Source organism: Parambassis ranga, chromosome 24, assembly GCF_900634625.1.
Source record: "Parambassis ranga chromosome 24, fParRan2.1, whole genome shotgun sequence".
Taxonomy (NCBI): domain Eukaryota; kingdom Metazoa; phylum Chordata; class Actinopteri; family Ambassidae; genus Parambassis; species Parambassis ranga.
Window position 1 is genome coordinate 4,169,967 of NC_041043.1, and position 71,625 is coordinate 4,241,591.

The window sequence follows — 71,625 nt, forward strand, 5'->3', positions numbered from 1 at the left end:
TTTTTTCACACACCCACACACACAAAAAATGTAAACAAATCAAACAAAAGAAGCCCCGCTGAGCTGCTTGACAGATATTATTGACGTATTGATTCAGGTGAGCTGCATTTGTCTCCACTGTCTCTCATGCTGCCCTCTGCTCACATGAAATGTGGTTTCACTTTAAGGCCAGCGGTTCCTGAAAAGGCCACATTCCCACATGCTTGTATTTGTTAGCACTGCTAGCCAAGCATAGCACTTCATTGGATAGAAGAAAAATATAACATCGTTGAGTGTTTTGATGATACACTATGTGCACAGGAACATATGTGTGTGTGGTGAAAGTGCAAGAATGTGGAAGGGATGTAAAACAATTAAAGCTCTGTTAGTGTGCAGCTCACAGGCAATCTCACATCAGGTGCAGCGGAGACCCAACAATGGAGCGCTCTGGGCTGCTTAGCAGATCAATGTCAGATGTATCACTTATCATGAAACAGGCCCAAATGCCTCACTCTACAGACACTCTGCACACATTAGACATTCATAATGGGCACGAGTCATGAGAAGGTCAACTTGATGCATTCCGCCTTAAATGACATCCCTGCGATTTGAACAGGATACTCCTGCTTATCCTCCACAGACTTCGATCAGGATCGGCTGTGTTTGCTCTAATTTCTGCTTGCAGAGTTCACTGATCAGGTCACATGCCGTGAGGCGGGCTTTACATATGGTAACACATCCCAGTATCACAAGGAATACCAGTAAGATGAGTCATTTTAGTTTCTTTTAACAGCTGCCAGTAGGAACACAAATCAGACATTTTCCACAATGTGGTCCTGTTCTAGAGGCAAATATTTAAAGTTCCTGATTCAGACAACATTTTGTAACAATCTGGTTTCTGACCAACACACAGCAGAGACTTATTGTTTCCCTGACAGTGCTGAAGAAATTCTCTGGCATCAAATGAAAGCAGAGAAGGTCGGATTGGAACATTAGCCATTCATGCACTTGCACTCCCCTGGAGGGACTGGATCGGGAATCCCACCCATTTACCAGAAAGAGGCAACGGCTCAAGGAAACTGATCCAGATCTGAAGGTGGAGCTCTGCTTAGATGTTTGTCTTACAATCTTCTTTTCTTACAATGGCATAATCTCATACAGCATTTACACTTTATTCTTCAAAGGGGTTTAACTGACACTTCTTTCCAGTAAGATTGACATTTGAAAGAAACTGGATGATAATTCAAATAGAAACATATATCTGAATATCCTCTGTTTATGCATGCAATGTCAAACATCCGAATTCCAATACTTACTGTGTCCTTGCATCAAAATGCACAACTTATGATGCAACCTACATGATTCCACCCATGACTATCATCCCTGCAACAACAATGCCCCCCACAGCTCCAGATGGAGATTCATGAATCTCAGTCTTACACAAACCCAGGGGAGTTCATAAATAGACTAACAGTTCTGAGGGTTCGGGTATTGCGGTAAACTCCTTGGTCCTCCAGGGGTCCCAAAGACTGAGGGAACATGAGCCACCGGCCCCATAACTCCCCATGCTTTCAGTGACACATTCTCATTTTGGGAGCAAATCAGAGAAAGGAAGGATCCATGTCATTTTAAACAGGGCGATGATGGTTGATGCTCTGCAGTGACAAACCAGATGTTTGGGTGAAGATTGTTTGTGTGAGACAAAGATATAGACAGATAAGATGGCAGACGCGGACGGAATGGTTGTTATTTCCAAGTAATTTGTGGGATTGTTTTCACCTACGTAGATGCCAGACTGTAGGTGAGATACTATCAGCCTCCTGATGCTTCAATCAGCACAATCAACCTTTAGGAATTTATTTATTCATTATACTGTTCAGGTCCTCTACTGCAGTCCCTTTCTAATCACTTTGAGTCACTGCAAGAGCCTCTGAATTGATACATTTTTCAAAAAGAGTTCAAGTATGGTCATATAGTCTGAAGGCTCAGGCGGGCTGTTGCAAGTGTGTTTCTGTTAAACCCCCACGAGTGAATCCATTTTCTGAGGCACCTCTGACACTCATCTGGACCACAACAATACCCCCTTTCTCCTCTCCGCCTCATGCTTGGCTGGCCTCTCTGAATACGACCCAGGGCCAAATAATCCATACTCGCGAACCCCCCACACTGCACTCACATGCACAGAAACACACAGGAACACACATGTGGCCACTTTAAATGGACACCCATGTTAGGGCTCGGATAAACAAACAGGACTCGGCCTCTTATAGAATTTATAAGCAGCTGATGCAAACTTAAAAATAAACATAGATTTACTTTCACACAGAAAAGTAAATGAGGAAGTAGTGTGCTTAATTTGTGTAGGATCAGGTAAAACTCAAGCATCGCTTGCAGAACTCAAGACAACTCAGAATTACTATGCTGCCCTCTTGTGGAGACATGCAGGAAATACACTTTCTCATAAAAACAGACGCGTTTAACTAAAACATTGAAAACAATGATGCTTTTCAATGACTAGGCTACAAATGTATCTATTTATTGCTAAAGAAAGCAACAGGTGTGCAGGAACAATACATAAAAAAACAATATATTCTACAATAGGTACACTATTTGTGGTTAAATACTGACTCAAATACCATTTTTATCAATTTTTTTGTATTCACTGGTTTTGCATAATTTGATTATGCAAAACCAGAATAAAGAACAATTACTTATAAAAATAAAGTAATTACTGACAAAAAACAAAAAAAACATGAGTAGAATGTGCTGCAGTGATAACACTGGATCCTACATGAAGCCGGCCTCCTAGTTTTCCTCACATCCTGTTGATATCCTCAGACAGAACATGAGAGCATTTTTAACTGTCATTTTAAAAAAAACTATAACATGTGTTTGACATAATCTGCATTTGAAGATGTATCTGTGAACACATCTGCTGTTTGAGTAACTATACATGTGCGTGCTTCAATCACCAATTGAACGTGTGTTTACTGGGCTACGTTTCACAACAAAGTATCACTGGGAACAAGCTCATTAGAGGACATCCTCGTTATTTTTTTGCTGACGTTTCTGTGTTTACAGTAGCCACTGATAGGCAGGGTTCAGTCAGAAATAGCAGCATCATGATAGTCGTCATAGTGAATACAGTCACTGTGAACAGGTCAGACCCATGGTGCTCTGAACATGCTTCAGTCCAGATTATCTTCAGCCTGCAGGGTCAGACTTCCTGGATGCTCCCATTAAACAGACAAAGACACAAGTAAGAGTTTTTTCCCTTTTTTCTTCAGATATCAGCAGTTTGGTGTAAGTTATAAAGGTATACCATGTTTGTTCTTTGTTGTCCTCTTCTTTTTTGCCACTAATGACTGAAGCTTTAGAGAGTCACTGTCACTGTTTTTCAACCTTTATTGTTTTAAACATCACAGATGTCTTCATGTTAGTATTATTTTATAATATTGTGAACAATAATTGTCTTCTTACAGTAGTGTACGCTGTCTTTTGCTGCTGCAGCATCAAATATTTTAATCTGTTTTTAGTGGAGTTCATGTGATACAGTAAGCATTCACACTTGTGTATTTTACACCACTCTCAGAATAAGGAGAGCCTCCCCTCGACGCTGGCCTCCACAGAGCAAGTTGTGTTGTTTTGATAAGAGGTTGTGGGCGGTGAGGTCATCGTGCAGACTCCTTATCTTCACAGACATTTAAAGGGCTTGTGCCTTTTGCAGGCTCTTTAACACGCTTTTGAACACATGGATTGTTTCACTGGAATACACTAACACTGCTGTCATATTTATGTCAATTTGTCACTTCTGGTTTAAAGATAATCCAGTAATCCTCACTGAAATTAAATTAAACAATAACACCTAAGGTCTAAGAGCATGCAGGGCTTTTTGTCGTAGTGATGCATCATTGATTAAATGAATTATCAGAGGGCATTCTCTAACAATCTTTATGAAGATCTTTATACATTTTAAAGTAGAATATAGAATAACTTCATTAAGCTCCTCCTACTGTTTATTAGGCTATTTATGAAAAATGACTCAAAAGGGCTGTTTGGATGTTTTTACATTACTCTGTTGTTGGTATTTCCTTCCTTCACGCTATATAATATAAATGTATCTGCAGCTGTATTATAATCAGGTATTCGCATCCATCTGACTGGTATTTCTTCGTCTACTCCCAGTGGTTTAGCACACAGTAGAAGAGAGATTAGAACGTGCATGAGTGTCAAGGCCACCACAGATGAGTTCACAAGGACGGCTCAGACAGCCGAGGCGGTGAACAGGTCTGGGAGGAGGAGGAGGAGGGGAGGACTGTGTAATCTGACGTCCCGGCTGCAGTTTATTCCAGCCTGCTATGGTCTGGACTGGGGAGGGTGTTGCTCGGGATAGCTGCCCTAACTGGATTACTGGGCAACACATGTCAGTGAAAGGGCACCTGCACACACATACCTAAATACACACACAGGTGCACGAGTGAAGCAGATTAGTCTGAAGAGCATTTTTCACCCCCTGCAAGGAGCTTACACTTCTCACCAGCTGAGAGAGACAAAAGGTGCTGCAGCAGCTCTGCATCTTTTACTGATTTCTCTCAGTATCTTTTCCCTCCTTTGACCTTTTACTACCACCAACCACAGCTAAATGACTCCCCTTTCTTCTAGATATCTGCTTTACTGAAGTCTGACTTAAGTATCGAAGGTTGCTGTTACAAAAGGATGGAGACAAATTCGAATGAGGAAGTTGATGCCCAAGTACCAGACAACTCCCAGGGCAGCAGTCTGGACACGTCTGGGTTTCATGTAACGGCTGACCGGTTGGAGCAGCTGATGAAGAGCATGGAGGTGCTGTTGTCGGACGTGGAGCAGCTGCGGAGCCACTGCAGCTACCAGGCCACGGAGCTGATGCGTGCGGCGTTGGATCTGAGGCAGCAGCAGGAGGAGCTGAAAGAAGGTTACACTGAGCTCTCCAGAGAAATGCAGGAGATCATGGATTCAGTGGATGACCTGTTCAGCACCAAGAGTGCCTTTGAAGCCAAAGAGAAGCAAGCACAGAAACTGAACCGGCAGCTCTGAAGGGACAGGAGGAGATTGTGTGTGTGGATGTGTGTGTGTGTGTGTTCAGGGGGTGGTGGTTTTGCATTAGGATGTTTTAGATACAATTTTAAAGATGCTTTAATGAGTTTTTGTTGTTATTTTTAGGTCTACAGTACATCTGACAGCCAGACTCACTAAAAAAGAATTTATAATATCATGCAATAAAATATAACAACTTCCCAAAGATACCTTTGCTGTCATAGTTGAAATAAAGTTAAACATAAACTTTACACTGCTTCCGTGTTAGGCTGCTCTGTTTTTAAAGGTGATGACAGGTCAGACATCCAGCCTGTGCTGCGTGTCAGGTCAGGATTTACTCTGCCCTCCCCACACACAAAAACATACACATGAGCTATTTTTTCTGTCACGTTGATTGCGATATATATTTTACTTTCCCCCCATCACGCTTCTGACGAGGTTCTGGCAGAAGAATGTTGCTCTTCACTGGTGGCTGGTGGTACATCTTCCACACTCTCTTCCAATCCAGGCCATCCTCCACTGTGGTTTCTAAACTAAAATAAAACTAAGTAGATGTTTACCTCCCACCAGCTCCTGAGCTGTGACTTATTGGTCTGTATTTAGTGGTTAAGGGATGTGCGAAAGAGACAATAAGAGGTCAGTAACCTAAAAAAAATGTGTCAATAGGAAACTTTTGAGTCTGTGTCACTTTAAATCACATTGTAAAATCTATTTATGGACTTTTTTATTGCTATTTATCCATTGATAAAGCATGTGTGTGCTGAAATATGTCCCTCTATATGTAATGGACTACATTAAATCCAAATTTTAGGGAATATATTTTTATCATTTTGTTTTCCAACATTTATGTTTATTGAAAGAATAAAACTACAGCACTAGTCTGGGGGCCAACATCGAGGGGAAAAAAACCCCACGTTAAATTTATTGTCAAAAACAAACAAGCAAAAATGTTTTGGGAAAGTCTGAGTTTCTCTGTGTGGTTGAAATCTGACACTTTCTGGGCTGTGATGCTGCTGAGCAGAGAGAGTGAGAAGATAGAAAGCTGGGTGTCAGTGACTACCTTCACTACTGAGGTGCACGTCCCTCTGTGCTGCTGGTCGACCAGCTCAGAGTCACTACGAGAAGGTAAGACTAAATCAGGGTTTTATCACATTTATACATGTCTTAAACTTAAAGAAAAAAACACCTGGCCTGTAAATGTATCATTTATTATTATGTTATTCTTGTGTTAATGAATAAATAATTGCTCGACACATTTGTATTAGAAGTACTTTCATTGAATTGAGGTGTTATTCTCATTAGTACTTTCTGATGAACATGAACATCCTCCAAGTCCTGGGGCTCCTGCAGCTGCTGGCTGTACCTACGTTAACAGTGAGTCTTCCAGTGTTCATTCAGTGATTATATGTCAATATCAGTAGCGAGTCCTTTTGGACAAATTACTGATGTGAAAAAAATCCCAAAATAACACAGCAAAATATTGACAGTGCCAGCGGTGATGCTGTTTATATGACAGAGTTTATACAGATGTTATGCAATATATATATATATATATATATATATATATATAGGGGCTGGTTTGTGGCTAAATGTTCCAGTTTCTATTTCAGTGTCTCTAGCATGCTGTTAGTGTGTGTCAGTGGTTCGTGGTGGGCCATTAAATGGTGTGTGAGAGTACTGCGTGTTCCAGCAGCAGAGTAACTGTTTTTTTGTTTTTTGTTTTTTTCAGCTGACGCAGCCAACCCATGACTACTGGGGAGAGTTTGGACCGTACGGGCCCTGCAGCCGTACCTGTGGAACAGGAGTGGCAATGAGAACCAGGAAATGCATCACTGCCAGGTAGGGCATAGAAATTATCACATTATTCACATAAAAGTGTAAATGTTTTTTTTTTTTAAAGAGTTTAGTTTAAGTTTCTGTGACTTAAAATGTTTAGTATTATTTTCTGTGTAAGAGATGTTAATACATTTTTGGTACAGTTCCATTTGATAACCTTGGTTGGGAGTAGCTTTATGTCTACTATTAACTGTTGCCATAGATCAAAGCAGCCCTCATTGCTGGGTCCAATCTATGACCTCATATGAGACAAATATACGACATAAATTACATCAAATTAAAACTTTTTAAAGAATAAACACTCATGATGACCAAAAAATGAAGCCAGATTTACATCATTCATTCTTTCCTCTCTGCTACAGAACAGATGGTGGACACAACTGCAGAGGATCCTCCAAATCCTTCCGAACCTGTAATACTCATGTAATTATTGTTGAATTATCTCTTTAAATTTTAGCACATATGCATTGTAATGTATCAGTTGTTCTGTATACATGACATGGGTTTTATTGTGGTAGGAATGTCCAGCGGGGGCAAGGGATTCTAGAGAGGAGCAGTGCTCCCAGTTCGACAGGATGGACTTTCAAGGAAAACATTACTCATGGGTGCCTTACTATGGAGGTAAATGATGATTAAAATGCTCTACAATATACCCGGTGTTACATAAAGGTAACATTAGGGGTTTGTAATTTCCTTTGTAGGAGCCAATCCATGCGAGCTGAACTGCGTCCCAAGAGGAGAAACTTTCTTCTACCGACACAGGCCTGCAGTGCTAGATGGGACGCCTTGCTATGTGGGCCGCACTGATATCTGTGTGGATGGCGTCTGCAGGGTGAGAAGTGGTTTCAGCTTTTATAACTATATATTTATTCAATGTAAATTTTAAAATTGACAATCATGTGTTTTCTTTTTTTCAGACTCTCACCCATGGAGAGATTATGGGCTTGGACGAAGACACCAACTCCGTCCACACCTCAGCTTCTGTCGTTGTCGCACCTCACCCGAGAGAGACGCGCACATACATCTACAAAACCGGTGTCTACAGCGAGTGCTCTGCCACCTGCAATGGAGGCATGCAGTACCGCAGTGTGGAGTGTTGGGTTCAGGGCCCAGTCAACCCCCATATGGTGGATGACTCTTACTGCATCACCCAGCGGCTGCAGAGGCCACAGAGCCAGCAGGCCTGCAACATGCATCCATGTGCTGCAGAGTACAGCGTCTCCAGCTTCAGTGTGGTTTGTATCTTACAGCAAAAATGTACAATATTTTACAAAGATTTTGATCTCATTTATCACTGATCATGCAAATTTGTTCCGTCAGTGTTCAGTGACCTGTGGGGAAGGACAGCAGACGAGGGAGGTCAGCTGCGTGGGGGCAGAAGGTCAGCGTCTGGCTGACCACGCCTGCAGCGGACTGGCACGACCACATTCTGTCCAGACCTGCCGCAGACCCGCCTGTCACATGCAGGTATCCTGGCACATCACAGAGTATGGACTGGTAAGTAAAGAGACGTCTTTTGGGAAGCAGAGGATTTTTCAGTTGCTACATTGCCGTCTTCTATTGTCTCTGCAGTGCACCAGAAGCTGTGGTGGAGGTGTGAGGGAGAGGAGAGTTGGCTGTTTTGATACAGACCTGAACCCCTACCCGGAGTCTCGCTGCGGAACAGCTAGCAGACCCGTTTCTGTGGAGGAGTGCAACACACAGCACTGCCCTGGAGTGCAAAGTTAGCAAAGTGTCAACAATCTATTTAACAGTTTCTTTTATTTATTTGCTTTTTTGTCAATAATGTTGTTTTTCTCCAGTGGTCCCAAGTGTGCAGGATCCAAGGACAGCTGGAAGCACAACAAGTAGATTTGTGCCCCATGTTCCAGGAGAGCCTTTAGGTATGAGGAGGTTGTTTTGCAGGCTTAAGCATACAGTACATTTATCTGTGCTGCAGTACAGTGTGAGTAGCTAAAGCAGAGGTTAAAAAAGGATGAAGAAGAATGTGAGAAATGTGTCTGCACCCAGTTATTTTACTGCAGCTGTTGTGACTCAAACATGATTTCTGAATGAATCTTTCTTCAGGCAATAAAATTCACTGTGTAATTGTTGCTGTCTAGACCATGGTGTCTAGATTCAAATAAAAACAAAAATTTAAAAAGTGAATGGCACACAGTGACAATGTGTTTGACCTTATTCCTCACTTTAGCTTCAAGGCCAGGCACATCTGTGTATGAGCCTTATCCTCCTGTGGTGGGTCCTCGTTGTTCACAGTCATTTTATGGATGCTGTCCTGATGGCCATACCACCGCAACCGGACCCAGGAATGAGGGCTGCTATCAAGATGACTGTGTTCGCACCAGGTAACATGCTTCCTGCGTGTTCTCAGGAAGCAAAAGACCCAAGCATTCCTGGACCTTTCATTTAATAAAATGCCTTTTTATTCTCTATAAAGTGAAAAAATCTCTTGTTTTTTAGATATGGTTGTTGTTTGGATGGAGTGACACCAGCTCAAGGATTCGGAAGGGCTGGATGTCCTGAGTACCAGACAGCTGTGGTAAGAAACATGTTGATTTCATTAAAGAGAAACACAATTTACTGTCCTTATTTGCAACATTCATAAAATCTATTTACCAAAAATAGTACAACATTCTCTCTCTCTCTCTCTTTCTCACCAGGTCCCATCGGCCCCTGTTGCTCCATCTGTTGGTAATGTGTGCACACTGCCTCGTGATGATGGGCCCTGTGATACTTGGATGGTCCGTTTCTACTACGACTCTCGTACTGCCAAATGTACAGAGTTCTGGTACGGAAGCTGCCAGGGCAATGCCAATAACTTTGTGACCCTGGAGGCGTGCCAGAGAGAGTGTGGGGGTGTGGCAAGGGAGCCCACACCCCACAGAGGGAGCCCCAGAAGAGGGTCACTCAGGAGTGTTCTGAGAAGACGTGCATAACCATACATATCATTGAACAAACATTTAATCTAAACAGTGTATGTACAAAATTATTATCATTGACAACTTTTTAATTCTGGATTGGTGTTGGAAAAAATTGTTTGAGTTGCTCACTCATTATTATGAAATAATTATTAAAATGTCAGCTAGCTGGTACACTTGAAAACTGTTGTGATTTTCTCTGTCATCTGGTGTCTTCACAGCCATCAATCCATTTAACTATTGGTCTGTTTTGTATGTAGCACTTTTGTAGGATCTTACATTTTATTTTTTTCATTCTTAGGATCTTTAATGTTTATGAATTTATTAATGCAAGCGTGCACCTGCTGCTCTGTTATTGTTTCCAAACGCAGTACCAGGACATAACCTAGACCACGAGTTTTCCAGATCGATTTCAAGACCACGCTTTTATTTTGAAACAAAAACATTATTTTGAAAGGGCGTATCCGGATACGGCTTTACTTCATTTCCCCTGCATATTTTTGCACAAACAGCTACATCGTACGAGGAACTTGGGCGATAAACAAAGATTTTTGCAATTTTCCGTTCCAAGTATAAAGAGAAAGCCTGTGGTGAACGAAAATATGGTAAGTGTTTTTTGTTTTGCTTTTTTACGATGTAGTAATTTCCGGTATTAGCCATGCTAGCTTCTAAAAACCTGCTAAAGCTATGCTAACAAGCTACGAGGCTAACATTTACTACTCATGTCAAACGTGCATTGTGTATCACCTGTTTTTACAGTTAGCCTTCGCTTTAATCATTTTTGGGTGTTACACATTTTGTCCACGAAATAACTATACATGGGATGACATAAACAAACACGTACCTACAAGCCAGTTGTTTGTTGCTGAATGACCAACATTACTGAGCTGTGGAGAAGATGTTACACAGAGTGCTTGAAATATGAAGGAAAGACAGAAAAAACACAAGTATTGCATAACGGGGCTGACTTGGTGTTGAAGAAAAACTGTATTACTCTGTGTATTAAACATCATCTATTATTTTACAGTCGCACACCATTTTGCTCGTACAGCCGACCAAGAGACCAGAGGGCCGCACATATGCTGACTACGAGTCAGTAAATGAATGCATGGAAGGTGAGTTTTAACACACATACAGTTATTAGCACATACAGAATCTTATATCTTTAGTAATCAGTAAATCCTTTGAGGGTAATTATAAACTAAGCCCACTGTCTGTGTATGTAAAGTATAATAAAGAGAAGTTTATCAGAAACGGCAACACAGATTAACAGTCATTTTGGATGCACATCTTTGAGTAGTAAATGTACAGTTGCATGATTAAACACAGATTTCTACAAGGAAATTATGTGCACATTTCATTCTCTAATTTGTATTGTTATAGCATTTGTTGGTGCTGCTTTCTCATTTTGTATTTTTTCCTTTTTTCCTATTCTATTATATTCACTGCCACTGACAGTACAGTCTCTGAACATCCTTGTTACACTGATGCTGTTAATTTGTTGCATTTATTTATTTTCCAAATGTCTTGTAGGTGTTTGTAAAATGTATGAAGAGCATTTGAAGAGGATGAATCCAAACAGTCCCTCCATTACCTATGACATCAGTCAGTTATTTGACTTCATTGACGACTTGGCAGATCTAAGCTGTCTTGTGTGAGTATGATGCGGTGTATGTAATTGGGGGTAAAAGCCAACCTTTAACAGTTTGTGTTGATAAGTTCCATTATCCTTTTTACACAGGTACAGAGGTGATACTCAGACATACCAACCATACAACAAAGACTGGATTAAGGAGAAGATATATGTCCTGTTGCGGCGTCAGGCTCAGCAAGCAGCAAAGTAGGAACATCTGCGACAGATTGTCCTGCCAGCCCATTGGGAAGGAAATCACGCATCACTACAATTGCACAGCATTTTCCTGATCTGTGTATCAAAGGACAACATTTCCAGTTTGATAAGGGGAAAGGTTTTTTTTTATTACAGCAAAGATGGGAAAACAATTGGTTTGGGAAATGGGGTGAGGACAAATGTTTTTTGCTTTGTTTGAAATCTGTTATACTGTGACAAGAATGGGACTAATGGCTGCAAGAATCTTTGACTGAATCTTTGTCTCTAAACTTTATGCAACATGTTTTCTTTTCTACCTTACCTGGGAAGTTAGATCATGATGAGGACAGATCAATGTCTGGAGGCTGAGTCTTCCATCACTCTTAACTCATCCCAGAAGATTTAAATTGCATAGTTCATTTGTTACCATTATATCCATTGTGCTGTAAAGTAAGTTTTTTCCAGATGGTTTGTGTAGTATCTGATTTCCACTCTGTATCCGTATCTTCGATTTAAATAAAGTACTATTGTTTTCTGAATTGTTTTTCACCTAGTGAGTGAGTTAACTATCGGTACAATAACTGTAGGATTGTCTGTATAGAAATATGAGCTTTTGCTGAATGGTAAGTTTTGTAGAAAAAAAAATTAAAAGGGAGAATTATGTTTGATGTAGCCTAAAAAACGTACAGAGCCCTATCTGCTCATGGCCATTGAAATTGCATTGAGGTCTGCTATGTTACTGTTTCTTTAAATGTGGCGGGCTGCCCTGTTGTTGCCGTGCTGGAAACCCCGTACTGACTCTGAAGGGACCCAAGATGGCTGAATACTCACGGGGACACTTAGCAATTATCTGAGCAAGACGTCGGGAATGAATGACAAATAGCAGTATAATGTAAAGCGTTACCTCGGAGTTATTATACGACTCCAGTTTGTTGGCTTGCATATTTTTTGGGATGCATGAATAATAGTAAGGAGAGAGGGTTCTCTCCGCGGCCCCGAGCCAGAACATGGCGGAACACTTGGGGAAGAAATAGTAGCTAAGGCTAGCTAGCTGTCGTATTGGTTAAAAGAACATAGCAGCATTGTTTTAATGTAAAGCGGCGTATTTGCTCTGCAAGTATGAAATAATGTTATCGGTGCACATTTCTAGTCAATTTGTTAAGATCAGTAGTTCAACATTGAATATGCGGAGCGTAGGCAGTTAGCATTCCAGCTAGCTTGTTAACTCGTTGGGTTTTGATAGCTAACGTAACTGGCTAGCGTTACCTGCGAGCGTACAAACTGTACAAACAGGTAGGCAATGTGCTTTGTGAGACAGTGATCGCAACAGCTTAGCTTATTCAGAATATTAGTCTATTAGCGGTGTGCTAGGACTTTGTCATGTTGGTTAGTCCTTGTTTTGTCGATTAACGTCAGTAGCCCGCTCTGTACATAATTCGTTCGCTTGCTACAATGGTCTGTGTGCTGATTCTGCGTGGCGCTTCGCCTATAACTCTGGCCAGATAAGTTTTGGAGCAGCTCTGTTAAATAATCAGATATTGCAGTTTTAACAGCAGAGGCGATCGGTGAATATTAGTGGTTACTCGTCCATGTGTTGCACTTACTAGCTGCTTTAAAGAACGGCTCTCTCGGTTGGTCCTTTACGCACGTAAACGCAATACTGCATTGGTGAAGTAAACGGGTGTAAAAAGTGAATTCAAGTTGTGGGGTTAGTAGGTGAAGCAGACGTCCCGTAGAAGCCAAGACGTTACGGAAGGGGGACACAGGTTATAAGCACCTGCCAGAATGACGGACACTCGTCGACGAGTCAAGGTCTATACCCTCAATGAGGACAGACAGTGGGATGACCGTGGGACCGGGCATGTCTCTTCGGGCTACGTGGAGCGTTTGAAAGGCACGTCTCTACTGGTGCGAGCTGAGAGTGATGGTAAGGCCACGGGATTAGTTCATACCAATGCTGAGATCTTTTGTATATAAATGCCACCGTGCTAGTTGCCGAATATTTATTATATGCCAACACTATCGTCCACACGGACTAGTGGTAACCAGCTGTACTATGTATGTAACTGTTTTGCCCCACAGATATATTAACCTTTTGCTACCTTTTGCTTTTAACCTGACAGGTTCACTACTGCTGGAGTCCAAAATCAACCCAAACACAGCCTACCAGAAACAACAGGTCAGTGAATTGCAAACTGCACTATGGTCTCACAAAATCTGGAGGTTGCTTCTGCTGTGTATTGACTGGTGTATTTCTTCTGGAAAGGATACCCTGATAGTATGGTCAGAGGCTGAAAATTATGATCTGGCACTCAGCTTCCAGGAGAAGGCTGGCTGTGATGAAATCTGGGAGAAAATATGCCAGGTAGTTGTGCTTCTTTTTGTGTGGGTGTGTGTTTGTCTGCTCCATCTGTGAATGCATTTGATGTCAAGTGTGTTCCTGGCAAGGTTTTTTCTTTAGTTATTTTCTTACGTCACTCACGCGTTTGTCTCATTGTTAAGGTTCAGGGAAAGGATCCTTCCGTGGACATCACACAGGATGTGGTGGACGAGTCTGAGGAGGAGCGCTTTGATGACATGTCGTCACCAGGCCTGGAGTTGCCACCATGTGAACTGAACCGCCTGGAGGACCTTGCTGAGCTTGTGGCATCCTCACTCCCATCGCCACTGCGCCGTGAGAAACTGGCACTGGCTGTGGAGAATGAAGGCTACATAAGGAAGCTCCTGGAACTTTTTCGTGTGTGTGAGGATTTGGAGAACAGAGAAGGACTCCACCATCTGTACGAGATCATTAAAGGCATCTTCCTCCTGAATCGCACTGCACTCTTTGAGGTTATGTTCTCTGATGAGTGCATCATGGACGTCATTGGTTGTCTGGAATTTGACCCAACACTCCCGCAACCACGGCGGCATCGGGAGTTTCTCACTAAGACAGCCCGCTTTAAAGAGGTGATTCCCATCTCTGATCCCGAACTGCGTCAGAAAATACACCAGACGTATCGGGTGCAGTATATCCAGGATATGGTGCTGCCCACCCCCTCTGTATTTGAGGAAAACATGCTGTCCACCCTGCACTCCTTCATCTTCTTCAACAAGGTGGAGATTGTGGGCATGCTACAGGTGAGATGGGCAGATATTTGTTAAGTTTAATTTAACCCGTTCTACTTAAACACCTTCAAGAACATTATGCAGTTGTATTTATACAATTGTGAATAGAAAAACCTGAACATTAAATCCACACACAGATTAATTTCTTTCTTTAAGTGGCGAGGCTCCAAAAAGAAAGTAATTGTATGAGAGTGCATGGGTTTTATTTTTGGTTTGTTGTGATTTACCCAGTCAGAGATTGTCTGCTAGTCTTTTATGGTCATGTGACCTTTGTGTTTTTGTACTGTGTCAACTCAGCAGTGTTTATGTATGGCTGTCTCCATAGAGATAGAGAAGTGTTGTGTAAATCAGTTATGCTGTGCTAGAGGAAAACTGAAACGGGCACACTGTTGACTCTGGTACACTGCTGTGTGACGCTGGGAAGTCAAACACTACTGATATAGACCGTCTCTTCTGCCCCTACCATGAGGCACTGTCTAACAAACATCCAATAGTTACTAACCAAGTGTTGTATTCATTTATACCAGCAGTAGACATGACAGAATAAAACTGGATTTTTTACATAATCTGTAGTACCTCTAGAGATTGTCTTCAATGTATAAACAAAATATTTATGTTTGATTTCTGTTTGTAAATTTAATTTAAAGCTGTATTTTAACTATAAAATATATTCTCTGTCAGTCATTTATAAATATGTCAATATTTCTTTCCTCCTTATCTGACTTTTTACTTTTGTATGGTAAGGAAAACAAGAATTTTTTCAGGATAAATCTGGATAATACACAACTAAAAGGTTTTCTAGTCAGTTGTACACTGATCTGTTTGTGTGTTTGATACTTATTCTCTGTACATATTTGCTTTCCTTTTAATGTTAGGACGATGAGAAGTTCTTGACTGACCTCTTTGCACAGCTAACAGATGAGGCTACCGATGATGACAAGAGACATGAACTGGTATGCGAGGAGTTTAATTAAAGATTATTCATTAGATACTGCTCTCAAATATCATAAATTGTTACCATTGTCTCTTGTTTCATGAAACCATGTTTACTTCTGACAGGTAAACTTCCTAAAGGAATTCTGCGCCTTCTCGCAAACGTTACAACCTCAAAACAGAGACGCCTTCTTCAAGACATTGTCAAACATGGGCATTCTACCTGCACTAGAAGTCATACTGGTGAGTGCACTGACCTTAACATTCATTGGTTTATGGGGTGCTCGGACATACTAAATCTCTGCCTCTTGTTGTCATTAGCTTGTCTTTTTTTATTATCAATCTGCAGATAATTTGTAATAAAGGACATACTCCTGGAAGGGCTAAAACAAGCTTATATTGTCACTTCATTACTGAATTACAAAGTTATTTTACTAGGCACTGTGCAAAGCATAAAAACACACTGCTGCAGGAGCAGTATCAGACTCCCTTGTGATCCCTGTAGTATTTAATTTCAGTGTATTGTTATGCAAGGAGACAATGTTATTAGTTTTTGTTGTTGTGTGGAACTACATTCTACGAAGAAATACGTAAAAGGTTGTAGGGAGGGGGGTTCCATACTGGTTTTGTTTCAGCTTTCATTACACAATACACCATGACTGTGCAAGTATTTCTTGAACAAGCCATGTGTACGACAATATAACAAGGTGAACACTGGTTTGCTCTGTATAATAGGAAACCCTTATGCTTAACAGACACACCATGTATAGTCGATTAGACATGTTGACATACTAAGCAGCAATATAGAAGTAAAACAAAAGTAATACGTAGTTTGACTCTGCTATGTTTACAATATGTTTTGTTTATAACTATGCATATATTACTGATGGTCAAGTGATCTCTCTGGAGATGAGTTAATATGGCTTACTCTGGAAGGCATTGATATCTCAATGTATATTTAGGCTTTTATCACATACATTGGCCTGTCTTGATAACAAATTTTGCTGGGCGATTAATTGCCAAGAGAAATTATTGCAATATCTGTTTTATAAGCGATAATATTGTCATTTTGAGACCATGTTCAACTAATATAATGATAACGACATATAATGCAAGTACAACCTTTTAAATATCAATAAACTTTAATTTCTAAAGAACATTTAATGCTGGAAAGGTCCCCAATCATGAACATTATTGTTATGTTATGTGTGTTTGTGTACGCACGTGTCTGCGTGTGTGTATGTGCATCGGGCCGCTGTGTGCAGACAGCTGCAATGTATTTTAAAAACACCACCATGTAGACAGAAACACATAAAAGAAATTGATAGCAGAGATGGCACAAGAGGACTGGGCAAAAGAACTAGAATGGGTGGCGCTGCCACGAGTGCCACCGGTAGAAAGGCAGAGAACTTCACTCATACAACGCGGACTCTCCCTGATAGCGGGTTGTATACATAAGCATGTTTAGTCTTGTGGTGAATTGTGTCAAAGTGCTGAACCGGTGTTATGCACCTTCAGTGCCCTCTGCGTTGCTGTAACCAGCGTCCAAGCCCTGCAGCACTGTGACGCACCGTGGTGACGCAGACAGCGAACGTAAACGTTACACAATGAGTTAAAAAATAAGAGGTACCTGTTGATTTGACACATTTTAAGACAGAAGCCATGGGCCATATTAAATCCGACGGCCGGACCTTACACACCTTATGCACTACGACGCACCGGAGTGACGCCTATTGTCATCCAGTGTCTTTGGCGAGAGTGGAGAGAGAGAAAAAGAGAGGAAAACAAACGAGCATGCGAATGTAATTTATTGCAGCGGGAAAACTTATCGAGCCTATTTAAAGTTATTGTGCAATTAATTGATTTATTGCTTATCGTGATGACAGTGGTCTGTATTAAAACAACTGGATTCTAAAAGGCTGAATGACTAAATGCCCCAAAGGTCTTGCAGGATCACCATAAGTACTTTCATGTTGAAGATATGTGTTCCTCTGTATAACACATTTACAACCTTGGATGCTGATACCAGTGTCAATAACGCCCAATCCACCTTGATTTGGTCTGCAAATGTATTATTATTGTTTTTTTAATCAAACAGGGAATGGATGATGTTCAGGTGCGTGGGGCAGCCACAGATATCTTCTCTTATCTGGTAGAGTACAACCCCTCCATGGTACGAGAGTTCGTCATGCAAGAGTCTCAGCAAAATGATGATGTGAGTAAATGTCCAAAACTGGCAGAAAAGCAAAATATACATCATCGCACAGATGGATATAAACTAACTGTGATTTCCCTTTCAGGACATCCTCCTGATCAACCTGATCATAGAGCACATGATCTGTGATACAGACCCAGAACTTGGTGGAGCAGTGCAGCTAATGGGCCTGCTACGGACTTTGGTGGATCCAGAGAACATGTTGGCTACTGCAAATGTGAGTTTACTTGTGCTTTTGCACAAGTCATTGACACTGGCTCGACACTAGGCATTTGCAGAATACTTAATATGTTGCCTGACCAGTTATGTTCGGTCATATGGCATCAGGCAACACCATTTGCATAAAAATATGCAAAAGGCCAAAGCAGGAAACGTGGAAAAAAGTGAATTTGTTTTTGAATTAAAATAGTTCCAAGTGTTCATTAGATGTCAAAAAAATAAAGTGTGGGTTCTTGCTTTTATAAAGGCTGTAATAGTCATGCCTAAAAACATATCTCTGCTGTTTGATTTTCCTGCTAATCAAGCTGCACTAACTGAAAAAAATCACATCAGCCACAACATTTAAACAGGTTTGACGAGAAACCTACACCTTCACTGTTGTTTGTATGTGTTAGAAAGCATTTATTGTAGTATATTTCAACAAATGTGTTCTTTCCATTTGTCTTCCCAGAAAACAGAAAAGACTGAGTTCCTGAGTTTTTTCTACAAGCACTGTATGCATGTCCTGTCGGCTCCACTACTGGCCAACACAACAGAGGAGAAACCTAGCAAAGGTACTGAATAGTAAGATATGTGTACATACCATACCTTTTTTTTTTTGAATGAATTTTGTCAACAAATATTTTTTGTTCTTGCTTCCTACCTTCATTGCCTCCTGTAGACGACTTTCAGACATCCCAGTTGCTGGCCTTGATTTTGGAGCTTCTAACATTTTGTGTTGAGCACCACACGTATCACATCAAGAACTACATCATCAACAAGGATATTCTCAGGAGGGTACTGGTGCTCACTGCTTCGCAGCACGCCTTCCTAGCATTATGTGAGTTACATGTGCAGATCTCTTGGTGCTTGTCAAGGTAGACATAGATTGCACCATTACATTTTTCAAAGTCTGTTTTTTTATTTCAACTTAAGGAGCTTGGAATTCAATACTGATCTGAGTTTTTGTGTGCATAGGTGCCCTGCGCTTCATGCGGAGGATTATTGGTCTGAAGGATGAATTCTACAATCGCTACATCATGAGAAACTTTCTCTTTGAACCTGTAATCAAGGCCTTCCTGAATAATGGCTCACGCTACAATCTCATGAACTCAGCCATCATTGAGATGTTTGAATATGTCCGTGTGGTGGGTATAATCTGCACTTTGCACTTTTTTAGAATTGACAGTTGTGCTAGAACTGGATTAGTTACATGTGGTACTGTTCTCATACTTACTTGGTGTAGGAGATTGGAGGTGCACAAATATTACATGTTACATTTCAGTGTTTGTAATCAGCTTATCATGTCATGCATTGTTATTAGGAATGACATATTCTGATTTACTGGTTTTACATTTCTTTACAATTACTTTAAACATGTTTGTTGGCTTCTGCCTTCTCTCTTTCTGTCCCTTGTTTACTTCCCTTGTTTCTCTTTTCACCTCTTCCTCTTTTTCACTTTTCCATACTTTACCCTCCCCCTGCTGTGTCTCTGTTCTCCGCTCTTGCCTCCCATTTCTCCTAGGAGGATGTGAAGTCTCTCACAGCTCACATAATAGAGAACTACTGGAAGTCTTTGGAGGATGTAGACTATGTCCAGACGTTCAAGGGCCTAAAGCTGCGATATGAACAGCAGCGGGAAAGACAAGATAACCCCAAACTAGATAGGTGAGAAATCCAAATGTACAACTATTATACTCCCAGCAGTGAAACTATTCCTTTCTTTGTTTGCATGTCATGTTAAAAGCCAGTTATACATGTACTATTTTGTGTGAATACCTGTTCTGCATTGATAATTTCCTAGCTAAACCAAACCACCTAAGCTTGGTGGTCAGTAAATCAAACTGCGCAGAGCACATCACAGAATTAATTCATGTAGTGGGGCATTGCTTCCAGGTTTTACCTTTTAAGATCAGGTTTGTTATGGTCAATAGGAATGTACTGGACATTATTTTGATCACTGCATTATCTTCTGCAGCATGCGCTCCATCCTGAGGAACCACCGCTTCCGTCGTGATGCACGGACGCTGGAGGATGAAGAAGAGATGTGGTTTAACACAGATGAAGATGACCTTGAGGATGGGGAGGCAGTTGTTCCTCCCTCTGATAAAATGAAGAGTGAGGAAGACCTCATGGAACCTATCAGCAAGTTCATGGAGAGAAAGAAATGTAAGTATAGGAACGCAGGGTGGTGGGTAAACATGAGATCACTCAAAAAACACAGTTTTTACTGTTGTGCTGTTCTATTACTTTAAAACTAATTGTAAGCAGAGTCAAGTAAAAGGAATATTTGTCATGTAAAAAACATTTTTATGGTCACAGAGGACAACATTACACATACACACTCGATGGTAAAGAACCTAAATAGGGAGAATGACCATTTCTTTGCCTTGTCATGTGCTCCAGTGAAAGACACAGATGACAAGGATGTATTGGGGAAGTCAAGTTTGTCTGGCAGGCAGAATCCAAGCTTCAAGCTTTCCTTCTCTGGCTCCACCAAAACCAGCATTTCCAGCCCTCCTTCATCTGCCTCATTGAACCCAGGCTCTCCAGGATCACCGGGCTCTCCAGGCTCAGGGGCACGGCTCTCACCCTCCACCACAACTGTAACCACAAAGGTATGTGTCAGCATGTAAAGGGGAAAGTGTAGGTTCTTATCTCAAACCCCAGTAGGGGTTGATGTGTATTGGGAGCAGAGTTTTAAATCCAAGATTGGTTTTCACTATGTCTGTTCTGTTTTACACGCTTCCTGAAAACCAGTCTTTAACTATGAATCTTCACACTTATACTGTTAATTTTCACACAACTCACACCATTCCTGTTGTAAATGTTCATCACAGCCAGTGTTCCATTGGACTGGCTTTTTACTTGGACTTTATTAGTAGAGTAGAAAAGCGAAAATGCAAAACAAAACTCCAAGCAAATAATACTTGATGCATTCGACAGATTGATAATATGTGCCTCTTGTTTCAGGGAGGTTTGGTGGGACTGGTGGATTATCCTGATGACGATGATGAGGACGAAGAAGACGACGAGGATGGAGAGAGTAAAGAAGACCCTCTGCCGCCTTCAAAGAAGTCCAAACTGAGCTCCTAAAAAGCATCACTGTTGGTTTTTGCTCTGCTCAAGACAGTTTCAGTGAGTTAGACTTTACCCAGGAATGATCAAACTTGTAAACAAATTGAATGAATGAAAGCCACCCCTTACTGTAGTGGGTGGCCAACAGAGGAGCAGACTGTGAATGGATATGAAGCCTCCTCAGACTCGCCCAATTTCATACAAGTGCCAATCTGGAGAACAGGTCTGACAAGTGGAGGAGTGTGAAAGTTGGAGGAGAAAAGATCTCACTGAAAAGATCTTCTGTGGACTTGGACAGTATGGGACAGGTTGGATTTTGGTAATTCAGCAAATGGAGGAAAAGACCACATACTAAAACACATGTACATGCAGACTGAAATCCCAGAGAGCTCACACAGGCTCGGACCATAACCCACTGACCCCCCCGCCCCCCACTCAGGGAAGGACATCACAGCAGCCCAGATGATGGGTTGGCCAATTCAGACCAGAACCACCACTCGCACCCCCTCATCCCCTCCTCAGATTCCACTTCCTGTTCCTTTCTAGTTCTTTTTTTCCTCTGCTCTTCCCCCCTCTCCTTGTCTGTTGCTTTTTGTCCCCTTTTAAGTTAGTATATAGGACCAGATGGGAGGCAGCATGTGGCAAAGAGCTGTCCTTGGTGTCGTTTGATGATGTCATCAGTGTCGTCGTTCCTCAGCGGATGTTCTTTCTCTGAAGAGAAAAAAAAGCCAGCAGTTTCTTCATTATTTTCTTTTTGTTCTCTATTTGTCTCAATCTTTCTCCTGTTTTTGTAAATGACAACAAAAAAGACCTGCCTTTAAATGTTCAGGACGTTTTCAGTCACACTTGAACAGGTTTTTAAAGACCTCAGTAGGTGAGCTAGTTTTACCCTTTTTGCCCTTTGAAACTGCAGATTTTTTGGAGAATTTGTAATCCCGTCTTGATTAAAGATTGAGTGGAATTCTAGATGTGATGAATTTTGTCATATCTTCTCATATTTTTTTTTTCTTTTACATGAGTGTACACTTAGTTGTTCGGAAAATTTGGGACCATTAAAATGATCTTTGCTGTAAGATGTCCTATGACGCTTTGTCCTAATAATTATTATCTTTCTGTTTTTGCATCTTACCTTGAGTCCTTACCACCAGAGGGTGGCATGCATAGGTAACCTCAGCATGGTTTCACAAACTAAAAGTCCAAAGGAGAGCCTATAGTGAAAACCTGTATCTTTTTTTTTATTACAATTGAATATTCATGTTATAATCGCAGGGACTGTGAAACTATGCAGGTTTGTAAGCTTCTTCCTCACCTTCTTGTCTAAAGCATTCCTCATTGCCATTATACTAAATAGCAGATAAGTATTACTTGTTGGTTTTCTCCTGTATTGGTGTAATTTTGATTCACCAGGGGGCGCCCTAGGTCCATGAGATAGTTGCCCAAGAAAGGGACCTGTCTTCCCTCATGTGTCATTTCTGTGGGACTTTGTAGCTCTCAGGTCTGTGGTGCAGTTGTTTACACACTGATGATATTTTACTGTGCTTTGAGCCACCTGTTGTTGGATTAACTTCTACAGTGAAGGTGTGACTGAGGTGGTGCAATTATTTTAATAGCTCCTGTGTTGCGGTCAGAAAAAGTCTGTATAGGTATGAATCCATAGTTGGGATTCACATTTAATTTAGTTTTCAGTTTTGTAAACTGCTCATTCTGGGTTAAAAACTATTGAACAAATGGCTATTTTTACCTACCTACCTACCTACCTACCTTATTTGAATGGTGACATGATTGATTTTTATCTACATGTTGTCGATTTTAGTTGTTAGAGATCAGGTATTGTTGATGTATTTTTTATAAATCCAGCAACCTAACTAAGCTGCGGCACTCTGGTACACCAAGTGTATTTTTACGCAGAGTGAAAACGGTTTATAAAAATGTCAGCACCACCCAGCTTATGTGGTCACCTCAGTGGGAGTTTGAGTACAACTCAAAAACAAACAGCATCAAGGCCACCTAGAAGTCACTGTGTTGTCCCTCCAAGTGCATTGTGGCCTTCAAACATTGCTTATTAATAAAACCCAACAGAAGAGGATCAGCGGTGCTCAGCGTGCAACGAGAGCCGTCACACAACGCCTATTAAGGATCCTATTGACATGAAAGCCTTGTCCAGACAACAGCAGCTTTTGAAGAGCAGCCCTCCCTGCCAGCCTCTGTTTGCTCCTCAGCAGGAGCGTGGCAGAGTGTGTGTGTGTGTGTGATCTCCCTCTTTGCCACTGGAGAGACCAGCTTGCTACTGGTGCCAGCCGCTGCTTCACCAGAATGCCGGCTCCGCTTCCATGCCAAGTCACTCACCCGGCTCTGTCCGCCTGTATGTCTGCCAGGCTGAAGAGTCCCCATCAGGGACGCTGCTGTCCAGCTTCCTGCTGGGTCAATGAAAAGCCTCTGTGACAGCTCTCTTGATCGGCTCGGCTGCCAGTCTGCCAGTTATCAACTTTCTCTACGTTGATTGCATCTACTATTCCTTATGTATCACACACACTGCACTTCTGGGACCAAGTTGTGCACATAATTTCACAAACATTCTAAGCAGTGGTAAATTAGGCGTTATCCTACATATTTTATCTACACAGTCTGTTTTGTCTCTAATACAATGTTTCTTTGCATTTAAACCATCTTTTGTATATGTTCACACATACAAAAAGAGAAATGTGTGTGTGTGTGTGTGTGTGTGTGTGTGTGTGTGCTCAGGCAGGTTAAGTGCTTAAGGGCACTTCAGCAATGGATGTTTCGGGGTGGGAAGAACTCACCCCCACCCACACATTTTATTCTGCCACTCAAACGCTCCCAACAAATGACCCAAAAACAAAAATAAATAAATAACAAGTCTACTTAAGTGAATGGATGACCATTACAACCCAGGTTTTTAAAGTTCAGGGGGACTACATAGATACACGCTGCACTCTGTAAGACCTCAGAGGACAAAAAGATGGAGACATAGGTTAAATAGCTGTTATATAATTCTTTGTGTTAATATGTGTGATGTTTGAAATTAATAAATAAACATTTACCACAGAAAGTAAAAAAGAAATATCCAAAGTACAAACTACATTTCATCAAGTACAGTTGTTGAACAATTCCACTCTAACCTGACTCTGCCTGTAGGGGGCGGTAGAGACCACTTAGGGACATAGATCTGCAGATTGATTGTTAATTGAAGCTAGGCCCGCTGCCATCAGCACGTTGTATTGATTGTGAATCAAACTTTACTTCTCCCCCCCCCCCCCCCTTGCATTGATGTGATTGTGAAGCAGGATATGAAATGGGAAATGTGGCAGCACATGCGGTTGTCGGAAACCCGGCTGAGGTTGTCAAAACAGCCGCACAAAGTCTACCTTCATGTCTCCCCACCGGGCCGGGGCGTCGCGGCAGACAATGACCTGTGTTCCCCGGCACAAAGTCCTCTCTGTGTCCGCCGGAGCTCCCCCCCGCTTTAATGGAGGTGATTGGCCGTGTTGAGCACAGCACGTCCGCCTCTGTGTGCGATTAATCACCGTGTTAAACGCTGGAGCTGAGAGCGTCCCTGAGGCGGAGAGAAGGCGGCAGGCCCGACGGGGGGACCCCGGGGTTAGCCACGAAGCCCCGGGTCAGCATCCGTCGGTAGCAAATGAAAGAGTGGAGAAAAGTCATCATCCGTCACATCTGGTTTACATTAAAGGGAGAGGTGAGATACAGTCACGAACAGAGCACACTTTCCATGAGATTTCCCTTACTGAACGGTGGCCAACATATGTTAATACACATGAAAGAAATGATTAGACATGCACACAAGCTATTAGGCCTGCTAAAGCTAATGGTGGTAATTAGCCTGCGGCTAGCTGCCAACATATTGATTCTCTCTGCAACTTCTGTGGTGCAGATGAAGTTTTTAATGCACATTCATAGTTGAAATGATTGAGCAGCTTCACGTTGTTTTGCATATGTCACTATCATTGTATATAATTTTTCCTTTGTGTTATTGTACAGAGTATTTTGACTGTTAGGCTCTTTATTTATGCTTACTTGGTGTTGCCTTCCTGCTTTGTTAGAAGCATTTCATTGCCCAGATGACCCCTTGTCAATGCTGCTTTCACACACTCATACTATTTAACTATTAACAAAATCATAAATCATATGTATAATTCCTGCCACAGTTTATTTCATGATTACATTTGATGATCATACATGTTTTTTGTTGTTCAACAGTTTATTCTCTGGCATCTTGATTCATTTAGAGCAATTTCAGAGGCCTGTTGAGCTAAAAGTATTTTACAAAAGGCAGAAAAAAGTATGGTTTTATCTTCATTATCCCTTTAATCATCCTGTAACCCCTCAGATTTATCATGGGACCTCTTGTGGGGGAGTTCCTGACCTTTAAGTTAGGAACTGCTGCCTTCTCTTTAGCCTTTCGTCTTTCTCCTCATAACTCGCACCCACAGCAACTCAACAGTTAAGTTCACAGCAGATACTAAATGTGCACCATAAACCAGCAGTAAGCCCGTGCTTCCTTTGTTTCCTTGTAGCAGGCTGCGGTCCCTTCATAATTCTTGTCACTCTAAATCAGAGATAAATAATGAGCTTTCCCATGGAAGCAGTGGGAAGGGGAAGAATTTGGGGCTGATCTGCCATTGCTAAATGTTAAGTGGTTGGTATTGTGCCTCAGCATGGGGCACAGGAAACATGGATGTGAATGTAAGAGCTCTTGGGCTGCGTGTTAAATGGAAATGTCACAGTGATAAAGAGCGCACCTTCCGCACACAGGAGCATGTGTGTTATTGTGCATGTTTGTGAGTGAGTGGTTTGGAGGTACACTCAAGAGGCACTGGCTGTAAATCCACACCATGAGCTGCAGATAGCTGGTCACACACACACATGTATGCACACATGCATGCACACTTGGATCTATTCCTAGAAGCAGCACACTTTCCAGGAGTTTACATTTAATGGCGCTTCAGCAATGTGAACTCACACATCGGAATCTAGCAGATAAAATCCCCGCCCGCATACATTTCTGGCCCTGTTAAAAGCACGTAAAACTCACACTGAATAAAATAAAACCAACTTCAGCAGCCCTCTGGGCACGTATAGTGTCCCGATCTGGAGGTGCTGCTGAGAAATGAGGCTGTGCAGCAGAGAGCCAGGAAGCACAATGGCTTCTGTGAAGGAAAGCGCAGATATCCAGCATGTAAAATATCACCCAGGGCATGAAGGTGAATGACCCAACCACGATGCCTGAGCTATTGAATTTGCCTCACGTAATGTAGCATGAATGAAGCCCTTAAAGGTATCAGTTTCCAGTCAATAAACAGAGGAATCGGACGTATGGTTCAGTGGGAGTTGAACATGTGGGGCCAGTCGCAGGCACACAAACACACACTCACATGCACATGCGATACCCCGTTCACTCCGTCAGTGTACTACTGTGTACATTAAACTCGCAGTTTTAACTTAACAAATCAAACCTCAAGCTAGCTATATGTTAATGTCTCTGCAAGCTTCAGGCTCTGGTCGGTAACACAAAACTAACCAAACAGAAGCGTTCCCAAATACAGTAGCAGTCAAAATGGTGTTTGACATTCACAATTTATGTCCACTTTTGTTTGCAGAGAGTGAAAGCCTGTGTGTAATCAGAACTTTTTTCTTCTTCCACGCAGCCAGGCCTGATGGCTCCTGCTGCTGGACTGTCTGAGGCTTTTGACGCAGGCTCTTGTGTCGTGTGGCGTTGGCGTCTGCGCTGTGCCAGGCGGTGTGTGTGTGTGGTCAACGGGGCAGAGGAGCCTCACCACGTTCGCTGTCCAGTGTCCACTCTTTATTCTGCTTTCTCTCAATCGCTGACTGACCTTGAATAACCCGTACCTACAGTACGCATGGCATGTGCCTCTTTTACGATTTCCTGCATCTTACTCAGACATATTATAAGCGCCCCTTCACACACTTACACCTCATCTTTCTCTCCTCCCTCCCCCTGTGGCCCGGGGGGCATATGGTTTGGCTGGGCAAGAGATAAGAGAGATGTGTCAGCCTGTGGTACTGAACAAACACATCTTTCATTTCTTCTTTTCTTCTCTCCTGCTTTAACTCCTCTTCCCTTTCTCTTCTCCTCCACGCTCCTTTTTCTTCACTCCTCTCCACTCCCGATCACCTCACCTCTTTCGTCTCTGTGACGGCTGGGTACAATTAGGAGCAAAAAGCCTTTCGTCTTGTCAGGGAGAGAGGGAGATTTTGTTATATTTGTGGGTGATGGAGAGGGGAGTAGAGGCAGAGAATGGGGTTCAGATGCTCTCTAGGAGTGAAGAGGTGGGGGTGTAGGTGGAATGAAGGGTTAGAGGAGAAGAGACAGATCTCCTCATGCTGAATGAAAGGCCCTCTTTCCTCTCTGGTAGGGCACATCAGAGGCAGGCGCTGCTTCGCTTTATGGAGGGAAAAGTGGTTTCCACCAAACTCTGCTTCCATTTATCTTTGGCTCACTTGGCCCCTACTCCCTGTACGCACACGTCCTCACCAGCTCACATTTGTACGGCACATGCACGCACGCGCACATACTGTACGCATACTGGATTTGCTTTGATTCTTGATTGCTTTGGTTTCTGCGGTGGCTTGATCAGGTTACTGTTCAAACTCTGTGCCAAACCAGTGTGTGTCTGCCTGAGCCTCGCTCTGTGAGTGTGTGTGCGTGGAAGTGTGATGATGGTTTCTCCGTCAGTGGTGGGAATAGCACAGTTTCGCGTGCTATTATTAGCCCTCTGTTCCATAGGCCCAATTCTTTCCCCTGTCTTCTGTCTGACACCAGCATTTCATTATCATCTGGCTCTGTGCTATCATAGCGCGCTGCAGCGAGGACAGTCCCACTTTCATTCCAGCAAGGCTTTTTATAGGCTGCTCCACTCCTGTCATACAGTGTGTGTGAGTTACTGTGTCAAAGACATAGGCTGTAATAGTTCCCAGAACCAGGTGGCACACTTTCCTCTCGTCGTGTACTCAGGCCAGCACACAGTTGACAGATGCACCCTTGAGTGGTGACCATTTCAAGGGCACAATCCTGGCTGTGATCCTTACATATCACCACTATCACCACTCCCGCATATGAAGACAAATACGTACACACTCTCGCTCATAGCGACCCCCCCCCCCCCCCACACCCCATCCGACTGTCAGCCACATACAGTGTCTTCCATTACAGATAAGTGCAGCACTGGTATTGACAGGGTCACGGCGGACCTGAGCAGCCATGACCTTTGAGACTGCTATCCATTTGACCAGCCAGATGGTCAGAATGAAAGAGAGGGGCTGAATGGCATGTTCTGTAAATAATAGAAGACAGGAAAAGATGAATGAAAGTTAAGATGGAAGCAAAGCAGTGTATAGATCTTTGTCATTTGTTTGTCTGTTGGGAATCGGCACACAATCACATACCTGAATAATTGTAATGCAACACACCTTTCCTTCTTTAGACTCAAGCTTGTAATGGTGGACATTATTTACATGTAGTGTTGGATGTAATGGTTATGTTCATGATATAGAAGTAGCTCTGTCATGATGTTGTCTGTAGTAAACTGTGGCAGTTAAAATCAGTTTTGTAAACTACCAGCTTTTTCTAAGGAATTTAACCTATAGCAAAAGAATATTGCTTTTTTTTTATTGTAATTTTATCATGATGGGTCTAGCCTCAAGTGGCCATTTGAAGAACTGCACTGTTTTTGGCTGTTCTGTGTTGACTTTATTGCTCAGTTTTCTCCAAAGATCTGTTGGAAAACTGAATCTTTTCTTGTCCGTCAGTCAGATTAAAGTATGTTTTGCAGCATAAATTAAACATCACAAACCCTACATCAAACTAATCCAAAAGTGATTACACTATTTTCAAGATAAGTGCTTGTCTGAATGAAAGTGATTCCAGGGTGAGCTCTGTATGAAAATGTTTTGATAGCATGTGCAGCTCTGAACAAAAATAAACCTCCAGTGGAAAGTGTCTGCCACTGGCCGGCATCACACACTGCAGCCCCTCTTTTCTCTTGTGTTTAACTTCCGACCCGAGACCAGCGAGTGTTAGTTTAGCAATGGTGAAGATGTGTCCCCTGAGGTCCAGAGCTATCCAGGGACAAGTGGACTGTGAGTTTAGGGTATGTGTGATGAGCCCTTGGTGGTTTTTAACTGTAGTTTTGGATCAGTTCAGGAGTTCAGGCTGTGGAGTGTAGGAAATTAAGTCAATGAAACTGTCTCCAGTGCTGTCAAAGTAAAGTCACAAAGATTCAGAAATATTTATGGTTAAGATGTCTTTGAACTTCTTCAAGAATGATTTGTGGGTTTTTTTTCTATTTATAATAAATCGATCAATGAGTCATATCCTAATATACATTGGATGAACTCAAAATTTATCTCTTCCTGCTGGGACATCTGGGTCTTTCTCTCGCGCTTCCTTTTACACATGCACACACACACACAGAGTACCCTCTCATGTAGAGGATGTGAACTGTTAGCCACAGTTCTGCTCTGCCATTTCATCAGCCTTGATTTCGAGTGTGAATTTATGTGAAATAGTAGCAGGAATAACAGCAGGAAAGAATCCTTGGGGATCGTACCTCCTCTTCCTGTTACAGTACCATGGTTTTATTGTTTTAGCGAAGGCAGAGGAGGTGACGACGGTGGCGTTGTTGGAGGTTAAATCCTGGAGCCACCGGTCATGTTGCTCACGAGGTGCAGCAGCTTGAGGATCTGATGCTGGCTAATGGGCTGAAACGGCTCACTGTAAATGTCGCCGGCCTGCTGGGTGGTCATGTTTGTCAGGTGGGGCATAAACCCAACTGGTGCTGAAAAGGGTTTGGGACTGGTCCAGAAAACAGTCCTTAGCCGGCGGTCAGGCTGTTCCTGGACAGATATGAAAAAAATGGAGAATTTGGAGTTTTTTTTCCCAACAATACAGCAGACTCAGAAGAGAATTATTGGTAACTTGCTTAGAACCTGCACTGTAGTGCCAGATTCCAGCTATAAGTATTATATAATTTGTGTAATTTGTAATACAGAGTTTAAAACTGGAGCAGTTAAACAATTTTAATGGACCTTAAAGGCTTTGAAATAGGAGCTTAACCACTCCAGCAGCCATTAGCTACCTTCTTCTCCTCTGTCATGGAGAGATACTACTTTAAAATATCACACATATAGACTATTCCAGAGTACCACACTTTCTCCCTTTGTATATAATTTTTTTCTGTTTTTTTTGTGTGTGGAATAAGAAGTTAAGAAACTTCAGCTGATTCAGGGCAGAGCAGTCACACTCTAGGTCCTTCAGTTTAACTTTGCAAAGCCTACAAACATTTGTTGTATTTGTGAATCAAAACCTCCATCTGTTCTTTGCATGTCAGTGCTCGGGGTTGTGCTGATGGATGCCCAACATCACTATGGAGAACCATTGTGATGCCATGCCCCCTCCTGTCAGACACGCACTAATTTGTAGCTAACCTACAAGTTTGCAGGGATTGCGCTGTAAATTAAATTTACATAGATAAAGAATATAACTAATATGCATGCTACTTTAAGTAGCCTATACCAGAGACATGACATGTTATATAGCCAAATTATAGATTTTAAGTAGAAAAACCATTACTACTACTACTTTTACATTACATCCACAGTCATTTTTGTTTATTTAAAACCACATCATGAAGTGGCTCAAATCTGATTGACTATTAGGTTTGTGTTTCAGTCAACATTTGATTGTGGTTTAAGGTTGGGGTCGAGGAGATGAAGCTGCAGTGATCTGTGTGGTCTGTTTTCATAAATATACCCATTGCTCATGTTCTATCTGTTTTATCTGTGATCTGTCCACGGGTCTCAATCTTATCAGCGCTCCTACACAACTTACCCAAATACCACAGTGGAGAGTCAAAGTTCACCTGTTTGTGATGTGACCCCCATGTGACCTTTCCTGATGTGATTTGACCACTGGCACAAAAGAGTCCCAGTGGCCAGTGGTCACTGAGGTTCTCTGGCCATCCGTTAGCCACAGCAGGGGCAGATAGTGGGAAAGGTTTCCGGGTCAGGGGTCAGGGAGATGCCACATGCTCGGTCGTCTGTCACATGGGCTGGGCCCTCTCAGATGACAGTGGATGGCTTTGAGAGCAGAGCATCCCCCCTTCCCCCTTGTGGGTCATCACTTACAAATAGACGTGATTCATTCAGGCTATCAGTTGCCTCTGATGAGGATGGCATGTGACTGTGGGGATTGTCCAAATTGGCCAGCGTGTTTAGATGCCATGTGGTTGTACAGCAGTGCAAAAAACAAAAGGAGCTCACAGTGTTTTTTTTAGCTTAGATACTCTTTATAGTGTTTTATGCCTCAGGTCTCTTTATTTGTGCTTGCTAAGTAATTACAACATTACAGATATATTGCTTTTTTCTGCCTCTTCACACTGACACACAAAGACAGGCGCATATAGAGTGGAGGTGACCCTATCCAGACGGGATATAGGGCTCAGTTCCATGGCAAAGTGCCGGTGTTACTGCTGAGGAGGTGAAATGTGAGCCAGCTCACTGTCCTGGATCGATGGACTCGCCTCTGCTGCTGTCCCATGAGTCCACTGGTTCTCTATCACTGTCACCACTCCCCGTCTCTCTGTCTTCCTTTCTCTCTACTCTCTCTGTCTCTTATTCTCCGTTGAGAAAAGCAGTAAAACAACACAAGTAAATCATATCAACAAAGGCAGCAACGAAAACGTCACATGATGTGACACATTTAATAATGCACACAGGTATTAAAACCTGTTTGTGTGTATTGTCTTTTTTTTCTCTGTCCACATCCTGCTCCGCCCTTTCCGTACTCTCTTCTCTTCTTGTCTTTCATTATCACTTTCTTTCTTCCTCTGCTACTTTAATCTCAGCGTTCGTCTTTCTGTCCTGTATCGATCCATTACGGAAGCAACTGGTCTGCTTTCTGGCTGCAGAGGAGGAATGTGGCAGCAAAGCTTTTTTTTTCATTCATATGGATTCAACTAGTGTGTGTGTGTGTGTGTACACAGGACATTTACTGTGGAGGCATACTGTAACTCACACTGTAAACAGTGTTTGCTTACTGGTCTTTGTATATATGTGGGCATACTGTATAATGTACATTTGTGTGAGTGTTTAAAGGCAGGGAGTAGGATTGTGTGTACAAATAGGTTCTTAAACATGTCTATGTATGTGACTTGACTGTAAATCTGGAGCCTTTCCTCAGACATCTGTGGGTGGGTGTTCTGTCACAGTCAGGGACAGAAACACTCAGACCTGGAGAGTGAGAACACTTTTGGACAGTCCTCTTACTGATATTTCTTTATGGGTGTGTCCGTGGCTGCTTTTCACAACAACAACTGTCTATCTGTTGTAAACTTCAGACACCTAAACTACATATGGTTGGCAAGACACCTAAGGGTTACAAACCAACTGGTGATCAGACATGGACAATTTAAATGAATTTTGTGAATTCACTGAATGAATGAATTTTTATAATCCTCTGAATGCACACACTAGATGATTTGGCCAGACTGTAAGACCACACAGTTGTCATTTGAAACATACAATTTCATGAGATCTCACAGGAACTGATTGCTGCAGAAGAAAAACCAATATGGAGGATGATCAACATCAGCACCTGGCTGCTTCAGTGCATATTTTGGTTTGCATTAAAGCCCAAAAAATAGAATATTGATCTTTGTTTTCTATATTCCATTTGGCTGGCTTAGTCTTGTGTGTTGCCATTTCCTGGTCTGCTCGCTCTCGCTGGCTATTTTAGCAGTTGTAGTCCAGGAATTGTTATTTACGAATCACTCCAGCTCAGTCTGGAGTAAAATAATCATATTGACACCACACACTTAAAGATTATTCAGACAAATAATGTGTTTCAACAAAGCCTTGAATCAGGACACACCCACCCGTTTATTAGGACTGCATAAATCAGGCCCATAGTCAGGCATAATATCCTCTAGTGTGTAACTGCTTCAATGCTTACCTACAAATAAAGTGCCTTTAGACAGTCTTGCACAATCTTCAGACCCCTTATGCTTCTTCACCTCAGTGGACCTCTGCAGCTCCTTTGGTGAGTATAGTGTAAATAAAACCAATAGACATGATGACCAGAGCTGTTAAAACAAGACCCCAGTTGTAATACAATGTGATTAAGTGCAGGTCAAGGTTAGATTAAAATTTAGTGTAAGGTCCAGAGACGGCATTATATCAGTGATGGCTCCCAGAAATACAGAAGTACAAACGTGTGTGTGTGTGTGGGGGGATCTGCACAGCCACATTGCATTCATTATCACTTGGGGAACACTTTGCCCCATCGCAGCCATGACTGTGACCCTGTGTTTCAAATCCAATATAAAAAGGAGAATTCCAGCCAGGAGGATTTTCCTGTAAACGTCCTCCTCTGGGTGAGAGCCATCAATCCGCCTCTGGCAGCATTCCGCCCGGAAACAAGGATCACATCCAGTCAAAACAGGCCAGTGTTTGGTTTCCACCGCAGAACACGGCTGGACGCCAGTGACAAGACCCTTACTGTGTGTGTGTGTGTGTGTGTGAGAAAAGAAGTAGAGCCTCTGGTCTTCTTAGAGAAAGTGAAACACAGGTGAATGGCAAACCTCTTGTATCTAATTTGTTAATTTGCCCGGAAGTGGAGAAAACCTCGACAGGCTGGCTCTGTAAATGGAGTGAACTTTCATCTTTCAACACCATAATTGCATGCCAGTGCCAGTTGCTGAGCTGCATGAACACGGAGAGGACCCTGGTCTTCTCAACACATGTTACTGTGCTTTGTAATGAGTTGAAAACTCCCATCTGTAGCTTGCTCTCTGTTCTCCTTTCTTCTCTGGGTCAGAGAATATAAGCCATTAATCATCACCTGGGTGTGTGACAGCCAGTGTTTGATTGGAGGTTTGATCCCGGCCCTTTGACAGCTTTCTCTCTTTGGATGGTGTTGCTAGAGGGGTAAAGGTAGGGAGGCAGAGTGGGGGGGAGTGTGTAGAGGGGGGGGGGGGTTGAACACACATCACAGGAAGCATAATTGGCCGTGAGTGAGTGCTTACTGGATCAGCAGCAAGCTCTCTGACTGAGCGGTGTGTGTCAGCCGCCCTGGACCCCCTCCAAACAGCCAGGGATATTTTTAATTTACCTCCTACATCAGACCTCAGGAATGTTCCCCCTCCCTACCTATAGATACCATACTCCACCCCCTCACCCCCTCTCTCTTTCATTCACTCTTGCTCTGCTTCCCATTATCTTTATTTGAAATGCAGATCTATATTGACTCATCAGAAACACATGTTAGCGACATACGTGCGGTCGTACTGAGACAGCTGTGTGCATGCCCGCATACATACAAACGTATGTGCAATCTTATGCACACAAATTCACTTATATTAAGCCTGAAAGCTGATACGTGGGTTCACAGTAAAATGGGCCCAAGGTGCACTCCGGAAATACCTGAAAGTAGAACCAGGATGCGTGTTGTTTTATCCTGCGCTGCCAGGTCACAGGAGTTCAGGCTTTCTTCACAGGCATACCGCTCTGATTGATCTGGATCAGAACCAAAGGACTGCTCCTGCCCTTAGGTACAGCACGCTGACAAATATACAACCAGGTTGGCTCTGGTTAGTTGCCTGCAGAAGGGGCCCTGCTGCTACCCCGGCTTTTAGTTTGACAGCAGCAACTGGGTTTTATAATGGTTTCGTTTGTGCCACGTGATTCTGAAAAAGTGATGGTACCATTATTTCAACAGCCCAGTCTTTGTCCACACCAAGCCCCAAATACCACTACTTTTGAAGTACTTGTAACAGGAAGCGTTTCTTCCCGGCTAATAATACCCCTGGGAACCAAGACTTCTAGGAACCAACTAGTTGTACACGTAAGCATTTAATGTGATGCAGAAATGTCTTGTTTAGATGCTAAAAGCTGCAGAAAGGCAGACTTCAGATGTAGTAGTTAGTATGCATGTTTAAAAATATGATAATGTGAGTGTTAATCTGACACTGTGCTGACAGGACAGCCCTGTACAACTGAGTCTGAGAACATTTTTAGGATCAAAAGGTGAGGAAAGGCTTACGTTTTCTTAGAACCCCACCATCAAGGTTACAGGGAGGTGAGCTTCAGAAGGGTTCACTGCTAAGGTCTGCGTGTGTGTGTATGTGTGCGTCCTGACTCTCTCTTTATGAATGTCCACCTGAGGAGAGGCTGTTTCCGCTGTCATGGTAAATTCCTGTGCTGCTCTCACAGCGTTAGCGCCAGCAGCGGCCTGTCTTTGGGGTGGTCGCACTCAAGAGGCCCCCTGTTTCATGGCTCCTCAGGTCGCCCCCTGCCATGCCTGCCTAAAATAAAGAGCTTCTCTGTGTTTGTGCTCTGGAAACACAAGTGATATACCTCAGCCATGTAGCTTGTGTTTCAGCTGCCAACACATTGATCATATGGTCATGCACATGTTTATGTGTGGAAAGCAGAGCTGACAAGAGAGAATCAAATGAATTTGCTTATTGTTAGTTGTACTACTTTTATATATTATTTTAGGTTGTTCAGTTTGAGCGAGATCAGTATGGGTTTGAGTGCGTCTGGGATGAAAAAAAAATATGTTGAAATGTATTGCCAAATACAATAAATCATTTGCAAGCTACTCTGTTGTTTAGGACTTACTTGGAGTCATTTTCTGTCATTTACCGGCCCCTGGTCTGCTCCTGTGTGGGCTTCTGCATGCTTCAGACTCATGGTGTGAACAGTACCCTAACTAAATAGTAGTGGAGCTGAGGGTCACCTTCTGAAGGACTCTGTTTGCTCTATGATGGCTAGACAAAGTGTAACCAAAAGAGTGGCCTATGTGAAAATGATGATTCTTTTAAAAAACAGACTCATTAAGTCTGACTCAATCTGATCAGTTACTGCTCATAGTGTTATTTTACATGTAATTGTGTTTTTCTGTGTAACATTAATATTTTTCCTCTACGTTACACTTATAGGGACATTTTCTGCAGTGTACCATCAAGGTGCCCTTGAACAAAGCACTTAACCACCAGCTGTTCAGAGTGGCTCTGTAGCCAATAAATGAAGACTGGTTGTACTGGGTTAGCTCCCAGTTGTTAGTGCGCAGAACTGTGGGAATGTGCTCTAGAGTGTCTCATTGACTTTCCATACATGAATACAGGATAAGCCTGAGTGTCATGTTATTTCAAGGTTCCACAAGTACAAGCCGTGTGCTTCAGTTTAGAGGCATGGTGCATCACATTAAAGAGTGACAGTGATCTCCAGCCAATTAGGAATTGAAGAGCCAAATAATTGGTGATCTCCTTTTGTCACTGCCTTCATTATCCTAATCATGTCTTGTGGAAGAGCCACCAACTTGCATATGCGTGCAATAAGTGTTTTATTGTTGTTGTGAACTGGGCTGTGGAGGGGAAATGTATGTGTGTGATGATGGAGAGAGAAAGGTGGGGGAATATTGGGTAGGTGCTGTTATCTAATACATGTTTATTTTTCCACCTGCAGATGTAACAAAGCAGGCTAGTCCAATGAGGGCGGAGCCTGTGTAAATTAATTTCCCATGGCCGTTTTCTTTGTCTTTAACCTATTCAGGTCTGCTGCACCTTCTCTCCCCTCTGTCTCCATCCCTCCCTCCGTTTCCTGCTGTATCTCCCTCACTCTCTTTGTTCTATACATCAGTGCATGCGGTAATGCTATAGATGCATGACGTCACTCTGTCGGTTGCACTCATTATTGTAATAGCCTAGCATGCTGTGCATGGGGAGGGGAGTCCAGACAGCCTTTCCTGCTGCAGTCTGCATAGGTAGTGGATCATCTCCCTTTGTCTTTGTATCTGTCTGAGCCATAACTCTCCTTGTGTCTTTGTCTTGCAGCCTATCTTTCTTTGTTGCCCCTTTCTTTTGTTTATATTTTTTACCATTTCCTTTTTTTATTTACCTCCACACCCTCCCCCTCCACCTGCTCTTAATCTCCTGACGTCTTGGCACACACTCATCTCCTTCTCTTCTTCCTGTGTCTCACGGCAGTTATAGTTGGATGTGAGTGATGGAGCCTGCTCCCTGCAATAGAGTGCACTAATAATGATGACCCTGCGGTCTTGATGTGCAGGATGTCTTCTGCCACTATGACCCCCTCTGGGAGGTGTCAGTACCACTCTGCGGTGGGGTGTGTGTTCAAGCACATATGGACCTTCGTGCGTGTGTGTTTCACTCATAATGTAATGTAAATATCAATCACAGCAGAGGAGAAAATGGAAGATCAAAGCAGACGGGATGTGGGAGAATGGGTAGCTGAGTCTAAATGTGTCTGGCCTGCAATATCGGTGATGAACTTGAAGTGTTTAGAGACTGAGGAAAATCCCAAGAGGCTCTCATTCCTCAAATATGATCTTAATAGATGCAGATGATGAAAGCATTAGTCTGGCCACTCTGTGTGAGCAGCCATGTGCTTCTGGTGTTTTCAGGACTGCAGCATTGATTCTCATGCATCTGTAAAGTTTTCCTGTGATATAGGAGAGGGGAGGAAAGCAATTGAAAAGAAAAATGTGAGTCGAGCCCCTCAACTCTCAACGGGGCAATGAGAGATGATGGTTGGTGACAATACACCCTTCAACAAAAAATGTGCTTCCTCTGTACTGGCCCTTCGCCTCTTGTCCTCAGGCTTCTCACAGCTGTCTGTACCATGGGGCCCTGGTTTGAGAACTTTTGGGTTTCTAGGACCCCACCGAACTGCCCACCCCAAATCTGTCACCTTGGCCTGCTTCATCTTGAGCCCCTCTGCTGGGCCTCTGACCAGGAGCCACGGGAATGCATAGGGAAACTCTAGAAGTCTTTTCGTATGATGTGGCCTGTGGAACAGTCTTGATATGAACTGAAAGTGACAACAGCAAATTACCGCCAATGATGGGCAGAGAGGCCTGAGGCAAGCTATCACACAGCGGACCGCACAATGACTAGTACAAAGCTACTGTCCTGCTGCATTAGCTGTGTCTAATTTTTATTTTGCTTGCTCTCTCCATCCCTCGGTCTCTTTTTCCCTCGCTGCTGCTGTTACACATGTCATACCAAATAAAGCTGGAGAATGTCAGTTAACTGGACACATGTGGACAAACTGTCAATTATTGATCTTGTGTGAATTAATTTTGTTTGTATGTGACATCTCCTAAGTCAATGCCGGATTAAGGTTTTGCTTTTCTCATACCACGCTGAGACGCTTGTTTGTCTGCTATTGATCACAGCCAGTCCTAATCAATTCCTGTAGTCTTGCCTCGGCTGCACTAAAGAGGAATACGTAATTTGAGTGTTGCAGAAGAACTGACCAAGTCCTGTGCATCGTATTGATCTTGTTCTGCCTCTGGCAGATTACCAGATATGATGCCAGTTGCTTGTAATCTCACCAACTTGGCAGAGGTGCAGACCTGCCCTTGGTGGCCGCCGTGACAGTCTGTACGGGTTATGTAACCCCCGCTGATGGAGCTGTGATTGGAGACTGATAAGAGCATGTGATCCCTGCAGAGGAATTAACACATGCCTCAGTTCATCCTTGATCCTGCTTCCACCTAACATAAAGCAAATTACTACTAACAATCTGCAGGCAGGCAGTGGCAGCAGCCCGGGTTTCTAGTACAAGAGGGGACAATGCCATTGTTCTACAATTCCCTCCCTCCCTGACTCCCCCAACAAATTATAAGTACCCCACTGGGCTCGAAGAAGCCTGTCGGCCTCAATTCTACAAAATTTTACACATCTAAACTGTCTTCTTAGATGGCTGTGAAAAGACAAATGTTTCTCCTTTCTTTGTCTTTACTCTTTTGTCCTCACAGTCCTTGATTGTCTTCTAATTGATGGTGCTTTAAGTTTCATATTCATCACTGATTTTTCCCATGGTCCTGATGGGCTGTTTGCTGATTGGGCAGACAGGGCTCTGGGAGAAGGTACTGATACAAACGAATAACAGCTCATCCTGTGTGAGAAATGTGTAAAATAATGACACAAATTCCAAAGAGGATCTGCACATGTGGAAAGTTTCTTTAAATATACAGACTCTTTATATATAAAAAGAGAATGTAGACCATTGAAATATATTATATACATGTTTCTGTTTCCTGAAGGTCACCTCAGCATTCAGTGCATCTGGGCAGGTGTGTGTGTGCAGGAGGGGGTGGTGGAGGCATAAAGCAAAGTGGAGTGACATAGAAATTAAGAGTAAGCACAAACAAAGGAGATGGCATAAGCTCCAGGGTCAGGGCAAATTCCATGCATCAGTTTCAAAATTGAAACTGTAATTCACCTGATGGAGCCACACATTCTACTCTTTATGAATACAATCGCACATCCTCTTCCTTAGAAAATTTGTGTGAATTTATCCATGTTCTTGCCTAAAGGAACTATCACATCATCTCCATCACTCTTTTTTATAAATGGATGCTGAGTGGGAACCTGCAATGAAAAAACATGGTGATGTTGCCACTTTAGTACAGCCATTGAAATAATGTGTGCCACCCTGTGTGGGTCACCTTGTTTTTCCCTAAGCATTCCTTTGCACGCAATAAATCGTCCCCTTTTGAACTCACTCTCGGTGTGCAGAAACAATACAAATTTGAATGAATTTGCCTCGCAGTTGAGTATTTGCATATCTATTTAACTAAGGATGTTCTCATCATATTTCACAGATTAACATATCTGGGAGCTATGTTCAATGAGATTAATTAAAGCTATTTATCTAGTAAAGGTCCCCACTGTGCCTTGAGACATCACTATATGTCTTTGTGATGATTAGGGCAGAAAAGAAAAGTCTTGACTGGAATGACATCGAAAGAAAGGAGTCACTACTTTTGAAGACAAAGGCACTGTGAAAAATCCAGTCTCTGTGTATGTGTTGGGGGGGATTTATAGGCGCCGACGCTGATGACATTCTGTACATCATCTCGCTGAGTGCACTATCCTCACTGAACCTCCTGTTGTTCACATCGCTCCTCTCTCCCTCCCATCCCCTCATTCTCTTGCATAATAGCTGCCGTGAGCTAGTCGCAGCAGCAGCAGTGAGCTCACAGCAGCGAACCCCGCCCACCTGGCCCCGGCTGGGCTCAGCTCAGCCGTTACTGAAAAGCTGCCAGTATTTCATCATCCTCTTCGTCTCCCCTCGATGACCCCCACTGCAGCTATACCCCCAGTCGCCTCAGGGTGGCAGTGTAGCCATGTTTTTTTTGTTTTTTTACTCCAGTCAGTCCAGACACATTGTCCTCATTGACTGTGTGTGTGTGTGTATGTGTGTGTCTAACGGCTGGCAGGAACAGCAACCGCCTGCAGTCTGCAATGCTCTCTCTCTCTCTCTCTCTCTCTCTCTCTCTCTCTCTCTCTCTCTCTCTCTCTCTCTCTCCAACAGTCTGGCACTGGCTAACACCAATACACACAAGGGAGGGAGAGGGAGAGAGAGAGAGAAAGAGAAAGAGAGAGTAAGGGAGGGGAAGGAGGAGAGATACTGCGGGGGGAAAAAGGACAAAGAAAAAGGAGAAAGGAAAAATTTAATGCAGGGAGGAGGAGGTAATGCATAGAATGATGAAGTAAGTGAGAAAGATGGAGAGAGACACAATAAGATGCTCTGGGACCTTAAGGGGTTTAAGAAAAAAGATTTAAGAAGGGGACTGTGAAGAAAGGGAAAGGACAAAGACAGAGACGGATATAGAAAAACACAGACAACTGGCTGATAGAGAGAAAAATGAGGTGCGAATACAATAGGAAGAAAAGAAGACGAGGGGGGAAGGAGGAAACACATCCAGAACTGGATGTATTTTGTATTTGTTGGGACACAGCTGATCTGCAATGCAGTGCATATATGTCAGCTACTGTGACAATAGGCAGGTATGGGTGTGTGTCACACAAACGCACCTTTATGCAGAGGTATGCATATAAAATGTGTGTGTGTTGAGACAAAGTTCCAGGGGTTCAGTGGTGGCAGAGTATAAGTGGATGCATGAGGAGGAAGGAGAGGGGCTCTTAAGTCAGCACCTGTCGCGTGCAGGCCCCGAAGGAGTATCTGTCTCTGTGTGTGTGTGTGTGAGGGGACTTAGGGGAGGAGGTGGAAGAGTGGGAGGAAAAAGCGCTGGAATCCGGCCCAATCCCTTGAGGTTAACCCCCCCACACACACATCCCCCCCACCCACCCCAATGATTCCTCATCTCTCTTATATAACCCTATGATCCCTGCACATATTACACCAGGAGGAAGACGCAGACACAATGTGCACGTGCACACTGCGGAAAAGGTGTTAGGGGTATAGTACACAGGATGGAAGATGTTGGCTGATGTCCAGCGGAGGATTATATCACTTCCCTGTTGCTTTCTACTTCAATACAGGGAAATCTTGCAGAGCCCCGACTGTGCCAGCACTTCCCCTTCCTCTCGCTGGCACCTCTGCGCCGCCAGCTGCAAATCAACTATGGGATTCAGGCTGGTTAGTAATTTACACAATCTTAATCCAATGGTAAATCCCATCTGCAACAATAGAATACCTTCATGTCCCAGGGAGTGTTTTTCTGGGGACACATGCTCGCACATACAGTACTTATGTACACTTGAGGCCTCGAACTGTAGGCCACTAAACAGCACCACTGAGCATTGTGAGGCTTAAGTACCTTGCTCAAGCATCCCTCCAGGACTGGCAATAAGAATAAAGTGTTGTTTTATTCATCCAAGCTTCTTTTTCATAGTTTAACTAGCTGCTGTTAAACTCTTGTGAATGTTTGTGTCCATATATCATCTTTATGTCGTGAAAGTGTGCGGTAATTTCCTGAAGCTCTAAAGGCAATAAAACCATTTGATCCTAAAATGATACGTATCATTTTCAGACATTAGCCCCAGTAAAGGCTGGAGGATCCCCAATAAAAAGCATTAAAGTGAGCCGTCTGGACGTTTTCACTGCGCTGTGACCTCCAGTCGTGACCTTTGACCTGCAGAGTGTACGCACAATGGGAAGCAATGAAACACCAGGGATATGGTAAAGTAGTATAGCTCCCCAAGGTCAATGACTTTATGGGCCCGGGAGAGAAGGAGGCAAAGAAACAGGAAGGGTAAAAACAAAAGATGAGAGGAGCAGGAGAGGCGGGGTTGGACAAAAAAAAATAATATAAAGGGCATGAAGACACATGCTGTAGCCTACTTTCCCATTGTTTTGGACAGAGCGGTTAAGAGCAGAGTTAAGATCCCCAAAGTAATTATGAAATTTAATTACAATTCCTTTGGGAGTGGTATGGAAATGAGCTCCCATGTTTCTGTGCTGCCAGGCGGAGAGCAGAGGGCCACAGTGGTGCCGAGACACTGCTGGAAGCACCCGGCGACGTCACGACAGCTGAGCCATTACACTGTGGAGTTGACATTGAACATGTGATGAAAGCACCCTGCCACCTGTGACAGCACTGACAATGTCTCTCACAGTTTGAGTTTGTCTGGCCTGAAATAGTCATGGTGTGAACTTCACACACAGCGCTGCCCGAGTGTAGGAGTATTTAATCTGATGAATGTGGACTATAACAGAATCAGTACTGAAAATGTGCGGGGAAAATTTTACCCCAGTATTGATCACAGGGTGTCTGATTGACAGAAATTCTTATGATCTGAGGTCCGCTGGGGTCGGAAATAGAAAACACCTAGGCTGAACTGCGGTCAACAAGCCATTAATCCTGCCCGGCAAACACACAGATGTGCAGCGAAAAACACAATCCAATCACGTCTCCAAGCCATGGAATGCGGTCAAATGCCATAACAATATACGACATCAAAGCCTGTACGGTTGTAAGCTTGGAGGAGTTGAATAACCCCTCAGATTAGTGCTGTAAGTCATGGCAGCCACCCCCGTTCAGGGACCCAGACGTCATAAATGTCCCCACAGACGCTCAGAGCCAGGGTTGCTCTTGGCCTTGCTGACCCCCGGGTGGATGTCTCTGGGTGGTTAGATTTTTAGTTACCCGGCTTCTGGGGTTAGTCTTTGTTTGTGTCATGTTGACTGTTTAAAGAGCACCCATGGCTTTTGTTATAGGTGATGATTTCTGACTCCAAGACCAGGGAGGAGCTGTGTGAATAGGAGCAGCTGTCCAGGGGCTTGGTTAGGTGGGATTGGGGGGGTGATGACTTATCTATAAGTCCTTATGACCTTAAACAGTGTAGATGTCCTTTGGTGGCTCTGAACTACGCCAATAGAAGTAACTCATTTAGCATTTTTATTGATTTATGTAAATATTGGCCTCATATTGAGGCCTCCTAATGGCTCAGACAAACGCACAACTAATCTCTTGTAATTACAGGGTCCTTGAGTCGTGTCTTTGTGTCATTTCTCTCTCTTTTTCTCTGCTTTCTGTTTTAAATTAAAAGGCAATAAAAGGGCACTTGATCAGTTCAAACCTTTGCCAAAACTCAGGAGAAAAATAATTCATGTAACACAAGTCTGAATTAACTTCTTAACTGGGAGGGTATCAGTCACAGAACCAACCACATCACTGTGGTGCTAGACCAGTCACATGGTACACATATGTCACCCTGGCAGCTAATGTCTCTGAACCTGTCTTATTAGACCCAGACAGGACGTCTGGCTCCTCTTCTGCTAACAACAGGTGTATGTCATAACTGAGGACCGCCACACTAATAGAAAATACATACAGACTCACAAAAGAAGAGAGAGCACAGGCCAACAAGTAAAGTTGGTGAATGAAGCAGGTTTATGCGAAAGAGGTTCTTTTGACATCATTGGGCTGCTGAGCCTCTGCTGGCAGCTACACACAGGATCTGTGCCAACAGGGCAGATGCAGAGGCCTGGCCACCTTATATTGATGGAAAAGTCTGAAAAGGAGAAGAGGAAGTGAAAGGGATAAAGAGGTGAAAAAACAATAGGGGATGAGGGTGACAAAAACCAATACTGTTCAGACAAGATGTGTGTTCAGACAAGAAAAACATCAAGGAAATCATCCTGCCGGTAGCACCTCCCCTTCCTTTTACGCTGCCTCTCTATCACACACACACACACAAATCACACATTACCATAATCCTACCCGTGAGCATGGCAGTCATGGATATGCTTCCAGGAAGGCTGTGACTTATGTTGTGTGTTTCTAATCATATTACAGTCAGCCGTAAGCTGATGTTCTTGGAATGGTCCCTGCTGTTACGCATGTTAGACTCGGCCATCGGCACTGGACCGCCAGCGCTCTGCATAGGAAGGATGCTTGAAATACTGAAGTCTGTGGATTACTGGTGTGTGTTTGAAGAGCTGTTGAACTGCTAGCTCATTATACTGATCTGTACTAATTTCAGGTGTTGAAACAATAGATTTGCTCTGGCCTGTGGCTGCAGTTCATTCCCAGAACATTGCTGACTGATCTAATGTGTGCCTCTGCTGCTGGAACTTCCATTTGCAAATTTAAATTAAATTAAAATTTAATTCCCACTGAATGACAGTAAACACCTCTGTAATGTCATTCCTGAGTGAAACACACTAACATTAGGGAATAACAGAGATGGTCGTTTGGGCGCCAAAATCTTATATTAATACAGGTTTTATCCCAAAATGTAAGTAGGAGATAATTGGTTGATTTCATGAATATAGAACCACTACCACAAACTCTGGCTTAAAAAAACAGGTAAAAAAGGAATAAAACCTAAGGGAGGGGATTGTTTTCAAGTGGAATGAAGTTTCAGCATCCTATCACTGTACATATCACTGTCATTTTGAAGGCATGAGGTTCTTGGGGTATTACCGACTGAGGTAATTGTCCTCAGGAGTCCCCAGAATGGTTTGTTCCCAAAGCACTTAATGTTTTTGAGTGGTCAAAGTAAGCGCTGCAGTAACGCTCCTGGATAGATGACCAGTATGTTTGCCAAATAAACTTTTCCATGAGTAAACATTTGTGAAAGTAAAAATGATTAACACATGTCCATCCTACACAATAACAGTGATAGGTTTATTAGAGAAGTGATACAGAGCTAAAATCAAAAGCAGATAAATAAACTACAAACAAATCTTTTAATCACATTTAAAGAGCAGATGAGAACGGCCTGTGTTGACTTAGCAGCATATAGAGATCCCCTTGTTTGCTGCTCCTTCAGTGAAGTGGAACATGCTAGTTAAACTCTATCAGATGGCCTGAGTGTTTTATAATGTTCACCATAAGGCTCTCATCTGTTTTGTACCCCACACAGTCACACAACGTGTGTGTGTGTGTGTGTGCGCACAATGGTATCGATATTATCATCTCAACCTACACATCCTCTTTGATGGTTTGCACACGTCCTGTGCGTGATCCTCTGAGGGTGGAACCGAGGATGAGGCTTTCTGCAAGTCACAAAGACTCAGAACGGCTGTGGCTTCGCTGCCCAGGAACCACGCTGATTCACCGCTCCATCACTGCACACAAGATATCAATCATAACCATCGCCACCACCTGACACAGAGGGGAGTTTGTGCACAGGAAGCTAGCAGATATAGTGTTTGTTACTATCGCACATGCCCTCACCATGTGTTCCCGGCTACTGGTACTGGTAGCCGAGCACACACACAGCGAACTCCTCTGTCCCACATCTTTTCCTGCATGACATCACAGCACCATATGAGCTTGAGTGACAGGCAGTCTGTTTGTTTTCCTCTTCAAGACGGACTCCATTTCCTGTGCTCCCTTTGTTTTAGACCTTTAGATAAAAAAAAATAAAAAAAGATCTCCCTTTTAAACACTGTGTTTACATTGTGTGAGCGCTTTGAGGGAAAGCACAAAGCCGCCACACAGTGGGTGGATTATAAACTTGGACTGAGTTTCAAACAGACTGAATTTATAAACACAGAATTCCCCCGCACTCAACTCGCGGGTCCCAGCCTGCTAGCATATTACCGTGGATCAAACACAGGTCTATCTTTTGCACTTTGATGCATTTGTGTGTGTGTGTGTGTGTCTGCGCTTGCATTGGGTTTGCACCTACTTGTGTTTTACATTCCCAAAAAGGCATAACAAGTCATTTTTTATTGGGTGTTACACCTCTATGTGTTTGTGTGTGTATAAGATCTGTTAGCATGATGGCATCCTTGGCAGCGTCTGGATGAGGTGATCTCTGGTTGCCATGTTGTACTGAGGCACGCGAGGGTGGACGACCTGGGCTCTGGATGTCCTATCGAAGGACTACAAGTGCCTGAATACCCATTATGTGCCAGCTGTTCAGAATGTGGAGTAATTGCACTATTGGCAAGGGTCCATGTGGGCCCCTGTGCTGTGGCTTCCCCCCCAACCTGGGCACCCTGCCAAGCCCTCCCGCATACTGCCTCCCTGACCCGTCCTACCACCACCCGATTGTACCCCACCCCTCACCCAGGCCCACCCCTAAGCCTCACTCCCGACCCACATCATCCCCCAAAAACTCGTCCACCCATTACCACTAGCCCTCTGTTCCACATTCCTAGGGGGACACTGGTTAAATCTAATCCCATAATAAGACACTCAGCTGTCCAGGAAAAGAAAGAGAACTTTCCTCTGGTAAATTCTAGACTTCCTTTTTTCTTTTTCCCCTCCCATCTTTTCACCCCAAGTGGAGGCAAGATGACACTTTGGGCCCCTTGGCCAGTTGCCTTTGTCTTTCTTTGGGCCTGATTTATCCTTTCTTCCTTTCTCTTGCTCCCTTGTTCCCTCAGTTTTCTTTGTCAGTGGTGTAAGATTGCCTTTGTGGGTCGAGAGTCCCTAAACAGATGCACTGGAGGGCCACATTTGCTGAAGGGCCACATGGCAGTGTTGTGTAAGAACATTTATGCACACATTTAAGTTACTAACGCACAGATGCTAACAATTTATACATTACATTGCCAAGTCCTTAAACATAATGCTTGCAATTCACAAATGATTCAGTTTCAGACATAATTATCTTAACTTAAAAGGTGACATGTAAATTTCACAGGAATTTGTACCATTTTGCCTAAATGAAAAGGGTGTGTTTTACACCCAAACTGCATTAAAAAAACACCCAGTCTCTATAATTATGGCTCCTATCCAAAAACAGGATAAAAAGTTTTGGATACATGTTTTGTAGAGCTGTGTTCACTGTTCTGCATCAGCTGCTGCAAATTTGGTGATCCCTCCACAGTTAAATAGCCAAGATGGCCATTGAGGATGAGAGGTGTCCATGACAACATCCATGGACATATAGAATACAGAGTTCATATCATATCAAACTCCATAGTTTGATAATTAAATGTTTTATGACATACTGACTTTCTGGTTCACAAATAACATCAAAACACTCATGTTCTTTAACATCCGGCTGATTTTGTTACCCAGGTTATTTATACATTATTTATTTAATAATTAAGTGAATTAAGTGAATATAGAGATTGAGACTGATCTGTTCATGTAAACATTTTGCATAGTGACTATTATTTTAATTATGTGGTAATTTAGCTATTGTGAATTTGAGGGTTGGTGATTAAAAGGTGTTTAAAAAGCTCTCTTCTGTATAAGAAGTGGTAGCAGAGGTGTCCTTGTGTTTGTTGTTATGAGGTCAGGGGGGACAGAACTAGGACTGAAGTGTAAATGTGTGTTTATATGCGTGTGTCTTGAGTAAGAAGTGTGTGTCCGTGTGGAAATCACTAAGCTGGGTTATCACCACTAGGAGCCTGGGAAACTGGAACAAACTGTGATACACAGAAGACAGATAAAGACAAAGGGGTACAGACAGGGAGAGAGGAGGGAATGGTTTTCCAGTCATTTGTTTAGGGCTACCATAGAAAACCATTTTTATATCTCGGATATGCTGTACACATTGTGTCTTTTCTCATTCAGTATGCCACTGTGGTGCAGTTTTATCGTTTGCCATGTGATTGTCTCTCTTCTGTCTCAGCTGTTGTGTTTAGACTGCCTGTTTATTCTGGAGAAACATTGAGTGATTTAAAGCAGGGGGAGGGGAACGCCGCATGTCGTCATTGTGACGGAAAAACCAAAACAAAACAACAGATGGACTGTGTAGTGTCTGTAACCCAGATTCTACCACTCTAATCCTGCCCTCGCTGCAAGAATGTCCACATTGCATGCTGGACTTGACATGCCAAATGACCATTCGGATTTGAACCTGGCTGAGCTGGGGATAACAAAGTAGCTAAATGAGTGTTGTGTCTGGTCCAGGAGCAGGTTAGGGTCATGCCATGAATGATTACAATGAGGAGATGGTCAAGCTGATGGCCCCTGGTTATTAGCTTGATAATAGAAATCTTGCAATTTATTAGAAAGTTTTCCTTTCAATCATGAATTAAAGAATTTCCTCTCGGTGATAAATAAATAAAGGAATTCTGATATGAATAACAACAAAAGTGCATGACTCATTATAGGTGAGCAGTTGGCATTTGGGGGTCGCTGAGGGATGAGGGACCCAGTCAGCTGTCAGGAGCCTCTGACAGGGGATGGAGCAGGGTCCGACAGCTGATTTAGTGAAGGGGGGGTTTGTGTCATTCAGCTGACAGCATAAGGAATGAGTTGGGGGTTGGTCGTTGGTGTCTTGGCTGAATCAGTCAGCTGGTACATCATTAGGTGACCTTATAAAACCAGGTCAGTGGTAGGATTACTCACTCCCAGCCTCCCACTGTGGGCAACCTACACCATTATATAATTCCAGTTTCTTTTGTTCTTCTTTTAATGTTTTGACTTCAACTCAAAGGTTGCATGTCTACATTATCATCCATCCTCCACCCTCTCTAACATTCTGCTGCCCCCCATCATGTTGACCTCATATGTTACCTTCTAATTCTGCCCACTCATATCTCCTGCACCACACTTTGGCACCCTTGTGTGTGCCAAAGTGTGTCAGGGCTTTCTAGGTCAGGTCAGAGGTCTGGCTGAATGGAGGAGGATTGTGCTGTAAATTAGCTAATTGGGAATCCCTAATTACAGATCTTTAAGCTGTTGCTGAGTGCAAGCTAAGCCTTTAACACTGAAGAGAATGAGCAGGAGAAAAGGTGCAAAAGTTTTAAGAGTTCAGGGGTGAAATAAAGGTTGAGGTACACTTTAAAAAATTGGTTTTGTGTGACCTATAGATACACAGGACCCCTTTGTTTTTCCTTAATTATGTTATGCAGTGTTAAATATTTAATTACATCAGACAGATCAGTGTCTGCATGAGTTACTGCTGTAACAATGTTTGTTCCCATTGGATTGCTTAATGATATTATTGGTGTTGGTTTACAATTAGAGGTGTAAAGTTGTTTTCTGCAATGAGTTTTTTTGCAACCAAACAGCATCACAGCAGCTTAGCATTTATCCTTCAAGACAGTCAATGATGGCTGGTCAGCGCTTCTGTTGATTCTACCTGGAATCAATGGGGTCTGAGAGCTGACGCTGCAGATCAGGAGCCAGACTAGGATCAATAAGTCTGTAATGGGATCAGAACCAGCCGTTGCTGCTGAAGCTTACATTGAAGGTTACAGCACTCACACACACTTGTGATGTAACCGAATCACCAGGCATTAGAGATATTCTGTCACCTTCAGCACTCAGGGCAAGCTTTGAAGAGATGTGATTGTCAAATACATTTTTAATTTTTAGACTCTCGTGTGGCATAGGAACTGGATCCCCATAGAGACCTGTTGATACATAGTAACCTTCATTCCCACAGTTAGTTGATGATACGTTAAACACAAAGCTTGACTAGGTGTGCTGTTGATGCCCGATTGGATAATCAATGAAAATAAAAATATGTCAGTGTAGCGCAGTTGATGAGATGAGGGACAAATGGGTCCATGCTCTTGAAATTGAGATGTGACAGAGGTCAAATTCAGCGGTGGATAGGCAGTGGAGGCCAACTGAATCGGCAAGGGTTATTGCCAGGAGGGTGTGAGGTCAAGGATCAAGGCTTCGTCCAGTGTACCTCTGCTCTCCAGACAGCCATAAACTGTGTCCTTTATTAGCAGAAGCTCCACAGCGACCTATTATGGCAATGACTGTCACAGAACAGTCAACAAGATGTGACAGAAGAGGACCAGCATCGTGTTACATTTTTGGACACTCAGGTGTTAAAGGTTGCTTATATAGGAAATATGGGTATTTATTCATTCCCCGCTCATAAATCCGCCATGTTCCCACAGTTGCTCAGAGTGGACAAACCAAGTACTGGCTCTGGAGGGGGCCATATTTTTTTATAACCACAGGTTTATTTTGTTGCCTTCTACAGCCTCTAGAGGCCGCTAAACACAACTCGCTGGTCCTTTAATAGAAGCAAACCTTTGGTGCTTATTTTCATTAGATAAATGAAAAAAAAAAATGAAATCAACAGTGCAACCCTAATAGACTGTGTCATGATGTGTTTTTAGTTATTAAACCATTATGTGAATCAGCACTTTAATATGGTTGTTTTGTTGGTTGTGGAGTATTTGCTGCTGTGTAAAACACTGTGTAATAGACAACATCTTGTTAAAACGGCTTTAAAAATTAATGACTTGACTTCATGCGATAAAAATCTGTGAATAATGAAAGAGAAGGCAGGCAATGTTCGCCCAGACATCAGAGGTATTTCTTAACAATCTGCATGCAGTGAAGGTGGACACATGTTCCACACTGACCATACTAAAACACCTAAATACTGTCTGTCATTACTCTTCTTTAGTACTTAGTTAGCGTATCTCGTACTTGGTGGTGTGTATGATGATGACCCAAAACTGAATGAATATCTGACTCTGCTATAATTCAAAAAACACTAATTCTGCCTATATGGTCAGATCAGAAACACAATAAGAAAAGCACCGCACAACAAAGCAAGTCGGACAGTGAGCGAGGGTGAACAAGAAAACAAGCAGCAGAGGGAGAAGGAAACAGGCAGAAACAGACGGCCCTGTAGATGGGAGCGTGGGTGTTTTTATTGGTGGCATGAGAGGAGAAATCAATAAAAAGAGGTGAAAAAAAAGCCGCCCGGGTTTAAGAGCCCTATCACCGCGGCAATTAAAGAGGCCTTCAAAGAGTTGCTCTAATCAGCGGTTAAATAAAGATAGGACCAGGCGGCGCTTTGGATGGCCCCGCTCCTGTAATCTAACACCTACTGCCCTGCACTCACTGGCCCCTTGAACTCAATGTGTGTGTCTGTGCATACACATTCTTGTGTGTTTATGTGTCTCTCTCCTCACTCACACACATGTTGTTGGTGTACAGAGTGGCCGGACGTGTTTTTGACAGCTTCAATGTGGTTAACAGATTCTTAAAAGGCAGATTAACCCGTTAAAGCTTCCTTTCTGTATCCTTCTCTGTCAGTCTCTCCTGTCTGACCTCTGTCTAAAGTGAGACAAAACAGATATGTATGCTCAACCTGCAGTTACAGTGAGGCAGTCAACTCTCTGTACCCGTGACCCTTCCGCCTTACCTGCCGTCTTATCTGCTGCTCCATAGACTCATTCTTCATGTGTCTAGGTTCTCACCGTGATAAGGTGCCGGCCGGTGAGTCAATACTGCAGCCTTGGGTCTGTCTTCGCTAGCCTCTCCCTGCTTAAAGAGGCACTGTGTGGACAGAGCAGATTCCAGGCTGAGCAATGAGTTTGCTTTAGGCACACAGAGGCCAAGATAGACAGGTGAAAAAGGTCTTTACACAATGTCACTGGATGTCTTCCGCAAAGTTTACAGGGCGTGTTGCTTCAGTTTGGCCTTGGTTTGTGTGCTTGTGTTTATGGACTTTCATATGTTTTGTGCAGTTGAAGACAGACAGCTGTGGTTCAGTCAGTGCAGTTTCCAGTTCTAGTGTTAAATTGTCATCATAACTTACATGGTTACCACTTATTAAATCTGAATACAGCTTATGTGCACAACCTTCTAGACATACTGCACCTACACAAACATGCAATACTGTATATTGTCAACATGAAATAACCCCACAGGCCCGCCATGGATCACACAAGGCTGTACATTATAGAGTGTAATGATTGTATAGTGACTGTAGTAATTAATTTTGAGGGGTGCTAAGTGCTGTGGAAAAATCTGCAGTCATTTGCCAACCTATCCCAGCACAGGATTTCTGAATGAATCGAGAGGATTTCTCACCAGATAATTTGTGTATCTTTGTACTCTAATGAAGCATACTCATGCAGCTTCCTCTCAAAGCAAGCTGTACTTGGCGTGCTTGCACAGTTTGCAGTGTTTAACAGTAGCCATCATTTTTCAGGCTGCTTACAGATCTCTGAGGAAGGCAGACCTTTAATGAAAATTCACCATACCTATACTCCCGAAAGCATGAATTGGCATTGCATTCCCATGACATTGTCCTGTTCACACAACGCACAATTCAAAATCAATAGAGCAGACTCAGTCACCTGCATTACCCACAAAAACCACAAAACATTTCACCCAAAATTCCAGTTAAACATTAGGGTGTATTATACAAGCTAATGTATCCTTGAAGATACTAGCCAAATGTTACATTGACTGTCATCTACACTTTGACACAAATCGTCAGCTTACAGCTGTCTCATCACAGTGAATGAAAGAACACAACAGGATCAGTACAGCTATAGGTTGCATTTGAACAGTCCTGTGTACAGTAGCGAGACAAAGCAAACATTGTTACTTAATACCACAAAGTAAACACAGTTGTTTTGGGGTGCGTGCTTCATGCACAATTGAGGCTTACAATGAAGAATGCATACATCACACTGTGCAGTATGTACTGCAATGGTAAGATCATAATCTGAGCTACAAATCTGCGGTGTTGTCATAGAAAGGCTGCACCTGCTATTTCACTGCATATATGTACACTGTATTTTAAAACTTCTTATTATGTTCAGGTAATGTAATGACTTTGTATAGGGTAGTTGCTGACAACTGTGATTCAGTGAATTCAAAAATCAGAGTGTATAAATTGAACCTCTAAACTTAAACTCACAAAGCACACGCCCTCACACCAACGGCCATCTTGCTCTACACACCTGTGGTTGTGTTCGTTTGATACTTTACTCTGTCATTCCGATGTTCCCCAAATCCTTTTTCCCTCCTCCCTATTAACCCCTGTCACCTTACCCCTCTAAGCACATCCCCATGGTTAAGCCGGCATTATCAGCGGTCTCATTAGGACAGCATTAGTGTCAGAGATGGACACAGTGATATGGCTCCACAGCTGTTTTTTTTCTATCTTCTTCCCAGCGTATCGGTCCCTTCATGCTATTGTTTACGGATGCCTCAGTTCTGACACCGAAGGTCATAGGTCACTCGTCCACAGGAGCCACATAGCTCCTTCTCCCCAATGCACTGTCACTATGATTCACCACTCACACGGGTCGCTGTCACTCGGCCCCGACACAGCCGTCACTCACACGTGTGTGAATATGCACGGCTGGCTCGCGGGCAGATGCATACTTTTATCACTGGCAGCTCCTCAGAGGAGCTCTTGTCTTCTTAGAAATCACTGCACTTGTAATTCTGAAAAACATGAAAGAAAGCCTGCAGTATCTTCCTTTTGAAAAAACACAATAACTCAGTTTATATTTTACTTTTTATTTTTAACAATCGCACACTTAATGGATACTTCAGGTGGTTTCTCACTAGTTTACTTCTGTTGATCTGTGGGTGTATTATCTGCCTGTAAGGTCATTGTTGAATACAATAATATATTTGCTAAACATATTTGCACATCCAGCTATCGGGTTTCATTTCAGTTTTAAAAAAGCATTTATTTAAGTCCTTCCTGAGTATAAAAATACTGGTGGAGGTGTGTGCAGAAAATTAATTATTGTAATTTGTATGGTTGCTTACTTTTACTATTTCTATAACTTTTAATTTTGGTAAAGGGAGTTTGTGTCAAATTCTAGCCACACATTGAACAGAGCATCACCCGTAGTAGCAGTTGGGAGGCTCCAAACCACTGCCTACATTAGCCAGAACTCCCAATGCAGGTGAATAGGTGGCGTTCAATGCAATTCAAATGCGGGAAGTCTTGGAAGCAGTCACGCCACATATGCATAGGGTTCTCAGTCCCAGAAGTCACAGCTCGACCCTAGCACAGCTATGGTTTTTAACATAGTCCCTAACCCTAAAGTCCAGTGTTTGTAGAGCACAGGTCAGCACTGAGCTTCCTCTTTGTGGTCTGAAATTTCTAAATCTGGTAAAAAAAAAAGAAGTGTTCAGATGACTGGATGACAGTTTTTAATCAACCTGTACAGAAACCCCACAAAAAGTTCAAACTTTATGCATCACTCAAAGTGCTGTAGAACTTACTGTATCTCTTTCTGCCTAAACAACTAATTATCTTATTTTTTATTTAATTATTCAGGTTGATTCACTCTGATCTATTAATTAAGCAGTAATCATCACTGCCCTGAAGGCCAAACTCAGATTTCCACGTTAGCATCTTTTCCGTGAGCAGCAGATGAGAGCGTTCGCCTCACAGACAGAAACTTAGCAGCCTTGGCCCTGTGACTTAGATAACACCACTTAGGAAACCAGTGCCCACATTCCCATCACCAGCAAATGGCTCCCTCTCCTAATCATTAACACACAAATGGACCATGTTCTTGTGTGCCTGTGCGTGTTGAAATGTGTGTTTGTTGCGTACTTTGCGCTTGACATAAAGCTGTGACAGACATAAAAAGGCCTACTTAGCTCAAGTTTAAATTTAGCAGCTCGAGATGCTTGCAGTCATGCTCAAAGTCCTTACTTCTGTCGCTCTCATTCTGTGTGTGTATGTGTTGTGCACACTATGTACTTATGTACTTAAGAACGGATGTTTAAATGGGTGTGTTTATCTGTTAAGAAACAAACTAGCAGACGCTGGTTGACCTCTTCATTTGGGAAGGTGTTGGAAGTTTTATGATATAACAAGAAGTGTCTGATCAGTGTGTGTGTGTGTGAGTGTGTGTGTTTGTTAAAGAGAAAGAGGGGGTGGGGGGTGGTGGGTGGAGTTTAGGGCAATGTTTCCAAGCGCTCTCAAAGAGGATCTCAAAGCTAGCTCCATCTCCACATGTTTATGCCTCATAACAATCTATAACAATACAAAGGATCTGTCAGAAGTGCCGCTCTGTGATTTTTCTCTCAGTCCCTTAAGGCTGTTCATTAAAAAAAGAAAAAGCATGAGAGAAAGAAAATAGAGCAGGTGAAGATGAAAAGCAAGCTAAGGTCTGATTCAATAGTATCAGGTTTTCAGGTGTATGCACAGAGATCAGAGGTGAGAAAGTGTGGGTGTGTGGGAGTGTGTAAAAGGCTATCCTGCGTCATTTCAGAAGTGATTGGCTTCACCTCTTTCAGGTGACAGGCGCCCTTAGCTTCGACCCCCCCTCAGGTGAGGGGATCTGATAGGCTGCTGTGGCCCTTTGGCGACAGGTTGGGGTCAAAGTTCAGAGGGTAGGGGTCTCTTGAGGGACAGAGAAAAGGATTTAACAACATCCCAAACACCTAAACAGGAACGCTAGCTCTGAAAATTGATCAAAATTAAGTAAATTATTCTGTAAGTGTTTTCAGTAATGGTTTACAGGGAGAAGCAGGGAGTGGTGTATTGGTGTGATTATGGGAAAGAATGAATAACTTCCTGCTGGGAGTAGAGAGAGTGGGTGTGTAAGTGTTATTTGTTATCTAGCCTGGGTGTTTTATCAGGATCAAACAGCAGCTTGGGCATTAGCTGCAGAGGACTCTGCTCTTTTATCTGGAAGGGATAATAATTCTATTCATGCAGAAAGCACCACAAGTAGGCTATGTTCAAGGGAAAACTGTTAATGCTAGGGATTTGGTGATGGGAATTCACCCACATGTGAATCTCACGCAACACAAGTTCAGCTGTTCTTTCTTTGCTCACGAGCACCTGGCAGACTTCGTCGTCAAAGCTTCTAGTTGATCGTCACTTCAGACCATCCTGTGATGACTTCCTGCACAAGACAGGAAGGACATGGCCCGGGTGGTGAAAATGGTACAGGGGATTGTGGGCAGTCCTCTCCGACATTTGGACTCTATATACAACAGCCAGGTTCAAAGGAGGGCTGGTCGTATAGCTGCAGACCCCACCTACCCAGGACACACCAATAGACTGAGACACAGCTTCTTCCCCAGAGCTGTGAAATCCACTACCCCATCTCCTCACACACACAAACCCAAAGACTGAGCGTTAAACCCCTGCAGACAGACACTCACATTGCACTGCACCTTAGGACAATAATACACTGCATTTTGTACAATATATTCATACCAGTCACTTCAAAAACTTTATTCTTTATTCTGTTTATATTTATTTTAAAATATAGTTTAAGAGTTCCTTTTTCATTCCATGTGTTACTATGTGCCTTAAGCCAAGAGCTGCTTAACAGAATTCCATCGTGCCTGTGCATAATGACAATAAAGATTCTAGGTCTTGATTCCAAAAACCATCCTGATGTTTGGTTACTGTTAGAGGAAGCTTCCCTTTTGGTTGAGTTGCATCTTAAGACTGCCCTCATAGGTAGTTTAGTTGCTGTCCTCCCATGCCAAATATGAAATTTAGGTATGCAGTTATTAGCTTTATCTCCATATAGACCTTAAACTGATATATCAGCCAATAGGATGATGTATTGGCACTAATACTGTGTCTTTAGTGTTCTCATCAAAAGTTGTGTCAATATATCAATGAGCATATAAAAGAGACAAGAGCCTGGGATGTACCGTAGTAGTAGTTTTTTTCATAGTAGTTTTTTTTAAAAACTGCTGGCTTAAGTTTCATTAACCAATTTAATAAGTTAAATTCACTATTGGAAAGGTTTGACATCCTTTGCAATTAGGTGGAATAAAATGTGAATATATCAACAGTCGGCCAAAAGCAAAAATTCCTTATTAAAATTGTACATAAATTAATCATTTAGTGAACTGAAATGCTGATTTTGGACAAAGCCATTTCATAAGATCTCCTCTGTCACCTCTCCTTTCAGATGTATTAGTCGCTGGTGTTCCACAGTTTCAGGGAAGTTCCGCTCTCAGACGAGGGTGGCCCCTCTCCAAACCGAAGTCTGCTCCAAGATCATCCAGAGACAGACACAGAGCAGGTATGGATTAGCATAATCCACCTAAATCATCTCTGGGTGACAGCCAGACTCTGCGTGTACAGCACACCTACACATACATACTTCTCACCCTTCACCCCCCCACCCCTCCTCCACTCAAAAAAAATTGACACGATAATTACATGAAGTGCCTTCTTACCTATAAAGCACACCATAAATCATCTGTGTCACACTTTTAATAGAGGAAAGCACCTGCATACACCTGAACACTGCTCACCACCTTGGGCAAGCACAGTGTGCAGACACACACCCAGTAATTTGGTAATATTGCCCCAATTGAGGATCAAGTGTATAATGAGAAAATGTACTCACGGTATATGTTTTCATTGCATATTAAATCATTGCCCTCCCACCCTGATGGTGTCTTTGAACTGTCACGGAGCAGGCGTTTTTCTGCCAGATATATGGATTTCTTTGCCCAACCCCCTTAATTTTAGTACAATACAATGCAGAGTGAGGGACGGGGACGGGGAGGGGGGGAGATGAGGAGCTGAGCTGTGTCGTTTGATGTGTTCATACCCTATCCAAAGTAAAATATCCCTCTCTCTTTGATGTGCTACATTTAAACCCTTCCCCCCTCTCTCGGTTGCCTTGTGGGACGCCAGGGGAAAGCTTGGTTCCTGCCCAGGTATCCTCTATACAGGTATAGAGGAGGCTAATGTTGTGTGTGTTTCCATGCATGTGCAGCAATGCCAGCATGTCTTTATTCTAGTCGTGGTACAACAGGGGATTCAACAGGCTTTGGGAGATTTAGGCACCCTGGGAGTTTGAGTGAGCAAGAGGAAATACCCTTAACAAGCAGAGTCAAAGTGTGATTAGCATTCATTTTTTTCCCCTCAAGTCTTGTTAGTTTATGTGTGCGCCGGTCTCGTCTGGTGACTCACATCCCTCAAGTAATGACACATTATCCCTCAACACACACAGTAAGCTCCCGCTACTTTATGACCATGATCAAAAGCAGTAGTCATGCAAGTTTTTTCATCACTCTTATCCACAAAGCAAGGCCAATCATTGCTTTTATGACAAACTTTAAATCCAAGTTATTGCTTTTAAGATAAATCCTCCAGCTATGTCTGGCCCTGTGTGTCCATTTAGGCTGAACCCCCCAAAAAATGTGGAGGACCCAATCCTGGCTTTCCTCGTCAAATCTGAAAGATGTTTATGACAAACTGCCAACTTCAGGCCCAATAGTTGTATGAACTCCTAACCTTAACCGGTCCTGCAGGCTTAACGAGAGTCCTGCCAGTTTGGTCCAGCAATAATATGGTTCCCCCCTGCCCTCCCCTGTTGGACACTAACGAGACGCCGCACACTGACCTCTGCAGCGGCTCAAATTAGATGTAAATTGTGCCTGATTTTTACGGGAGTCCCTAACGCGATCCAGATCCCCCCGCCATCACAGCCAGCGGGTCAACGCCGTGAGAACGTCTCGCTCCCTAACGACATTTGGAGTGGTCGATGAGAGGGGTCGCGGGTAATGGTGACCTCACTGCCCTACACTTCACTTCCTTCTAATTAGAGCGCTGGGCCAGATCAAAGGAGCCAACCGCATCGCAGCGGGAGGGCTACTGAAGAAGGAGGGAGGGTAGTAAAGACGACGAGGAGGAGGAGGAGGAGGAAGACTTATCTATAAGTAATGGGGTGCATTTAGGATGGGGGGGTCTTTTTTTTCATTAGTCCTAAAGGTCAGTGGGGCACTCAACCTGTGTGCAGCAGTATAGACATGCTTCTATAGGTGGCAGGAGTACCTTAAAGAGGAGAGACTAGTGACCGGCCTGGTCTGTGTCTGCCTACAGCTGTGGACTCAGACTCACAGGAAGTGGAAAATTTAGCACTTCCTCCATTGATGTGTGTGGCATGAAACCCCCCCCCCCCCCAATCCAGTCTGAGCATACATGCATACGCACAAGTACGCCACACAGCAACAAACACAAAATGACATCTGTTTCCACAGTTAGTAATGAGCGCAGAAGCAGCCTGGATTAGAATATGTAATTGAAGTATTGAATGGGGACATTCTTTCCAGGAGATTAAGAATTGTGCAAGATTAAGATACGGTGGATATTTGCATCAAATGTATTCTGTTTTGTTTAAAATAGGAAATTGTAATCACTCAAAGAACCAAACTGTACATGCATCTAATAGGAGCTGTCTCAGGCCACTAACTTATTAATCACACCTCACATCTAATCAATAAAAATGAAATACAGCTCATGCCTAAAGATTAAGATTTTAAAAATCACTTGCTGGCCCCAAGCAAAAAGAAAAGTTTGGCTGATAATGCTTTTGTGATTTTAATCCCTGAAAATCAGGGCAGAAAAAGTCCATGTTTGAAAATGTATACATCATTCATCAAGGCAATTAGTTGCAAACAACAAAAGTGCCTTGAAGACATGCAAGAAGTGGTTCGGTTAGGACAGTCTGCTGTCCAACATGACAGGGGTGAGAAGACTTTCTGCTCGTTACTCTTGTGCTTCATCATCTTCACTGAATCAGAATGAAATGTTTGGGAACATACTGCATAGTGCTCTGTGAATCTTTAAGTGTGAGGACACTCTGTTCTTTGGAAGCAAGTTTCAAGATGGCACACAGGGCTGCTGTGAATGTAAGGCATTCTGTAACTTCATTACATTTGTTGCTTGGCTTTGGTGCTGTTCTTGCATAGTAATGTCTGGCTTGTTGTTTTTTAAACATGTCTGTGATTAAATATTATAATATTATATAATATTATGTATTGTTTTGTACCTGTATATGTTTGGAATGCAGGCCAGTTGAATGCAGCGTTGCAGTTTAATTTTGCAGAGATCTTCTATCCAAACTCAGTCAAATCCACTGCTTCTGAGCGTGAGCTGGATGAAATGGGGGGATATAGCTCCAATGTAGCGCTGACCTTTCTTACGTGTTCTCATAAGCACGCCGTTGATGGGAAGACTGGGAGTTTCATATGCTGGCGGTTATGCGCAGGGATCAGCGAACAGTAAAACTTCAGCCTGGGAAGTTCACTGTGCTTTGAAGGAGCCAGAATTCCAGAAGCCTCTTGTAGTATGGGGATGAGGCTGTGTCATCCCTGTCACTCACCTGGATTTATCAGCAGGAAATCTGGAAATGAGACAGCATTCCTGCCCCCTTCAGGAACTCAGACAGGTTGAAAGGTGGACAAAGAGGGCCACAGTCACAGATGAGATGTGATTCGACACTGTGCAGACTACTATCTCGCACATTGTCAAAATATATAATTTTTCAAGGTGGGTTTTTTATGTCCTTAAACAAACCACAGAGAAGGGTTCTGTTAAAAAACAAACCTCTCATACATCACATTAAAAACCTGTTTGGAAAAAGTCAAAATCGGACCTTTTTCTGCCAGCCCCCCTACCCCCATATACCCCTTGGGGCGAACCACTGAACTATGTACCGCCCCCCTACTATTGATGTTGACGTGTTCACTGACCTAGTCCATCAACATACACACACATACACACGCGCATAATTGGTCGACCCCTTCCGTGCTAACCGGCGCTGATATCATCTGTGTTGTCTGATATGCTGTGATCTGACCTCAGTATGTGCCTTGGTTGCCCTCTGGTTCTCTGTGCACCCATCAGAGCACAAGACCCCCAGTGGGCCCGCTGACCCTGAGATGAGCTTCTCCACAGGGCCCTGCAGGGATGGAAAGTACTTCTTTCACTCGTGGGATGTACGAGCAAGTCAGCCACAAATCATTGACACAAACAAAGCTGCCAGTTTGTGCGACTAAAAAAATAATTTTATAAACAGACAAGGAGACACATTCATAGAAATCCCTGGACCATGCACTGGTTCTTGGTGGGAAGTGTGTCCACTATCTATGTAAAAAATGATGTTTTAGGTCACAGTAGGGCTATAACTAATAGCTGTTTTCATTATTGATTAATCTATTGATAATTTAAACATGTCCAAACAGGGGGAAATGCCTTTACAGAGTGCCAAATGACCTCTTTAAATTCATCATTAGTTAAAATCTCAGATATGTGAAGCTGGAACTAGTGGATAGATGATATAATTTACTGCCTAAATAGTGAAATAGTAAAATGTATGAATTAAATATACAGTACTTGAATATTATTGTTAATTTAAGTGATTTAAAACAGCTTTAGTGTTGATGCTGGTCTTTTTCGTTACCTGCCATTAGCGGTAACATCAGTAATAAATATCCTTGCATCCAATCAGAAGCTGTTGTGAGACTTTGAACTAAAGACTAAAGACAACAGTGTGATTGTACACACACATTTAAAGGCTGTCTGAGCCTTTATAATGAGTTTTCAGTCAGCACCGTTGTTCACTGTCACAAAAACTTAATCAAAAAGGAATTAATCATTTCAAATAGCCAAATCCATCCATCAATGTTCTGTTTGTGAAATATAACATGATGGCATCTGGTTTATTTTTCCAAGCCGTGCCGTCTTGGTGACAGATGTTCTTTATAAACAGGCACAGGAAACATGACTGTACTGCTGCAGAACACACACCTGTAATGTTTCACATGGAGTCATTCAGGCATGAAAGCTTACGATTGCAAACACACCGACTATAACAGCCAGCTCTCCACACCAGCTCATTATGGTAACAATTATTGGGGTGATCAATTGGCTAAATTATAGACCAATAACTGAGGCCTTATTGTCTGAGAGGGACCACAGCAGACGTCGTGTCCGCTGTCCAGCCAGAATGCATCATTTTGGGCTTGACCCCTTGTACCCCTTGAACTCCTCCGCTCTCTTGCCCATCCCTAATACCTTCCTGTTTCCATTAACAGGCTATGGAGGTCATGCTGTGTAAAGGTCAGGGTTTAAGGGTCATGCTGTCACTCAGGCGGGGGGACAAAAATAGGTGCCGTGTGATTTTAACCACGGAAGAGCTGGGAGCTATGGTCCAACAGGGCGGTGAGTTATGTCTTCACATCATTAACCTTCTTTACACAGAGCTTAGCATCGGCTCCTAAACTCCCATATGTATACAGTAGAGAATGTTCTACTGTATATTGCCCAAACTACTGTGTAGATGTTGTTTGACCCAAATACCAAGTTCATTGTTGGCAACACAAAAGCAAACTAACTGGAAGAAAACAGTCCTTTAAACTAGCCCGCAGGAATCCAGTGATAATAGCTGGGAGGAGAGGTGGCCAGGTTGTTAAAGCGCTGGTAAAATCCTGGAGGCTGGCTGCAGCAGGGCTCTGGCACTCTGGCGGATGTTTGCTGGCACAGATGCAGGCCTCAGCCACGGTACTAACACTGCTATGTAAATCAAAGATGCTCTGTTAGCACTGCAGTGTAAATCAATCACATCCCTGCTACCACAGTCTGCAGGAGCTGAATGGGCCTGCATCATCGGTTGCATTCCCAAACAGTGTCTCACCTGCGCTGCCGTGGCAACGTGACTGTTATGGCTTACCGGTACACTCTCCCTCTTTCTCTCTTTCTGTTAACACACTTGCACCCACGCTTTGAGATATGCCTCTCTGAGGAGGTGCAACATGAGAGTACTTCTTAAGGCTCTTTTGAATAGGACAAGGTGAGGTACCTCATTAACTGACACACAAGTGACAAATGGTGCACTGAATTGTAAGTGTGTGCAGGTATCTGTAGTTACTTGGAAGCTAAGAGGACATAGTTTACCTAACACGTCTGGTTATGCTCGCTTAATATCTGCTGCATCTGGCTTTAGAGTATGTTTTGAAGTCCTTATCTGCATTTAAACAGAAAGCACTTTACAGCAAAGGGCACTGTTAAGAGAGAGTATGTTTTAACTGACTTTTTGATACATAAATACAGTATGTGAAAAATCTTGAAAATGAGGTTTTATTTTCCTAGTTGTGCGTTTGCAGGATTAATTACGATACAAATACTCCTGCAGGTGCCTGTCTCTGTATGCTCCACATTATGTGCCTACAAGCTTAAAGTTAGCTTGCCTGCTAACATGAGTAAATTGCTAGATATTTTTTAAATGTGTATAATAGTTAACTAGCTTTCATGAATGGCTTAAGTGATTTGTGATGTAGACTTACACCCAGTGGTGTGGATTTTAGCCATTTTTTGCTGCGTATCTTGGTAGCATAGATTTAATGTAGGGTGCTTTGTAAAAATAAACTCAACTTTATAGTCATTGTGCTACTAGAGTAAAAAGACATTGATGCTCAAAATGCTGTGAGCCTGTGCAACAGGATGCCTGCTGTTCACTTTAATGTCACTGGTTATTATTAACAAGCATCATACTTTTTAGATTTTTTTCCATTGCAAGATAGGGGTGGAGTATTTGTTTGACATTTCTTTCAGGAAGGAAGAAAAATGATAATAAATCACACCTGTGTGAGTTGGTCTCCCTCTTGTAGAGGATGTGGAAGGTTTGGAGCAGCCCGTATCTGTTGCTATAAAGATTCCTGCCTCCTGACCAAGGAAAGGCAGGCCTGTAATAAGACCCATCAAATCATGTGATTGATCGCTCAACAGCAGAGAGAGCGCAACAGGCTGGATGGGCCGGTGCTTGCCAGCGTCGAGGATGGTATGTGGGTGTGTGTGAGAAAAAAGTGAGGATGAGACAGAACGAGAGCGAACCAAGGAGAGAGACTTGTTTAATAGGGAGGATGAGGGGGCCACGTTTTCCTTTTTTTTTTCAAGAGCAAGATGACAGATGGTAAGACAGGCTTAGAAGAGAGCAGAAAAAAACGAGACTGACATCAAGAGGAAGAGAAGGTCGGACGAGTCGAAATGAGAGGGATCAGCGACAGAGACCCCATTAACCTGTAGCCAGGTGTAAATCACACAGAGGGCTGTCAGTCTGGGCCTCACTCTTTGGAACAGGACCTTGTTTCTTCCCCTGACCTTCTGATTACTGTGCTGTTTCTCAACAGCTTTGTCTCACAGCAGTTAAATGCGAGTAAAGGTGACACTGACATGACGGATGCCCTACATGCAGAGGAAGGCGGAGGAGTGAAGTTGAGCAATTTTCCATTTTGCATACCTGATGTCATTTTTAAGTCTTTACAGCTCAGCTTGTTCAAAGTGATTAGAGACACGCGGCTGCACGTGTACCTGTGAGCAAGCTGCAGCACATACTGCTGAGTGTTCTGTAAAGATTCTGTGCAAACAGAAGTTCTGTTTTTTGGAGTGAAAATGTGCAGCTTTCCCCAAACAAGCCAAGAAGCCGTGATATGCCGGTGTCATAATCCCCTCTAATCCGATTAGTTTCATGTATAAACTCCGTCCTGTGGGTGTTGATGGACGAGCAGACACACACACAAACGCTCTCTGAGACCTCACCGCACCTGGAGTCACAGTCGACTGAACGGAAGTCAGATCCCTGATAAGGGATCTAACAGACAGAGAGAGAGAGAGAGAGTGAGAAAGATGATGGAGTGTGTGGGAAAGCAGTGATGGCTGAATGTGCGGTTGGTTGGTATGTACATATGTATTTCTAGATGGTGGGTGGGTGGGTGGAGCGTTTGCGCTTGGATGGGGTGGGTGACAGAATGATGATGGGGGCGGATCAGAGCCCAAAGCTGTTTTTTTAAGGTAGGATGAGTTGATTGATTAATGGTTTGAAGGCCGCAGGGAAAACCTGGGCTGCACTTCCTGTACTCGTCTCACGTGTTGAAAGTAGAGTCAATTTAAAATTTACCTTCCATCCTTATATCATACTAAATGTATTCTTTAAAACATTCTCATCATTTAAGGCATATTAAAAATGAATGTTGGCCTTAAAGTCATATATCCGCTCACAGCTGGTTATCATTCACATAAGCTGATCTACAGCATGGATTCTCAGGCAGTGAGAAGGTGCGTTGTAAAATTTTTTTATGCATAAGTAACAACCTTTAAAGGAACAATAGAGTTTTTGTGGAACAAGTTGCAGAGCAGCAGGGGTAAGAGGCGGAGGGGAGAGCGAGTGGTTTGAGCAGAAGTTGTTGTGCAAGTTAAGAAGGAATGCAAAGTGTTTGAAAAGATATTAGATAAAGCTGGCAGAACATTCTCAGTGTTTGGCTGTGAAGAGTTGCTGCGAACGCCAAGCCTCGCTCCTCCGCCGGGGCCCGATGCTACAACGGAACAGAATGCACAGCAACACACACACACACACTGCCCGAGGGGCTGTTAACAGGCTGCGCAGGGACTGGGAAATTTAGTTGCTGCGTGAAACTGTTTTCATCAGTTTGTGATTGGCAGATTATATAACAACAGTTGCACAGGGCTCAACTCAGCGGTTCTTTCTTTTTTTTTTTTTTTTACATCTTATCAGCATTATAAGTCAGCCGGACCAGCCTGTCAGATAAGATGATGTCATGATACACAACAAGAAGTCTTGTGTTAACACAGTTCTTTTCATATTAACCTACTTCCCAGATGGATAAAATCTAGTATCAGTTGTACATCATAGAACTTTAGTATTAAACCAACACACTTTAACCTTTATCAGGATCATAATGAAATGAACTGCAAACAATAAGGGGTAGATATGATGCCAAATTAAATTCTAATGTCATGAGGAGGGGTGGTAGATGGATTTGCAGTCCCCCAATGGGATATAAAAGCGGGATAAGCTAATAGTTCATTCAGTAGTTCGTACTATCGTTGCATGCATCGGGCAGCTCTCGCTGGTAGCAATTATTAAGGCTACATACTATATTTAATTTCACTCAAACATTGTTGATTTATGATCACGGCTTCTCAGGAGTGTATAAACAGGAAGTGTGGTGTCACTTGGTTTGTTCATCAACTTTGATGATATTGCACTGATTAACAACAGTAACTAGGAGGGCGGGGTTTCCCGTAAGGTCAATTACATCACATTACAGGATGAGACTGGGTTGCATATCAGCTGGTGGGACAGCTACAAAGGTTTGCTGGGATCGGGATCATGATCATATCCCTTCAGGACAATCATTTGACACAGAATTTAGTGACTGTACACCTTGTCGTGTGTTTCTGTTTTCACATCCTCCCGCTGCAGCTGCTAGTGTTACTGCTCCTGTCCCTACTACAGCTGCTACACTGCCACGCTCAGTGCTATTAATCATACCACAGCTGCCTTAACTGCTGTGATGCAACAAGCTTATTTCACAGCTATTGCTGTAATTGCTGTCAGCATAACATTATATATTCAGTGTTTGTTTTTAAGACTCCCAAGGACACAGCATCTCAAAAGAGGAAAACAACAGCATGAGATGACCAGATAGAGAAATGACCCGCTCAAAAACACGCCTGTGTGTTTTAATGACCTTCTGAGAGCAGACGAGAGGTTGGACGAAGGGGTCTAGTGATGCATGTTAAACTGGTCACTCTCCATCCACACAGGGAGACTCTGGACCACAGAATGTCCCGACACAGCGTTTTTCATTTTCCATGCGATGCAAAGAGAAAGCACAGAGGCTGACAAGGGCAAATACAAACACACACACACACAGTGGCACTTAGGCCCTGGAAATCTGCTGACATGTCTGCCTCGGCCAGGCGGCACTCAGTCTGTGGTGCTGCCGAGCGGTTCAGCTGTGACAACGCCGGCAATGACACTCCTCACCCAAGGGTGAGCAGAGGACAGAGCGGGGCTCACAGGCGGTGGTTTACAGACACGACGAGCAAAGGAAAATATCATTAATCACAGAGCAGTCCTGTGAAAAGATGGTATTGTCTACACGTGAACAGAAAATGTGTTCAATTGCCAGTTTAGCATGGCACATTAAATGTTTTATTTTTAATTTCTGTCAAGCACATTTTTCAAATGCATCTCTAGAGTCATGCCAAAAGACCACACCACCACCGACAGCTGCTCCCCAAGCTGCATAAACAGTCTTTGTTGTGAGCCTAATTTTTTAGGCATAGAACAAAAGAAAAGGATGAGCATACCTATACTTAAAGACTTTTTCTTTGCAAATTAAGGTTGTCCATCAGACAAAGTCAGAACTATGTTTAGTACTGTCAACGTCGATAATGGACACTATGGGTGCACTTCCTTCTGCTTTTTCCTGTTAAGCTACTTTAAAGGCCACCATGTTCTATACATGCACAGTAAATCTGGTATCTGGAGAGAGAGCCTGCAGAGACTGAACAAAAGTCTGCAAAATAATCTAAAAACACACACATGTGCAGGGAAATGCACTCGACTTGGAGAAAAGAGGACAGACTTATCCAGTCCTGTAGATGCCACTGTGCACGTATGGAACACAAACAGGATAATTTTAAAGTAATACAATGGTAAGATATAAGTTAGTATTCACTTAGCGAACTGAAGGCACTTAATAACTGACAGGTAAAGTTGCTTTCTTGTTATTTTAGATCTACATACACCTCTAGTAAGAGTGAAAAGTGCTTCATAGCTTCAACTCAAAAAGACAACAATGAATGAATAAACGTCAGCAGCGGGAATAAAGCCCGACAAACTTTTTGGTTTGTGTTACAAGGGGATTTTTTCTGCTCTATAAACGGCTTGGCCTGATTCTAGAAAAGATGAGCATTTCAATGAGCATTGAGCAACATTTAGACTTGATGTAAAAACGTCTTTATATTCTAAAGCTGGAAATTATTATAATAATAATACTGATGTAAAGCTAAAACCTCCTCAACCTGCAGGTTAACAGTTGCAGAATGCATGTGCAGAAACTCCACATTTTTTTCCTCCTACTCAAATTGCCAAACTGAATTTAATCCTGAATGGAGAATGGCTTCTCTGTTTGTGGCTGTATTACTGTATACAAATATGACAGCGTGGAATAATAGAGCAGTGGCAGCAATTGACAAGGCAAAGCCCTATTTGTGTTATCAAATACCCTCCAGAAACAGTAGCAACATCATCAAAATTACAGTGTACCGGTGCAAGGTCAAATGTTGGCAGCAGTTATTAGTTAGCAAAATATAGAAGTGAACTCCAGGGTGACACTCTGACATGCTAACATGTATTAGGTTAGGTTTAAGAGCAGCTATCTGAGGTAACAGCCATGCTAATATTTATATACACAGACTGCATCTTTCAAAAGAGTGTTGGCCTTCGTACAAGCTGTGTTGCTCAAGACATGTAACATTTTACTCTGCACTTTTGAGTTAGAACCACTTCATCTTTCTGTTCTTTGATTCCTTATAGAACTTGTGGTGTGGATTCACTCACTGGAATTCTGGAAAATTCGAAAACATGAATGGGACATTCCTTTAGAAACCTTGTGACACATGTATGTCTCACTGAGTGAACATGTATCATAAAGTTTAGAAAGTAAGAGGAAAAACACATAACAGAACAGGAACCAATCAGAATCAGCAGCACTCCTGAAATCAATAACTGTAATTAGGTAAGAAGACTACGCATCTATTAGGCACTTACCTCACAGCCAAGCTTCTTGATCAGGTGTTTTAATACTGATTACTGCTCAGCAGCTGCTCGTGTATACAGGAGGAGACTGACTGAAACACACACAGATGCACATTGTGACAGAAAACACACACATTTACAGCAAGTTTTTAAATCCTGTTGTCTTTAAATTTTATGGTCACATATCTTTGACAAAGTGTGAAGAAACCTTCGACCAAAAACCGACCATCTTAATTGCCCAACTCTCTGAACCCAGCAGTTGGGTTTAAAAAACAACCCACAATTTTTAGAGTGTAATGTTTAGACACACATTAAACATTTGCGTCTTCTTTTTTTTTTGCTGACACACCTTCAGAGTTTCTAGACTGGAAATCAGACATAAGCCTTTCTGCTGCTGAGTTGTTTGGGTTGAGGGGAGGAAAGTGGGTCAGTCTGAATCGCCCTGGGGATGCAGAGGATGGAGATGGATGGAGGGATACAGGCATTTTTGAGAGGAGGGTGTTGTTGAGTTGGAGGGAGAAGAGGAGACTGTCTACTCGTAAAAAAAAAAACTAAACTTTTGAACCCAGCAATCTATATTTAAAGTCATCTGAAATGAGCTCTGGTTTGTTTTACAGCATCCAGATTCTGTTGTGCAACAAATTATTATTATTATCGTTATTTAGTTCTAAACCTGTTAAAAAAAACACACTCATTATTATTTTTTTTACTTTCTTTTTGTGCATTCGACCATGCTTGACTTGCCCCTGAGCGGATGTGACAAAAAGGGGTGCAGCAAAGAAAACAAAAAGGGAAGTGAGGGCAAAAAAGGTGCAGACATGGGCGGAATGAAATAGTAATGAATGGAGATGGGCAGGGCAAGGCTACTACTGAGCATCATCCTCTTTGCTCTCCTCCTTACCCCCTGCTGTGATAATGTCCTGTCTCGTCTGATTCTCCCCCGTCTCCCTCTATCCTCCTGTAGCGCGAGTTTCTCTCCGGTTTCTCCTGTTTCTGTCATCGACAGCAGGGGAGAAGCAGCCAGGAAGGGGTGAGAGACATTGAGAGGAACGTGTGAGAGAAGGAACACTTTCTTCCACTCGGTTGTATAAAGCCATCAGTGTCCCTGTTAAGCCCTGCCATTCCCTGTGCCGTCTGTCCTCCTCACCCTCTGTCTAGTTATCAAAGTGTTTATTCAGGCTGGCATTGTTTCCTCTCTCCTCAGTTTCAGAGAGAAACTCAGAGTGTAGAGTGCGAGTCGGTGCATTCACATAAGGACAGTGGGAGCAACTGAAATGAAAAGACATTTCAGGGGTGGTGAAGAAGAAGGTGGTGTTGGGGGAGAAGGCACCCCCTGCTTCATACACACCAGTGGGAGGGTATGAAGTCTTCCATGCCAGTTAGATTTGGTGGTGAGGTGGTGCCGGAATGGAAAGAGGGGCCTCTCTGGACCATGCCCCTGCTGATTGAGATGTACCCCACACAGGCAAACCCCACTTCAGGGTGGATCTGCAGCGCAAACACCCCCTTTAGCCTTCGTGGCGCGCCAGTCTGAGTCAAGAGCCTGCTGGGAAGCAGGGTGTGGGGGGTATGAACTTGACGTGCTGCTGGACGAAGTCTAAAGGATCCGGCGGGCGGAGGGAGGGGGCGGGGTGGTTGAGAGAGAAGGGTGAGGCGGGCGCAGGGTTGGGATGGGGTACAGCTCGGTGCCAGTGTTGCCCGGGTTACAGGCAGAGAGAAGAGGCATGATATTCTCTCAATGTCTTGGAAAAGAGGTTTTTTTGTGTGTGTTGTCTTGTGTGCGATGCTGTCTGGTTGTGTGTCACTACACCGCTGTGGGGATGCTCCGATCCCTGCCGCGCTAGTGTCTTCACCACTGCCCTTTGATGATCAACACACGCACAGTTTCATGGATACAGACACACACACACACACACACACACACACCAAGTTGAGCAGAAAAATCTCCCAGACTGCTTTGGATCTGTACCGCTTTCTTTTGATGCTATCAGACACACACACAAACACTCAGATTACACTATAAGTTGCTCAGTAATGTCTGGCAATCGGTTCTTTTCAGTTGCTTTTATGATGGCCTAATCACAATAGTTTGAGAAATTATAGGCGAGCCGACAGATTGATTGTACGTGCAGTGAGGTGCAGTGTGTGAGTGATTATGTGGGTCTGGTTTGTATTAGGGCTCTGTCGAGGGATATAAGGCGCTTACTGTACTATGAGCTACTGAGGTGTTCTGGTATCCATTTGGATGAATCAGCACTGATGACTGAACTGTACAGAGAGACGGGGCGCACTCAGATAACTGCTGCTCTTCCCTGATCAAACAAACCACCAGCAGAGACCTCTGTCATGCTGTCTCTCACTCTATTATCTTCCTTTTCTTCTCTCTCCTCCTTTTTTCCACCTCTTTCTCAGATTTTTGGGGTTCTCTCCTCTTCTTTTACATTCTGCCCTTTCCCCCTGCATTTGCTTCCTCACTCCTATTTAATTGCCATCTGCCACTTGCAATCAGTGTTATTCAAATACTCACAATTTCCAGTGTCATAGGCAGCGGGTCGGCAGATAAAGAGAAAGAGAGAAGATGATGAGAGGAGAAATGATCCGTGATTCATCAGGAACTAAAGAGAAAGAGGAAGCACTTTCTTTCCCCCCGTGTCTTTTAAAGGCAGCAAAAATGATTCAAGTGGAACTTTAAAAGAAGCATTCAGGCTCCCAGGTGGAAATATTATACCTGCTCGCAGATCTAGAGTGACACAAGGAGGAATGAGGGGGGATCAAAGGCGGTCTAGGGGTAGAGGAGGCCAGACAATCACCCTAAAACAGATAATTGGCCTGTGTGGGGTTTATAATGGAGCTGTCAAAGGGCTCCCTTTTCACAGCACAATGGTATTTGTGTGTATGTGTACGTGCACGCTACATGTATGTGGAAAGACAGGCTTTTAACATATGGACCAGAGGTCGGTGTTAGGCTCTGTACATGCCTCTGGGGCGTGTTTGGATGCCTGAGAAGATGGGAAGACGAAGAGCGAGACAATAGAGCTTACAGTAATTGGCTGGCATGGAATATTCAACAATATGTCACATGGGGTTGTCCACATAATAAAGAAAGGTTTGGATGAAATTTAAGA

At 43.0% G+C, this 71,625-nt stretch overlaps 3 protein-coding genes across 4 annotated transcripts; all 3 read left to right on the forward strand.

The window, feature by feature from the left end:
• The first annotated feature begins 3,117 nt into the window (after positions 1 to 3,117).
• paplnb (papilin b, proteoglycan-like sulfated glycoprotein) lies at positions 3,118 to 9,990 on the forward strand. The gene is made up of 14 exons (XM_028396919.1): positions 3,118 to 3,238; positions 4,642 to 6,177; positions 6,355 to 6,426; positions 6,782 to 6,891; positions 7,251 to 7,311; positions 7,407 to 7,509; positions 7,590 to 7,720; positions 7,806 to 8,123; positions 8,209 to 8,385; positions 8,461 to 8,611; positions 8,691 to 8,771; positions 9,080 to 9,233; positions 9,349 to 9,427; positions 9,549 to 9,990. The coding sequence occupies exons 3-14, from the start codon at positions 6,364 to 6,366 to the stop codon at positions 9,822 to 9,824; spliced, it is 1,704 nt and encodes a 567-aa protein (XP_028252720.1). The 5' UTR covers positions 3,118 to 3,238; positions 4,642 to 6,177; positions 6,355 to 6,363; the 3' UTR covers positions 9,825 to 9,990.
• A 279-nt stretch (positions 9,991 to 10,269) lies between these two features.
• erh (ERH mRNA splicing and mitosis factor) lies at positions 10,270 to 12,173 on the forward strand. The gene is made up of 4 exons (XM_028396920.1): positions 10,270 to 10,411; positions 10,834 to 10,921; positions 11,340 to 11,460; positions 11,548 to 12,173. The coding sequence occupies exons 1-4, from the start codon at positions 10,409 to 10,411 to the stop codon at positions 11,648 to 11,650; spliced, it is 315 nt and encodes a 104-aa protein (XP_028252721.1). The 5' UTR covers positions 10,270 to 10,408; the 3' UTR covers positions 11,651 to 12,173.
• Positions 12,174 to 12,429: 256 nt separating this feature from the next.
• On the forward strand, positions 12,430 to 22,132 carry smek1 (SMEK homolog 1, suppressor of mek1 (Dictyostelium)). Of its 2 annotated transcripts, none has more exons than XM_028396916.1 (15): positions 12,430 to 13,561; positions 13,758 to 13,813; positions 13,901 to 13,999; positions 14,137 to 14,754; positions 15,618 to 15,695; positions 15,802 to 15,918; positions 17,774 to 17,890; positions 17,976 to 18,107; positions 18,561 to 18,663; positions 18,771 to 18,929; positions 19,067 to 19,236; positions 19,614 to 19,756; positions 20,067 to 20,257; positions 20,495 to 20,706; positions 21,062 to 22,132. In XM_028396916.1, the coding sequence occupies exons 1-15, from the start codon at positions 13,420 to 13,422 to the stop codon at positions 21,182 to 21,184; spliced, it is 2,460 nt and encodes an 819-aa protein (XP_028252717.1). In that variant the 5' UTR covers positions 12,430 to 13,419; the 3' UTR covers positions 21,185 to 22,132. The 2 variants fall into 2 exon arrangements, with proteins under 2 accessions (XP_028252717.1, XP_028252718.1); XM_028396917.1 differs by having other exon boundaries at positions 19,617 to 19,756.
• Positions 22,133 to 71,625: the final 49,493 nt, after the last annotated feature.

Excerpts from the sequence above, each read along its gene's own strand:
- paplnb (XM_028396919.1), top strand. The coding sequence starts at position 6,364 with ATGAACATGAACATCCTCCAAGTCCTGGGGCTCCTGCAGCTGCTGGCT. Across the intron at positions 9,234-9,348 it reads GATGACTGTGTTCGCACCAG|ATATGGTTGTTGTTTGGATG; the intron begins GTAACATGCTTC and ends CTTGTTTTTTAG. Across the intron at positions 9,428-9,548 it reads CTGAGTACCAGACAGCTGTG|GTCCCATCGGCCCCTGTTGC; the intron begins GTAAGAAACATG and ends CTTTCTCACCAG.
- smek1 (XM_028396916.1), top strand. The coding sequence starts at position 13,420 with ATGACGGACACTCGTCGACGAGTCAAGGTCTATACCCTCAATGAGGAC. Across the intron at positions 19,237-19,613 it reads TGTTTGAATATGTCCGTGTG|GAGGATGTGAAGTCTCTCAC; the intron begins GTGGGTATAATC and ends CATTTCTCCTAG. Across the intron at positions 20,707-21,061 it reads CCACAACTGTAACCACAAAG|GGAGGTTTGGTGGGACTGGT; the intron begins GTATGTGTCAGC and ends CTCTTGTTTCAG.
- erh (XM_028396920.1), top strand. Across the intron at positions 10,922-11,339 it reads AGTAAATGAATGCATGGAAG|GTGTTTGTAAAATGTATGAA; the intron begins GTGAGTTTTAAC and ends AATGTCTTGTAG. Across the intron at positions 11,461-11,547 it reads GCAGATCTAAGCTGTCTTGT|GTACAGAGGTGATACTCAGA; the intron begins GTGAGTATGATG and ends CTTTTTACACAG.